This window comes from Cyrtonyx montezumae, unplaced genomic scaffold, assembly GCF_038088225.1.
Source record: "Cyrtonyx montezumae isolate F1298 unplaced genomic scaffold, pur_monq_1.0 scaffold_0, whole genome shotgun sequence".
In the NCBI taxonomy this organism is placed as follows: Eukaryota; Metazoa; Chordata; class Aves; order Galliformes; family Odontophoridae; genus Cyrtonyx; species Cyrtonyx montezumae.
In genome coordinates this window covers 37187743-37259201 of record NW_027071824.1, presented here as the reverse complement: position 1 = coordinate 37259201, position 71459 = coordinate 37187743, and the positions used below count along the sequence as shown (strand labels likewise).

The 71459-nt window shown below is 40.4% G+C and overlaps 1 protein-coding gene across 2 annotated transcripts; it reads right to left on the bottom strand.

The window, feature by feature from the left end:
- Nucleotides 1-14233: 14233 nt before the first annotated feature.
- SNX9 (sorting nexin 9) lies at nucleotides 14234-67546 on the bottom strand. 2 transcript variants are annotated; one of them, XM_065732653.1, is made up of 18 exons: nucleotides 67307-67546; nucleotides 53985-54071; nucleotides 51484-51558; nucleotides 50207-50329; nucleotides 42187-42370; nucleotides 41279-41432; nucleotides 40194-40278; nucleotides 39186-39311; nucleotides 38780-38897; nucleotides 34811-34941; nucleotides 31445-31548; nucleotides 29100-29203; nucleotides 26352-26429; nucleotides 20114-20190; nucleotides 19626-19715; nucleotides 18929-19043; nucleotides 17437-17528; nucleotides 14234-14698 (listed from the first exon to the last, which is right to left on the bottom strand). In XM_065732653.1, exons 1-18 carry the CDS (start codon nucleotides 67316-67318, stop codon nucleotides 14651-14653), a joined length of 1803 nt encoding a protein of 600 aa, XP_065588725.1. In that variant the 5' UTR covers nucleotides 67319-67546; the 3' UTR covers nucleotides 14234-14650. The 2 variants fall into 2 exon arrangements, with proteins under 2 accessions (XP_065588725.1, XP_065588733.1); XM_065732661.1 differs by having other exon boundaries at nucleotides 41279-41429.
- Nucleotides 67547-71459: the final 3913 nt, after the last annotated feature.

Below are 71459 nucleotides of genomic sequence, written 5' to 3'. Positions count from 1 at the left end.
ACTTGAGGTGAAACGCTGGAAATACCACTTAAACTGAGCTGCCTATAGACAGCCGCATCGCGTGGCTGGAAGCAGCTGCCCTGGATCGTTCACTCATGTGTTTCAAAATAACCAAAAATAAGTAAATAAAAATGGCCTTTTAGACAAGTTTCTTCTGCCTCTGTGGAATGATTGATTCTTCGATATCATCTGTGAACTCCATTATGACAATAAGCTGCCACCTGGGGGACGCTGCTATGCTGCTCTGTAACTCATGAACAGTTCTTGTCAGTAGATTTTTTCACAGCAAATTACAAGAACTTCTAGTTTTGATGAAGGTGGTGGTGGTGGTAACACACACACTAACATTTCTGGTTGTTATAGAACAGAGTTGAGAATTTTTCTTCTTCTACCTCTGCCATTTGTCTTCCCAAAGAACAGGTAGATGTTCCAAGCCTTGCTATGGCATTTGTCTTCCCAAAGAACAGGTAGATGTTCCAAGCCTTGCTCTCCTGGAAACGTGGAACTATTAAGGATGGAAAAAATCTCTAAGACCATCAAGTTCCAACTGTCAACCCATCCCCACCACGCCTACTAACTGTATCCCTCAGTACCACATCTTCATATCTCTTGAACACGGTGCAGGGACTCCACCACCTCCCTGGGCAGCCTGTGCCAATACCTCACTGCTCTGAGAAGTATTTCCTAATACCCAACCTGAACCTCCCTTGGCAAAGTGGCTGAACACCTGTCTGCTGATGGGAAGCAGCAAATGAATTCCTTGTTGTGCATTGTTTGTGTAATCTTTAGCTCAATCCATGAGCTCTCTGAGTTTCAAATTTCTCACTGTCCCCATCCCACGTGGGATGATTGAGTGGGCAGCTGGGTGGTGCTGGGCTGCTGTCCAAGATAAACAACTACAACATAACATTTACAGTTACAAATAATAATGATAAAATAGTGTTGGAGTAGTTGAACAAAATACTAGAAGGGAAAGAACTGACACAGTTCGACTAATAAGGTTTTCAGCACCTCAGATGTGTACAAGGAAAGGAAGATGTGAGAGGACCTCTGGGTCCACCTGGCCAACTGCTCAAGCACACAGAGCAGAGTGCCCAGGCTCACATCCAGGTGGCTTCTGAAGATCTTCAAGGAGACCCCACGGCCTCTGGCAGCCTGTGCTGGTGCTCCATCACCCACACAGCACAGAAGCGCTGCCTGCTGTTCAGAGAGTACCTCCCGTGCTTCAGTTTGTGCCCATTGCCTCTGGGCAGCGCTGCAAAGGGCCTGTCTTTGCCTTTGCATCCTCCCATTCACATGCTTATACACACTGATGAAATTCCCCTGAGTCTCCTCCCCTCAAGCTGAACAGATCCAACTCCTTCAGCCTCTCCCTGTAGAGAGAGCTGCTCCCATCCCTTGGTCATCTTAGTAACAAGGTAACATAAAACCGAGAAAGTAGCTGTCAGAGAATGGTGGAGCATTGAGTAAAGCCATGTAATTTACCATCCTCCCTCACACAGAACAATATCCACAGGTAGAAACCTTGCCTGATGTACAAGGTGAACATGCAAAGGCTTTCTTTGCCTTATTTTATGGTAGATAAAATCTTTTCATCCAACCAAACTATCATTCAGTGAACACACACAAAAACATTTTTTTAAGGGAAAAAGCTGAATTTGATAGCTCACCTTTTAGGTATCTTTTAAAGTTGATCTATCTTTTGCTGTGGAGCATTTGTATGTGTCTGACATGGAAACTGAACCCTGAGCTGAGGGTTCCCCCAGGTGAAATCATTATCTTCTCCAGAGCAGCTGTTCCCACCCAGACCATACACCCTTATTAACTCCTCTGCATTTTTTTCTTCTAATTTCACCTTCCTTTCTCAGTGAACTTTTATCTCCTGTTCTTCCAACTCTTTTTGCAATTCCTGTATTTACAGGAGAAGGAGGGAAGTCCTTCTGTCTATCTCCCCACCAGACAGGGAAGAATCCTAAAGATCTCATGTTTGCTGACCACAACTATGTGCAGTGAAGTGCACACAAAATGGCAACACAGCTGAGGTAGAAGGCAAGGCTCTGCGGTGGCAGGATAGCATCCAGCTGACGAAGTTTACTTCCCACTAGCTCACTTCCATCGAACAGACAGTAATGTCCATTCTAACTCAAACAGATTTTTCAGCCCAGTTCTTCAGTCGCCACGAGAAATTCAGCTGTTGCCTCAGCTGCCATTGTCAGCTGTGATTCCTGAACACTTTTATCTTCTTCCAAGTTATTGTTCAGTTTCTCTCATATTTTCAATCCCTCCCCAGCCCCCTGTTTACCATCTGAAACATGCTGTGTATTATGACTCCCTCTCAAGCCTTTATGGAAATAAGGTTCTCGGGATCTGGTAGCCACCTCAAAGAGAAGGAGTCCTGGTGCTGACCTTAGCAGGTGGGACTGTGTGCCAATCCAGAGATGCATCAGAAAGGGCGGCAGGGCTGTTACCAAACAGTGCAGCACAATTTGCATTATTTAACGGTCTGCTGGGATGCGTGGAAAGGTTGTGTGAACCTCCGATCCTCGGCGTTGAGTCATGGGACGACTGAATGCCCATGTCGGCTTTTGTGTGCCTCTGAGTGGCCTTTGCCAACAGGGGGACTTACACACAAAAACTTTAGTGATGCACAGTGGGAGCAGTCCTCTCTGTGCCCATTCTTATGCAACTAGAAGCAATGGCGATTCTTCTTAAAGCTCTAAAACTAAATAGCGAAGATTACTAGTGAGGACAGTTCTTAGGGATTTATGGCCTCTTGAACGCAGTCAGAAATGCCTCAGGAAATGTGTATGTTCTCAAGGTCATTGAAACATTTTGGTTCTTGCCATTTCCGAGAAACTTTTTCCTACAGGGATCAAAGAAGAAATAGGGGAAATATCTCAACGTAGTTTTTCCTGCAGATGACATTTAAAACAATTAGTTATTGCAGCTAATATGCGAAACTCTTTGTTGTTTTCACATTTTTTGTTAAAATTAGCGCTTGCCATAGAGAGGCATTTGCAACATTTTTTGGCTGAAATATTCTGAATGTTACTCTGAAAGTAGCTGTGGGTTTTTAATGTCTCCTCTTAAATTCTCCATGAAATTGAGATAAAATGTTTCTATTCTGGTTGGTTACCTATGTCCTGACTGTAAAGAATTTTGTGTGCAAAAGACATCTAGTATTTTGTTCCAGAAAGAGGCTGATATACCTCTAGCTAGGTCACTGTATCTCAATGAAGTCAACAACATCTCCCTAAAAAGAAACACAAGCGATAAATCAGCATGGCCTACTTGTCTGTTTAGAATTTGACAAGGAATGTTTGACCTTTCGATGAGTACAAGAGCAGTAATGCAGAAACTCTTTACTTAAGACAGTGACAACATTTTCAACTTCCCACTTGTTTACAGCCTTTTCCAAGCAGCATATCCTAACCCTTGACCCTGCAGTCTGTGATCCTTGAAGCAGAAAAATAAACATAATGCCAACATTTTGTATCAGTATTATCCTCTAACCAGTTACTTGAGAGAAAGAGCAGTGGGTTAACAAAAATGACTTGAGCCTCCTGTTTAGCAGGACACTGAAACATGTACCTAACTTTATGAGTAGTCTCACAGATCTGTATACTCAGGTGAGAATTTTCAAGCGAATCAAAGAATTTTAGGACCTCTGGAGATCACCTACTCCAATCCCCTGCTAAAGCAGGTTCCCTACAGTAGGTTGCAGAGGAAAGAGTCCAGGTGGGTTTTGAATATCTGCAGAGAAGGAGACTCTACATCTTCTCTGTGCAGCCTATTCTAGTGCTCTGTCACCCTCACCATAAGGAAATTCTTCCTCAAATTCAGATGGAACTTCCTGTGTTCCACTTTATGCCAATTGCCCCTTGCCCCATCACTGGGAAATGACAAAAAAAGAGCCTGGCCCTGTCCACTTGACACCTGCTCTTTAGATGTTTATAAGCATTGGTAAGATCTCTCCTCAGTATTCTCCAAGCTGAGCGCTCCCAGGACTTCCAGCCTTTCCTCAAAAGGGAGGTTCTCCAGCCTCTTAATTGTCTTTGCATCCCCCTGCTGGACTTACTCTAGGAGCTGCATGGCTTTCTTCCCCAGAACTGCACATCATACTCCAGATGTGGCTTCTCCAGGGCTTAGTAGGAATGGAGGATCACCTCCCTCGACCTGCTGGCCACATCTTTGTTAATGCACCTCAGGATAACATTGTCCTTCTTGTCCACAAAGACACACCGCTGGCTCATGGACAACCTACTGTCCACCAGGACCCTCAGGTCCTCCTCTGCAGAGCTCCACTCCAGCAGGACAGTCCCCAAACTGTACAGATGCATGCAGTTATTCTACTGATTGAGTGGTTGTTCCACTGTATGAGCAGTGTAGGTTCAGCTTCTCACGGCAGTTGGGCTGGAAGCTGACTGGCTTTGGACTTGAGCTGAGCCAGGGTCTACATTGGCTTAAGACAGGCTGTGAATTCAAGCTCTGAATTTGCACCAGCAGTGGCTGAGAGGCTCTGTGGTGAAGTGCTAACTGTTTTGCAAGTACTGCTAATGAAAAAACTGCTTTTGAAGTCTTGTTGGGAAGTCAGTGGAATTTCTCACCTCCTCTTCCACTGACTTAACTGCATGTATGTTAAATCAAAGAGGTCTGCCTAAAACGGCAGACTACTTTCACATATAATTGCCTTTTCTTAAGGTACTATTTTCAGTAACAACAGCTGTTTTTAAGTTTAACGTTCTTCATCCTGAAAGTATGTGCAGATGAGCAGCCTTAGTCAGGCGCTGCTTGTTTAGGCAGTAAGAGTGACCAGACAACCAGATACAATTTATATGCTTCCTTCCAGCTGACAGGCTCGTGATTAGTCATAGGTATTCCTCTCGTGTTCAAAGGACTCAAAAGCCACAAAGTTTTCTATGCTTCTTGCCTAATTTTCTGAGATTCCTTACAGGAAAACCAAAACACTTAGTAAAATAGAACATTCAGATTCAAAGTGAAATGCTTAATGACTACAGAGACAGAGATGTGGCATGTAGGCTGGCAGGTTTTTATTCAGTGGGTGAAAGGTCTTTTTTTTTGAACCTTTGGATAAATTGTGTATGCTTCTGTTGAAGCATGAAAGCACTGTCATGATTACCCTGTATCAAGACACGTGGTTTTGATAAGGTGACAGAGGCCTTCTTGTTCATGAGTTGACTGTGAAGATAACTCCAGAGAGAGGCAATCCCAGGTTGCTTGTTGTTACATTTCTCTGCTGTGTTGTACCTACCATTGCCACAGGGCACTGAAAGAGGAAGGGCGTTGGCCCAGTGTGGCACAGTCATGCCTAAATTGATTCTGAGGACCTGCTCTGTTAATTCTCTATTTTTGTAAGAAGGAAGAATAGGGATTTCCTGATTGTTCAGAATTCACGAGTTTCATTGCCTGTTGGTGTAACAACTAGCTAGAGAGTTCATATGGGCAGAAAATGCATGAATGCAACCAGAAGCTGATTATGATACTGATGATTTTGTTATATGAATGTGAAAGTGTAAATAATAAAAAAGAACAAAAAAATCTTGGTATCTTTTAAGCCTAACTGAGACATACAAAAAAAAAAAAAAAAAAAAAAAAGGAGATGCAGAGAAACCACACCTGGTCAGGTCACAGCAGGGTTGTATGTGCATAAGGAGGATTGTCATGGTGCAGTTTACCATTTCTGGAGACACTGTCACTTTCGATTCAAATGTAAATAAATTGTGTTCACACAAGCATCTTCTGCTATTTTGTTGCATTGGGTGGTGCATAGTCTGCTGTGTTGGAGGAGTTTAGGGAGCAGATGAATCCAATGTTGAGGCACTTAAAAATTAGGGGGAGAGGGTAGAGGAGCTTCCGCACTCAATACCTGATTCTAATTAATGTTAATTTATCTGAAGCTTATTGAACCAGATGAGGTTTAACAAGAGTAAATGTCGAGTCTTGCACCTAGGGAGGAATAACCACATGCACCGGTACAGGGTGGGGGATGAGCTGCTGGAGAGGAGCTCTGAGGAGAGGGACCTAGGTGTCCTGGTGGATGACAGGTTGGCTGTGAGCCAGCAGTGCGCTCTGGTGGGCAAGAAGGCCAATGGGATCCTGGGGTGCATTAAAGAGTGTGGCCAGCAGGTCAAGGGAGGTGATCCTCCCCCTCTATTCTGCCCTGGTGAGGCCTCACCTCGAGTATTGTGTCCAGTTCTGGGCTCCCTGGTACAAAAAAGGCAGGGATCTCCTTGGAAGAGTCCAGCAGAGGGCTACAAAGATGATAAAGTGCTTGGAACACTCCCCTTATTAGGAAAGGCTGAGAGACCTGGGACTGTTCAGCCTTGAAATAAGAAGACTCAGAGGGGATCTGATCCATGCCTATAAATATCTAAGGTGTGGGAGGCAAAGGGACAAAGCTGGACTCTTCTTAGCAGTGTGTGGTGATAGGACAAGGGGAAATGGACACAAGCTGATGCATAGGAAGTTCTGCACAAACGTGTGAGGGAACTTCTTCACAGTGCAGTGACGGAGCAGTGGCACAGCTGCACAGAGAGGTGGTGGAGTCTCCTTCTCTGGAGACGTTCCAGACCCGCCTGGACGCCTACCTGTGCAACCTGGGCTAGGGAGCTGCTTTGGCAGGGGGTTGGACTCCGTGATCTCTAGAGGTCCCTTCCAACCCCTACAATTCTGTGATTCTGTGATTCTGTGATTGTTGAAATAGTCTAATGTCTATGCAACTGGACACTTGAGGGAGAACATCTAAGAATTTTGATGTATAGCCATTCACAGTAGTTGTTTGAGCAATTGCAAGGATAATAGGACAGTTTAACTGCATTTATTTTCAGTATTCACTCTTTGCATTTGTAGCTTTTTCTAATAGAGTTTTGTTAGTTAGGTGAGCACATATTGTGTCTTCACAGAAATGCGGTAAGACTGATACTGTAACGTGTCACATTCCAGGTCCGTTTTTCTTGCATGCATAACACAAAGCTGCAAAACTATAGATCTTGTTGTGAAGTAAATGTTGGACACAACTTGTCTGTGGAGAGAGTGGTCTGTTTGGAGGACACCACTCTTATGCAGTCAAATCATGATAGCAGTGGGTTTTTAGAAGCAAAGTGCTTACCTCCAGAAACATGAATTTGTGCCAAGAGTGCATGAGATCATTGTTTTCCAAAAGAAAAAGAAAGCTTACTTTGGAGAACACTTTGTGGAAATGTGGATTGTTGTTCTTTGACTATTACTTCACTTTGAGTCAATGAGTGTATTATCAGCATTTTTACTTTTTCTGTACTTTATTTCTTCAGAAAAAGTTCTGTCTGTAAAACTGCTTTAGATAAAGCAAGTGTCAGCAGCAATCAGCAGTACCACCATACTCTCCAGCACCCAGTGCCACCACCCTGCAGCTACCGACAAAGGGAGCCTTCAGCCTCCATCACTGGCAGTAGGCTCCCAAAGCTTAAATATAATCCAGAACTGTTTCTCACATGCATGTTCCGTGGGAAGCACTCCTTAGGTGTAAGGTTCAGGAGATTTGCTGCTGCGTACTCCTTTCCATACAGAAATTTTGGGCAGCACATTTGATAACGGACCACTGATTATATACAGAAACCATCTGCCACAGAGCCAGCCACCCTCTCAAAGCAGCCACAACTGCCTTGCACAAAACAGTTCTCTCTTCCATTATCATGTCAGTGTTTTCTTATCTGTTTTAGTTTTCTCCTGTACAATGTATGTGGTGCTTTTAAGTTCAGGTAAGGCCTGTTTCTCTCACTTCATGTTACCGAGAGATGCTTTGCAGTATTTATCTCCTCATGATTTAGAAAGGCCTGGCCATTCATTTTCAAAACTGGGAGGGGTTTCAGACAAGGAAGCAGAGGGAGAAAGGTGCACAGTAACACGCTTATGTGAAGGAAGGAGGGCATATTCATTTGTCTGAAAGGCTTAAGTATTCATACTGTTTTTAAAACTTTTAAAAATGGCACTGGGCAATAAATTTCAAGTGAACCTCCTCAGCAGCTTTGTGATGAGTTGCCTTGGACTGAGCAGCTGAAATGACAGTGTGCATCAGTCAGTTTTAGTCAGGGCACTTAGTGCAGTTCAGCACAACACCAGCCAGGAACTGGAGAATTGTTGCCTATGTGGAACAAATATAAACTAAAATAGTACAATAGAGCAAACTGCATAAGGATTTGAGCTATTTCACAGCACTGTAATTTATCTGCATCTCTGTGGTGAGGCACAGCTTGCTTCCCTTGAAAGGGAAGGAGGGCTGCAGAGAGGCGTATCTGTCGGTGCGGCTGTGGAGGGGCAGCTGGCTGAATGTGCACAGCTTGAGTGAGGGGAGCGGGCCAGAAAGAGAAGGACTGAGGAAATACCATGGTTTAAAGTTATTTGAACAACCATTTTGGTATGCTGCATTATTCGTAATGCAGCAATTAAATCCCTGGACTTTGTTACAACTGAACTTTGATTGGTTTTCATTTGGCTTGCTTGCCTGTATTTGTTTTTTGACAATTTGACGTGTTTACTTAGGTGTGCCATTCTGCTTCAGTGAAATAAGGATTTGTGTTTTGTTGATAGAAACATTGCCTGTCCTCCTAACCTGCGCCACGTCTGCCGTTCACACACAAACCATGAGGAGAGGCTAAGGTTGGCCAGGAATGATCCATCCCCACCCCAGTGCAGGAGTCTTGGGTTACACTGTCTGCAGCCCTCATTAATCCCTTGCCGGGCTGCAGAGCACTCGTGGCACACATCACAGCAGCGAGGGGGCTCCTCTAGGGCTGATCAGCTCCACTGATGGAATGCTGCAGGAGCTTCAGCTGAATTCATTTTAAGCCCACTATCCTGCTCTTAGTCCCCTCTCCTTACGGTACCATAACCCTTCTTCATCACCACCAGCCCTCCCTTCTCCTGCTCTGTCCCCTGCTGCTTCTTGTCCGGTTCTGTCAAGTAGCAGTCCTGGTGCATAGCTCCATCTCAGCCACCCCTGCAATTGCGTCCTGTGGCTTTTAGGGATGGTGCAATGACTGCTTTCATGTGCTCCCCTTATGGAGTGGCTATCTTGATATTTTCTGCATATTTGGTAGGGGTTCAGCTGAATTCCCTCTTTACTCCTTCCAGAAATCTGAAATAAACTTTGTCTGGAGATTTATTGCAAGCTTTGAGAAAGGGCCAGAATCCATGCAGATCTGTTCCACGTAGAAAGGCTCATAGCATGCCTGGATAAAAGCAGAGATGCTCTGTGAGCTTCATGAGCCTCTTTGACAGGAGCGTACCCCTGGTTCAGACCGAGCCCAGCAGCTGCCACTCAGAAGGCTAACCTGGCTGGAGCAGAACCCATGTGTTCTGGAGCATCTGTGACTGTGCGGCTCCTCCAGCTCAGGTGGCCCTGCCACCATCAGGGGAAGCAGGCAGAGACACGTGTGTCCCTCTTGTCCTTCTCCCTGCTGCAGAAGCAGGCCCAGAATGAGTATTGCTCTCTGGCCTTCACAGCAGTGAGAAACAGACAAGGGTCCTGCACAGCCAAGTGCTTACAGGCAGCAGCTAGGCTGGTGTTAGTTCAAACCAGGGGAGTTTATTGCCAAGTAAGGGCAAACATGCTTGTACTGGGAAAGAAGCTTTCTATTCCCACTCCTTCCCAAAGGCTGACTTTGGATAAAAACGTCGCTGCTGTAAGTCTGCTAGGTGCAATCTGGTAACGGCCAGGATAGTGCCCCTATTTAAACAGGAATGGCAAATGAAAAGATTCCTCATCTCTCTTTGTGAGTACAGGGAGCACCGAGCAGTGCAGTCCTGCAGAGCACATCAGTTGCGAACCTTGCTGGGCAGTGCCAAAGACCTCAGCTCTGCTCCAACAGCGAGCCACGGGCATTGTATCTAGCATCGGCTGCACTACTGCAGCAAAACTTATCTCCCAGCTGCTGAGTTTTTCAACAAAATCTCTACTGAGCATAGAAATGCTAGTCAGGAACCAATTGACAGCCAGAAAGCCGCCCTTCACCCCTGCATGGCCCTCACTTCTGAGGCACTTCCCCTTTGGCAATGGTTTGACATGGTGACTCATCGAATTGTGTTCACCATGTTTAACAACATCCCGGGGCTGGCTTGGAAAGAATTTGATTAAAAATAATAACTTAAATAGATGAAGAGTGGATAAACAGTAGCTCTCTCTTGTTCTGGGCTTCTGAAAGGCTGAGCTTCCAGCATGCCATTGGAAATTACAGTCAGATAAAGAAAATATAAAACAGGGAGGGCAGATTCTCATATAAACGCTTTAAGGAACTTTGAGAGTTGTCAGTAAATATTTCAGGGCCCTGGTACTGTTGTGCTAATGTGAGAGGGAAACCATGCAGACAGCCCTATGGAACAGTGAGAAAGCAGTAACAGCCATATCCTCTGCCCCAGGAGGAGACACAGGACTTCAGAAATGCTGCCAAAGTGAACACAGCACAATTTACAGCAGGTAAGAGATTTCTATGAGTCTAGAAAGAACTGCAAACAATGCTCTCATGTGAGAGCAAGGAAGCCCTGTTGTCCAAAAAGTGTCGAGCAGAGATGGAAGCAGAAGGAACGGATGCATTTTCATGCACGTTTTCATTTAACAAAATTAAGACGTGAACTGTCTATCTAGATTTAGAAATATTACCAAGAATTTGTGTTCTGTTGAGCTGTAACAGCAGTATTATCTGCCAATTACTTTAACCTGAATATTGCCCTAAGATAATTCATCCTAGAAGATGCCATCACTCTTGCATACTGTGGTATACAACACTGTGGACCCTGACTAACCTAGTGATCTAGATGTAATTATAGATCTGAAAGCCTGCTAAATATTTTCCTCCAGCATTAGAAATGCCAATGTGTTAGAACCCCATTTTACTCACAGCTTTAACTGTTTCTCTTCCAGCATTTCACATTGGTTACAAATAAAAAGCCTCACATTCTGAGGGTCCTGTTTTCATCCCCTTTTCCATCTCCTCTGGTACAGAGGGACGAGAGCACACTCTTTGCAGGCCCTGTTGCGTACACTCGTTGGCTGCCTCACTATTTTCACATTGTCAGCAGGTGACCAAACTCATTAGTCACTGAGGCATCATGTAATCGCAGGTGGATGTGAGTAGATGATACGACAAGCGATTTAATAGGTACTTTTCACACATGTCAGAAACCTTACTACTGAGAAGAGTCAGGAGCTGTGGAGTGAGGCATTGGCTGGAGGAGTGGTGGGGAGGCACGAGGGAGGAGGAGGCAGTGGCTGCAGAAGGGCTGGGAAGTGCAGTTTTGAATTCAGCTGAATTTCAGTATCAAATTCCTTCCTTTGAATTAGCAGCTGGCTTCCATTCTCAGTCTCCTCATATGTTAATGGCATGCCATAGTTCATTTGCCCTTCAGTTTCCCTGTCGGCAAGATACTGGGAGGGTTCTGACACCTGGTACAGCAACTGGTGAGAACACCTGTCCATCTGCCTCCCCAGCACCAACATTCCTGTGCAGACAGCTGTAGGTAGAATCACGCACATTCAGAGCAGGATAATGTAGTGAAAGCATGCATGCAGAAATTAAATTTCTGGAGATCTGTTCTTTCCTAGGTCAAGGAACACACTGTCCTCAGAAGGGACACTCTCAGGTATCCATTCCAGTCCAAGGACACTTTTCCCTTCCGTTAAGATGTGCTCTTCCTTCCCAAATACCATGTCTACTGCAATGTGTTCTCCATGTGACACCTCTCTTTGTCATCCTCAGCCTTGTCAACCCCTGCGAGAACAGTTAATCAACTTTCTTTTTTCTTTCCAAGGCACTGTGAAGGAGGGAAAGATTTCAGAACACCAACGATACCAATGAAGAGTTTAGATGTGCGTCTATCGAGATTTGGTTGTGACAGAAGGTAATGTCAATTAGAAGTGAACTTGGATTGATAAATATTTGCTAAGGCAAAGTAAGTTTATTAGCAAATAATTAAGAAATGCAGGTCTCTACAGACAGCAGATGTAAGAGGAGAACTAAGGGAAGCAAAAGCCTGCTGCTAAGAGAAAACAAATGATGCACCTGCTTGTTCAGCCCTAAATGAAAAATGCCACTTCGGAAATACTTTCACAGGAGGACTATTCTAAAATTAAGCCCAACAGCTAAGGTCAAGCAAAAGTCAGGAAACAGTTTTAAGGCCTTTTGCTACTCCAGGGATTAATTTCTCAGCTACGACAAATGAAATGCAGGATGGCTCTGCTCACGTCTCACTCTAACTTGTTTTGCCTCATGGCTGCATCTTCAGAACAAAGATTTTCTGCCGCTCCCAAATCACCCAGGCTATGCCGCTAATTACATCTAATTTAAACAAACAAACACCAAAGACAATCTAATTTCTATTCTAGGTCAACACCACGCTGCCACGGAGCCATGAATACACAGTAGCACTGTGCTCTCCTACTGATTTGCAGTCAGGAGGGTTCCACCAACCACGAGCCAGGCTGACCTGAATAATGAAAGCTCACACCATACGCTTAGTCTTGGCTATTTTGCAGTCAACGAGCACTATTATTACGTTCTGATGCCTGCTTTATGGAAGGCACATGGATGCTTCCTCATTCTTCTGCTGGCCACTGTGTGAAAGCCAACGAAAAGCTCTAAGGAGGATTTGCCTCACAGTGCATCGCCCTGGGAAAAGCAATGTGATGGTTTCAAAGAAAAAAAAATAGTCTTGTGGGTATACATAAATATTTATTATCAGTTGTACTTCATTTTACTAGAAGTCCTTAAACAGTTTTCCTTTTTTTTTTTTGCCAAAACGTTGCATCTCTGACACAGTGGCTACTGTCGCAGCATCCCCGCACCGGGAATGCACAGCTTACACGTAGATTCCAAAACAATCTATTCAAGATAAAGAACCTTCAACTTTAGTGCATACGGAGCTATTCAAAGATTGGTAAAAAGCACCCCCCTTCCCCCTCCCAGATGAAGAATTCATTACAAAGAGATTTCATTACCAAAAGTGAATATACAAATGCTAAAAAAATGCTGGCTTGAAAAAGTCATTTCAGAATGTACTGTACACATTGTAACGATTTATTATATAAGCTGCTTCTGCATGCAAGCAGATCTTACATTTGGTGTAAAACATTTATACATATTCTTTACAATTTGTACATATTTAAATGGCTGTATTGAACAACACTGCGCTATGGAATTTTGGAAGCGAACGACTAAAATTGGGAGGAGAAAAAGACAAGGTTTATAAAAGGTGAACAAAACCCGTGACACTGAAAAGCATCTGGACTTGGGCTTAAGTCTCGTACGTTTTGGTTTCAGGTTATTTAGGCAGACCTAGATTTTCCCTCTAGCACACAAAAATAACACCAACGCAAAACAGAGTAAGGCAACTATTCAACCAGCAGACTGTACCCGTCACTTAGAATGGCTTATGGGAAAACACCTTTGTTTTAAAGATTCTTTTGCTAAAATGTTTATGTTCTAGTCACATTTTTGAAAAAACAAAAACCAAAAAACAATTGCACTTTGGCTTTTGGGATTGCTTATGGCATTAAACAAATTACTGTAGCTGGTGCCCACTTTGAACAGCATTGTTCAAAAAAGCCCAGGCCCCAAGTGATATTTTAATACTAAAGCAGGTGACTTCAACTTCAGAGATGATGATCAAAGTACATTTGTGTGATAACTGAGGTACCTTTGCCACCTATCAGTTTGCTTTAGAAGGAAACAGAAAGTAAACCCAAGCCAACAGCATAGCACACTGCTGCATAAAAGACCTGAGCTCTGCTGGAACTGGAGGGCTTCTACTGGTTTGCATAGACACGAGGGTCCCCTTCACTGAAAAGCTTAAAACTCCCAAAGAGGTACAGCTCTGAGGAACACCAGTGCCCTATGGCCTAACATTGTGTGGGTGTCAAAATGCTGGCATGGAAAACTGTTTTTCACACTTTCCCAAATGGCTCTTTCCTTGCTTGTACTTCATCTTTTTACACAGTGCATAGCGAGAAAGAAAGAGCCTGACATAAGCTCTGAGGCACTGTGCCACAAGAATAAGGTTTAGTTACAAAGAAAAGAAGAAAGAAGAGCGAATTATATTTACCAGAAGTCACAGTGGGAACAGCATGCCATGGCCGCGTATGGGAAGCAAAACTTAGAACTAAGTGTTCGCTCGGGAGATTATCATGAACAGATACCACCAGAAATGTTCACAAATACAGTTCCTTCTGGATACTGAATTGCTGAAGAACTGAATGCAATGAGTAGGAAACCATTCTCCCAAGCCTGTCCACTTCCTCACTTACCAAACTTTTAATTCCGATGCTGACAAAGAATTTTTGGAAGAGCACCTGATAGATGCAAGTCTGCATGAGGTCCATGGCAACATTAGAGTTTGATGATTTAGAACCCTACAACTGACAGCATTATCTAGCTGTTTTTACTTAAATAATGATACAAAGGGGAGAGCATTCAAGATAAAAATAAAGAACATTATCTTCTGGATTTAGGCTGATAAAGTAAACATTTTATATAATTTTTTTTCCCCATAACTGATTAGTTTTTTTGTCTGGCAAAAGCTAACAAGTTTTTATTGGCATTGCCCCCAGATCAGAAAAGCACTTCAGGGTGGTTGTTCTTCATTGTTGACTACTCCTTATTCTCTACATCACAGGAAAGCGGCTGAGTGCCTGCCTCAGCTTCTGTGCAATCTGAAACAAAGAAACAGAACACACTTAATATGTAGTCTGTAGTCACTTTACACTATGCAGAAATAAGACGGCAGGCAAGAAATCAAACAACAGTTCCCTATCTTCCAAAAAATTGCAGTCATTCTTCACTACCCCTCAGCATGTACAAGACTGACCAATACTGCTCAGTTAACAACATGGTATCTAAGGGAGTTCTGTGCAGTCCCTGTATCCCAACTCTGACCTGCTGTTGCCTTCTCCTGAAAAAGACCAAGTGTCAGAACTGTCAACAAAAGCTTTGTTTACACTGCAGTATGAACGACTTAGGCCTTGGAAGGCAGTCAGCAGAAATATGTAATCAATAAATGTGGCTATTAATGACTGGAAATTATTCCTGGCTTTGATATAAGCCACCAGTAATCATGCTGCTCAGCCTCCAGCAGTCCAACTCTCCCTCACAAGGAAGACTCACTGACTCCATTCATTTTACTATAAATATTTTAAGATCAAAATCCCAGGTGCAATCAGGTATGAAAAAGAACAAAGCAGTAGTTTTGCTTTGTTTTTTTCACTCCTCCAAAATGCACTGAATTTATAAGCTATATCTCTCTTCATGTCATCGTACTCTTCCAATAGTCTGTTATAGCAGCACAACAAGGCTAAACATGCTGCCAAGCTCTAAGTCTAGTATAGGTTCCCCCTCCAGTCGAGGAGCTATTACAAAAGGTTATTACATACACACATGAATTCTCTGTGGCTTGGGTTTTTTCTACATGCTGAGACACAGGAAGTACACATCCTGTTAATCACAGAATATCCCAAGCTGGAAGGGACCCACAAGAGTCATCAAGTTCAAAGCCTGGCTCCACACAGCACCACCCCAAATTCAAATTGTATACAATTCCCTCTGTTGTAATCAGTCTTATCCTTTTTCATGCATTCTGAAAGCAACATCAAATGCCAACTACTCGGCCTGCTGCAAGCAGATCAGAGCAAGATCACTGCTCACTTTTCACACTCACTCCTGACAAAAAAAGAAGGAAAAACAAAATAGCATCACAACAGAACCAACAAAAAAAAAACAACAAAAAAACAGTTTGTTTAAAAAAAAAAAACAAACCAACAAACCTTCCTGTCACTCAAAGCCCAGTTGTACATAAAAAAGCACAACACAACAACTCTTCTGGTTTGTATTCATAGGACTTGCAAAGCATTCAGTTATAAAGACACTTGTGCTCACACATACACTTTTTGCCTTGCTCATTTTCTGCCTTCACCTCCCAGTACTGCTGGTAGTGCTGTCACCCTGCCTGTTAGGTTATCCAGCAACACACTTTGCACTGTAAAGGCAATTGAATCATGCATAGCTTTCAGGAATGGCAACCATTTGGCCCAAAGTTCTCTCTGCTGGACATGTGAACACAGGGTGATGTTATGCTAGAAGCTTGTCAGCCATTTCTAAGGAGACAAGGAGGGCAGGAGGCTGCTTTGTTACTGTCACCCTTCTGCTTGCTTTGGATCTGACTTGCAGTTCACTTGGAGGAAAGAAGCAATACTGCTTTTTGAAGAGGTGTCTTTTCCTTCCAGGCAAGATCACACAACTTTGCTTGTGCCACAAGCATTACATTCAGTGGAGATCTAGCTACTCAGAAGGTCTGGTTATCAAGGAAGTTCCCATAATTCATGGGGAACACAGGAACAAAGCCAGAGTTTTTGTGAAATCCATTTCGCTCCTGGAATAGGGCCACGCATCAGAACAGAGCTCTTGGGCTCTTCCCACAGCTCCCATGGTAGCCAGCGCCCTACAACGTGAACATAGATCTGGTCCCTGCACTGAGTGAGAGGGGAAGATCAGTACAAGGAGACTGCCAAGGTTGCAACCAGAAGAGATTAACAACTGGGACAAAAGTCAGAAGGAGTTTAAGGGAATTATATGTGCATCAGACAAGACAGAAAAAATGAGCAAAGTGACCTGATAGGGGATCTGAAGTTTTCAGCGATCAAAGATAACCACTGAAGTGCCACTTCTTGCTACATGAAGGACAGCTAGTTGCTTATTACTCCTTTAAGTCTAGTCAGCTTCAAGTATACACAGACTCTTACATTTCACCAGCATATCAGATGAGAAACTTTGTTCTCAATTGCATTTCATAAGATAGAAAAAATAACATGCATATGAACAATATTAAATGAGGACTAAGCTAGTAGGTGAAGTGCTCAGTTAACATACTTAATAAGGCACCACCCCACACATCTATACATCAGACTGAGTCAGAGAAGCTTCCCTTTATCCTTCTGCCCTATGGGACAGAAGTTTCATTCAAACATGTGTTGCTTTTATTTTTGTTTGTTTGTTGAATTTGTTGCAGGTGGTCTTCTTGGCAGCATTTTTTGGGACTGAGTTTGGTAACATCTGTGTGCACAAATCTAAAACAAGTCTCAGTACTGGCCTTGAGAAAAAAAACAAAAAACCCACAACAACTAGGAAAACCAAGCTACCAGTTAGCACCAATAAAGTTTTTAAACACTGTATTTTAGGTCTAATACCACATAGCCACACACACAGGAATAGCACCTGTTAGGAAATATGCCACCATCTCCTTTCCTGTACACTTCACCCCCCTCTCTTTTACAATTCTTTTTCAAATATTGCATTGGTAGAGGCTCATACAGAAAGATGACTAAATACAGTGAGTATTTCTTGTAAAAGTCCAGCAGAGTATGTGCCAGGAAAATGGCACTGAAATACTGCATCTTACCGTTTCATAAAACTGTGCCTGCTGCTCCAAATACAGACGAATGACACTGTTGTAGTCATAAATCCGGTTACTATGGAAGTGATTCATCTCAGCTGCAATTAGATCCAGGAGGCAAATCATTCAAGAGAAGTGTTCATAGTTAGGAAACGTTTCCCTTAGTCCAGGTTAAGTGAGTGTACAACAAGCCCAGTGTCCAGCCCTGCCAGTATATTTACTATTCTCGTGCTTCCACAATCTGTTTTGCCTGCAGTGCTCAAGTTATGATGGAACTATTCATAGAACTGGTGTCAGATACTCACTACTGAAGTACCAACACTTTCTGGGTAAAGCCAGTCTCTTGTTACAATACTCAGGTGTACAAAGATTTGATAAAGAAAACAAACAGGATTTTGTCTTACTGAGGTCAACTGTTCTAGTGTGAAGTTTTTCAAACATATTTGCCTTGAGAATTCAGATTTCCAAGGGTATAAATAAGTTAAGGCACCATTGTAAACACTTAGTTAAAAATATATATATATAAAATAAATAATTAAAAAAAAAGATCCAGTCAGTAGTTTGACCCATTCTTGACTGAGTGTTTCAGAAGGAATCTGAGAAACTGCATCACTTAGGTCATTCCTTTCACCACCTCCTGTCTTTTTCTCAGATCACAGCCTATAGCTAAAATAAGTGAAATGTGTTTTGAGATATCAATAGAGGGAGAAAAAAATATTTGAGACTGCAACAGCCATCCTAGAGGTCTTTTCCCATGATTACCACTTAAACTGTAGAATTCTTTGGCATCATTGCATTCAGGAAGAAAAGGTGGGAGAAAGAGGGGGGGGAGATTTTTATTCTTTAATTGGCTCTGTGCACTGCATTGCCTTTTCCCTGTAAAATACTAAGTACTCTTAACTTCAAGTCAGATAAAAGAAGATAAAACACTCAACAATGAGTAATCCCATTGCAGGCAGTAGCAGGATGCACTTTAGAGCCCGGTATCCTGCAGGACTGAACCCTGACTCCTCAATTTCCATTTTTTAAGGTGCGGTGTATTACATCTCGTATTTGCAACATCCCTCACCTAAAAAGTTTGAAGAACATCCAGGAAGTTAAGTCTTATCAACAGGATTATTACACTCAACTGGATCATGCCTGATTAAACTCTGAGTCAGAAAAACACTTATGCATGTGCTCAACTGCTTCCTGCACCAATGCCCATGGCTTTATTTTGAGACTCAACTGTCATTTCAAAATGAAAGAATTAGTAGTCTGGGATGCTCTTATTTCAAATGTCATATTGCTATTGCAGAAGACATACATTTTGGAAATGCAATTAAAAACAAATAAAAGAAGAAATACACAAGAAAGAGAGGCAGAAAAGCAGCTGTAATTCTAGGAAAACAAACAGGTAACAATAATTCCTGGTAGAACAAAGATTCTTTGTCAAGGTTTTTCACTTAAAAATCCTTCAGCTCTACAATATTGCTATTTATCTCCAAATTTGTTTTACCTTGTAGTGCATAAGCCATTGTGCTCACACGTTTCACCATATTCTGTTTGTCTTGCGGCGTTATTTTACTGGTTGCAACTAATTTATCACTTTCCTTCACTCTTTCTATTGCTCCCTGTAGAAGTCAAAGAAAGAAAGATTAAATGACGAGCCAACTTAAAGGTCTTCACAGTCATCTAAAATTCCACTAGCCACATTTTGATGTTGCATACTATATATACAGAATGACTGGTAGGTTTGTTATTTTGCTTTATTGCTTGACAGATGTGACTTAAAACACAGCCAGGAACACAGTAACCAAGAAACTGAGTTTGGTAAAGGCAGTAATAAGCAAAGATTCATACAGAGATGATGAAAGGTTTCATCAAAATTCAGCTGAATGACACAGGAGACACCAAAAGCTTCAAACTACCAAATGCCTGTAGAACCTTATCCGCATGTTACGCAATATTCAGAAAATAAACACTGTTTTCCAAGAGACTACAACTCATTGCAATGTGACACAATTCAGGAAAGCCCTCAAGTCACAAATGAGAACAGTAAAACAAATCCTTAACAACAGATTTAGACTGCACTTTCATTTTCATGCCAAACTATTAAAAAAAGAACTCTGTTTATGTTGTTGGAATAACATTTGTTCTTCCCCATGCAGGTCTTCCCACTGCCCAACTCTTAAGAGTAAAGGCCCATCACATACCTTATGAGCTCCTATGATGTCAGGGAAGCAACCAAGAAATCCTTTATATTCATGATTTGTTTCCATCAGGAAATGTAGGTCTTTCTTTGGCTAATAAACAAAGTGTATGTATTATTAAAACTACTTGGATGTTAATATCACAGACACAGTAAGGAATTAATGATGCCAATAAACAGATCAGGGAAGAAAAGGAAGGAAAGACTAGAGAAAAAGAAATGCAAAGCTTAATTGTTTGTTGCCAGGTTTTCCAAATTTTTTATTAAAACACAAGCTCTTTGGTATCATTCTTCTCCATGCTGAAAAGCCCCAGCTCTCTCAGCCTGATTAGGGTGCATTTAAAAGTACAGCAATTTCACTCAAGTGGTCTGCAGCATTAGCATTTGTTACATTTTAGTAAGAAAAAAAGAGAAAGAAGAGTCAGATTCACACAGGTGATATATTTGTACATGCTATGTCAGTGTGAGCAATGAGTGTCACGATGCTTCTACCTGATCTGCTACAAGACTGGCAATTTCTTCATAGGTTTTTCCTGCTTCTGTTATTGCTTCATTGAGATCAGACTCCCCTAAAAGGAAGCACCAGATTAAATTATAGAAAGTCATATCTTGAACAAGGCAAGTTTCTGAAATATACTTTCATAATTATGCAAGCCTACTCATCATTTCATAACCCAAAATAATAGAAAGGTTTGAAAAATATTGTTTTTATACCATTATAAAAGGAAAACTAAGATCTCCATCACCATTCATTTCCACATTTCATAATTATACGTAATTTAAATATACACGTACTCCCCCACAGGGAGCATCAGGAAGCCTACAAGAGTAAGAAGGAAAGAAGCAAGGACAATGAGGGTGACAACAGGAGATAAACCAACAGTGCTCAAGAGAGACCTATGGTTCTGTTTTGTTTTGTTTTTTTTTAACAAATCTTTTTCATAACTGACAAGCAGTACTTTCTCCATAATGCCCTATGAACAGCAATGCTAGCCTTAAGCTCTCCAGCAGTTCTGGATCATAATTATCAAAAGGCACGAGAGAGAAACAAAGGCCCAACTAATATTTTTTCATTGCCAACAAGTTTTCTCAGCTTTTATGGAACTCTTGTATTCTACTTTCAAGCTATGTAAGAGTCTCTGCTTTTAAGAATGAGCTTCTAACTTTCATGTGAAATAAATAAAAGCTGCAAAAGCTACATCTAAAAATACAAACATCATCACAAATCCTAAGCTAGACAACACCACAAGCACTCATAACACTGTATTACTAGCAGGACGTGACTATGTGAGACAAAGATAGAAACAAGCCTTACATTCTTGTCTTTTCATGCCACTTCACCTTCCCAAAATACCAGTTGTTTGGTTTTTTTTTGTCTTTGTTACCTTGTCCAGAGCACACAGTCAGCAGTATGGAAAGCAAATCAAGGTAGAGAAGGCGGAAAATACAATTTGCAGTTATCAAATATTAGCTTAAGAAAACGTTACCCTTTCAGACACACCTTGATATTGGGCAGCAGCTAATTAAAGCAGCCTTTAAAGAACATTTTGTTTTTATTCTATAGAACATTAATCATTGACTCAACTGAAAATTACCAAACGTCGATTTCATTAGTTGATTTGAACATTAAAATACTTTCTTCTACTACAACACAGATCTTTAACTAAATACTTTATATCATACAGGATTCTTTCATTTCAGTATGTCCTAAAGGAAAGAGAACAGTGACTGAATGTTACTTAAGGTGTATCAAACAATTTGTACTTTCCATTAAACTAGTTTTACGATGCTAAAAGCTTTGACAGAAGGCTAGTGATCTTAAGTGCTAGTAAGTCCAGCAATACAAACACTGCTAAAGAAACAGCTGTTTTCCTCCTGTTTAAGCTTGTTATGCTAAAATAAAAACACCAATAATACCACAGAGACCAAAGAAGCATGTAATTCAAAAGTTATCTTCTTCTTGTTAAACTATAAAAACAAAAATTCAGAGAGATCAGTTTCTCGGGGAAGAAAGTGATTTCACTGTTTTGGAATTCCACAGGTCTGTGCAAAAGTAACCTTGAGTTAGGCTTAACTGCTGCTTAGGCAATGGCTAGATTTCTAGGACAAAACATGGTGTGGTTTTAATTCAATTTAGAAGCCAGGTTGGTTTAGATATTGCTGTTCATTTTGTAATGCCATAAAAAAAAAAAGCTTTCCTACACAAGTACAAAAGAAGAAAAAGAGTACATGTATTCAAGTAGAAAGAAAACTTCCCTGCTTCTGTCCAGAACCATACATTGGAGAGACCACGATAGGCCCTTCAAACACATGCCTTTTCATGTGGGGGCAGGGGGGCACAGAGTCTGCTGCTTGTAGCAGGAACAGTATTAAGAGTTTCTACTAAAAGCAGAGGAATTCACTCTCCTATGGAAGTGTACCCTTAATGATATAGGCAAAAGTTGTACCAGACAGTGGATCACAACAATAGTCAGGTACACGAGCAGCAAAATAATATCTGCAGCTCCTCACTTTGCATTCTTGTCTTCAAAAATCTCTTTCTCAGGTCACGCTACAGCAGTCCTAAAGACTCAGATGTCATCTTGCTGCACCCTTCAAGTTAGAATGCATATCAGCCGAGTCAGGTCACACTCAGACAGTCCCTAAACCAAGCTACCTTACTGAAGTTAGTGCATGCAGCTCACTTGCTCACACATCAGAACAACTAAAATTCCACCACATCGCTCCCATTAGGTCCTGTCAGCATGGGTTTTGGTAGAAGTGTTGTCAGTTGCACAAGTCCACCTTTCTAACATTCTCAGCTTCTCAACAGCAATGCAAGACTCTAAGCTGGGAGAGGGCTGCTCAACTGGAGCCACGAAGGCTGAACCTGGTCCCAGTGCAAGGATATACCAGGTTGCTCTTTAATGAATGGAAAAGCAGAAGGCACATGTGCTGCTGGCATCTACAACAAAACTAAAGCAGTGTTCATAACCTGTATTCCCAAGAGAAACAGAAAGGCCTTCAAAGCATTGATTAAAGATGCTTGTAGAAAGACCAGTTTAAATCGCCAATAATATTCTACAGATATTTTAACACAGTCATGAGGAGAAACTGCCATTTTCATTGTTTCACAGGCCTGCCTGTGTGCTGTCACAGGGAGATGAAGGAAGATGTAAAAGTGTGAGGAGTCTTATGGAAATGTTTAGCAGAGTATCTCTCAGCTGGTTGGTAGATGCCAGTATCACCTCTGAGGGAATACACCAGCCATGCTGAGGGAACTAATATTCTATTCAGTGTGATTAGAAACAGCATATTTTTTGTTAAATTTTTGTCATGAAGTAATTTTCCCCCCCAAAGCATGTCTTAAGAGAATCCAGGAGTAGGAAAATGATCAAGATTGACAAACTAAGAAACAACATGCAGCAAGATTTTTTTTTTTTTGTCAGAATGTACACCTGAGATTTGCTATGTTCAAGTAGCCTGGAAGGCAAGATGTGCCTGCCACTAACTGGTACAATTGTGAAACTTACATGCAACTGCCTAAGAAAATTCTTGAGGGGTGATGTATGATTAAGAAATTTCACTACTGTGGAATGGCATACCATAGCATTTGGCACCACATAAAAGAAGCCATGCTATTTAAGGCTGCTTTCACCGCATGATGCAATAAGATGGGCAACTTAGTGCCAGGTCGCAAGAGACTCACAGACATATCCTGGAACTTTCCAATATATATTTCAGGACCAAGATCATACTTTCAAAGCACTTGTTCCTAAAACAGATGGAATGGTACAGGGCCCCACAGGCAAGTTACAGGAAAACCTTTCAATGTACCATTATAATAGTTTTAAAAGTACCATCGCCTCTGCAAACACAGGAGCCAAATTCCTTATATGCCCTGTGCGTGGGAATTAATTGATAAGGCTCATTTTGCAGCATAAGAAAAACAGCTTGAATGAATAAGCATAACAAGCATATCTTGACAGGTGCTATCTTAAACATTTTAATCTGAAGTTAGGAGACAAGGCAGCTGACATTCGACGTAAGGCTTTGCAGAGCAAGAAGGCAGCAATGAAGAAAGAGGTAAGGACAATGGATTTGTCCCAAACAAACTACAAATGAACTGACATACTAGATACGTTGCTAGAAGTCAGCTACCAGCAGCCGGAAATGTTCATGTAGCCAAATGTATAACTGCAATCTTCAATGGCCTACACACTTAAACTTCCAGAACTTTTGATCAAAAGTAAATAAGTGCAGGGGAGTTGAGTATCTGAGTCAGCACGAAGAAGATGAAGTGATTCAGCTACCAACAGAAACTGAACTGAATGGCCGAAGGAACAAATCCCTTTCATTGAAAGTCCAGAAAAATCATACCCTACGCTCAGTCTAGCTAATACTTCTTTGTCTGTAGGAATGGGTGCATTGTCACACAGAGATCAGGAAAGCTGCATTCTATCAGCTTAAATTTAGGAACTTTTGTCTCTTGCACAGAGCCTAGTCAATCTACAGATCTCTAACTGAAGCAGCCAACAAATGAAACTGTACACAGACAGCAGGGTGTGGCGGACTGAAGGCAGCAGTAAAGGCATTTAAAACAACACAACACTGCATTTATCTTCTCCTGAAAACAACTTAAAAAGAGAAGTCCTATATATTCTTAATTCTTAATAACTCTTAATTCTTAAAAAATAACAAAAAATACACTGGTGTACTAGTTACTAAAAAGAGCAAAACACATGGATTAAGAACAGAAACTATCAGTGAAAAGGGTATTCTCCTCAGCAAAATACCAGGACGCAACCAGGTACAGCTAGACAAACAGCAACATCCTTGTTTTGTTCTCAAGAACCACAAGGTCTACTATTGTCATGGTTTTATGATTTTTGGTACTGGTATTCCACATCATAACATCATGTAGTGCATTTAGAGTTAAAGAGTTAATGCTCCAGCTCCGTGGATCATCGATAGTTCCAGGTATACCTGTCTCAGAAGAGAAGAAGAACTCCATTCCCCAGAGGACTTTGCGATGCTTTGCGTTCTTACGTGTTTACGCTCAGAGGGAAAGATAAAAACTGTCTGCGGTCACGGGACACTCTCTTTCCTTGGGGATGGACTCAGCAGTGGGTGCTCACTGCCGTCCGCCTTCAGCGTTAGCGTAAGGCCTTCGGTTTATCGGACACTCTCTCTTGCTCATTTTATTTGATTTATTAGCTTTAATTCCAATTATATTGTATTATATTGTGTTATTTCGCTTTCCGATATCTTATTTAGTAAATTAGCTTTCCTCCTCAGATCGTTGCCGCTGTTTTGTTCCTAGGCCCATCTCCCTTTTCCTTTTCCCCCTTCCCCTTTCCTGGGGCGTGGGTCCCCCGTACCAATTGTCATGGAACCGGGCCGAACCTGCCCGTAAACCGTTGACAACTATTTTTTCATACCATTCAAATTGAAACTTTCTTTGTAAGGGTGATCTGCAAGTCTGCATCCTAATTTAAAGCCATAATTGTTTATCCTTTAGCATGGTAAAGAATGCACATTATAGTTCATACAAATTTCAGTCCTCTCTCAAGAATTCTTGCAACAGATTGTATCTGGATAGGATTCACTGTTTTCTAACCTATGCTCAGTGTATATAACTACACAAATCCTCTACTTGGTTCTCATATACAAAAGTAACATTTTCAGCAAGATGCTACACTCTAATTCTAAATAATCAAACATGTTGTTGAAGTATGGGACAAAGATGAGAACGAACTACAAGAAGTATTCTAGTATTTCCAGCATCAGAGCAAGTTTCAAAATGGATTACATTTTAATACGTGGTTTAAGGGGAAAAAAATGTTAAGAGTACAAACCAAGAAACAGATTATAGTCCAAATAGTTACTGGTTAACCAGAAGTCCTAAAGTAGGAAGATTTCAGGAAGTGTCTATGCTATCAACCTTCAGGGTTTTAAAACAGAACAATTTTGCAATAAAATATATGAAAAAGAACTGTATTTAACCTGAGAATCCCAGAGAGAATATACCTCATTAGCTCTCTTTCGGATATGAGAAAATGCTTTTCAGATAACTGGAATTCAGCATACCAAAGCAGGATTTTAAATTTGACTTACAGACTGAGGAGAACTCTGAAAAGTCTGCAAAAATAAATTGCAGTTAATTCCCTCAATTTGTCTCTTACAACTCTCATACCTAGTGTGACAAATTGTTTCAGGGCCCTAGAAGGAAAGATAAGGATGGGAAAGGCTACAGTTGTCAACTTTCCACCCCAAACAATGGCACACAAAAATCTTGTAATAAGTTTTTCATCCTTGTGTGGAGTTGTTGTTGCACACAACAGTTTTGTAGAAGATATTTTCAAGGCTGCATTTCCTTCCCCTTCCTTTGATATGTCAGAAATATAGGACAAAAAAAAAAAAAAAAAAAAAGTCTACAGCATGTTTTATCAGTTAGGTCAGTGATTAAATAATATATTACTGAGATAAACTAAACTCCACCACTACCAACCCAGCATGCGAATCCAAAATGAGACAAAAAAAACAAGACTGCAGATTAAAATATAAAAAAACAGACATATAAAATATGGGGAAACAAGGTTTTACTTGTTTTCCAGAAGCGTGATTGACATCTAAATTCAAAGAGGAAAGCATCAAGATCTTTGCAAATAAATAAATAAACCAAAATAACCCGAACATAGCACAGAAATATCTTTTGCTAACAAAAGTGCAAATGAAACTGTTTAAGTACCTTGGTAACCACTAGTGCTGAAGACCAGTGCCAGGCTCTGCAGTGCTTTTCCAATCTTCTGGTATTCCTTGGGTAGTGCTGAAAGCGACAGAGGGGAAAAGAGGGAAACAGAAGCAAAAACCTTTAAGATTTAATCTTACTTAATTTGCAACCTTTCCAAAACTTTAAAGAAGTAGATGTCAAAACCAATGAGGTTCTACGTTGTTGCTAGCAGCAAAGCATTTACAGTCACATTCTCACCCCCTCCACCCTGCTACACAAGTTTCAAAACTGGATAAAGCTCTAGCAATTTGGATTTCTGAAGGTTGCCAACAGCCAGGGAATAGTGCACAAATGCTATAAAAATTTCACTGCACTCCTAAGCCCAGTCCTCCAACTCTTGTGTACAGTGAGATTTTTTCACCTTTCTCTATAAGGAAAGTGACGTGGAGCAGAAATCTAATATTTTAAAGAGTGGATTGGCTTACAGACCTATAATACATAAACACTCCTGAAATTGTGGATTTGATATTTAAAGAGATTAGAAACCAAGTTCATCCAGGAATAAAAGCTGATCTAAGTATCTAAATTATAAAATTGAATTCTTGAGTCCATTTATTAAAAATGCATAATTTGCTTCCTCACAGTGAATTCTATAAAATGACTTATGAGTATGTGTTCACTACTAACACTGTCTACCACCACTCCAGAGGCCTAAATCTGAGCAGTGAAAGCAGTTATTTTTTGTTGCTGTCGTTTTAAATGAACTATATGAACAAGGAACAGAAAAAAAAAATTTGCTTTTCATTGTCAAATATCTGTGCTCATGAGAATACACAGCAGTTTTTGGTTGCTTTAGCATTACATGCAATTGGATTTTCAGAGGGATCCTTTTGTAGTTTGGGAAAAAAAATAAAAGAATTAATTTATTGATCAGCTATGAAATTCTTTCACAGAAGTTAGATTATTTATGAAAACTATAATGTTTCTTATGGAACAGGAACCCTTCAGAATACTAAAGCTTTTTTTCCATCCATTAACTCATTCCTGACACTCCAGTGGCAACTTCAGCAAAGAATATCTTCATTCCATTTGCATTTCAGACGTTTCCACTGTCAGTCATTTTAAAATATTATGGAATGGAATGCACATAAGTATTGCTCAGGAAGTGCTAAAAATAATTCTGATTATTTCAGACTAGAGTTCAGACTAGAGCTGACAGGGAATATAAATTCTTCAGCTTTTCAACTCCAGATGTTACTGTTCTCCTTTTTCCATTCCGTATGAATGTCTGAAAAGTCAGAAGTTAAAATTGCCAATCACATCTTATGTTCCATGTTTATACAAGCTAATTAATAGCTGTGACCATTGTAAAAAATGATTACATACCTAAAAAGTCATTACATCCCTAAAGCACCAATGTGAGAGAGAGTGAACAGAATTAATGAATTTCTGCTGTCAAACAAGTCACAGCCAACCCTTAACTATGGTGTTTTGGTCATTTTCTTCTGTGACTACAAAGCAATGCTATTGTTCTTGACTCTGTTGCCAGACCTTCCTTCTTCCCCTGCCCTTCACTTTTCACCCAGAATCATCAGTGATCCCTTAGTGAAATAAGGGCTGTACAATATTAGAATAGTGTTTTGTGACATAAGAGAGTTTAGATTTAGACTATTTTTAACATTAGCAGCAGGAGGGTCAGTGATGTGCGGAAAGAAACCTTTTTCATCAAGTAGAGAAATGTAATTAGTTTAAAAACATATCCTGCAGGTGCTAATGTAATCACTACCAGAAGAAACTGAGCTCCCACACTTCCCATTCCTGCTAGTCAGCTCCAGATATTCATCTACAGTGTAAGATTAAATAGTGATGAAGAGATACATTCAGGAAACATTCCAAGTGTGGGGACAATTCTCTCTGTAAGATTTAAAAATGGCAGGATGGGGAGGGTGGGGTAAGGAAAGAAAAAAAAAAATGTAGATTTGAGAATTATACAATGGGTCCTTTGGTAGTCAGACACTACAGCCTGCCCTGAAGTGTTTATTATGATTCTCAGCTGTAGTACCTGCTTCCTTTAATAGCTGCCTTGTGGTGGCCACAAACACTGAACACTGCTGTGGACTAGGAAATTAGAGCCCAGGCAGTCATAGGGACTTGGTGTGAAGTTCTGCAACCCTAAATATCTGCAGGAAGGAAGAGACAAGATAGAAGAGAAGAAAAAAAAAAAAAAGGAAAGGAAAGAAAAAAAGAATTGGGCTAAAGAATAAGTTATAACCAAGTTCCTCACTGTTTGTTTTTTTTTTAATTAAAAATTAAAAAACAAACAAACAAAAAACTTGAACTCTTTTCATGTCTAAATCCCCTCTCCTAGCATGCAAGAATAAAAGGTTAATAAAGTGCAACAATTTATTACTTGATCAAAGAGACAGGTCTACTTTGCCCACATCACTAAAATGTAGATGAATGACAAATAGAACAGATGCCAACAGGGATTTTAGATGGATGACTGGAATTATTTAACTTACAGTATTTTTAACCCTATAAGCAGGGACCAAACAGTTTTATTATGGGCAAAAACACCAAAGGACCGAAAAAAACTGCACAACTCATCTTTTCAGACAACAAAAAAACTGCAAAAAAGGCATATCATTCTCATTATAATTTAGGATGTCATTTTATTTTAAACTGTGCTTTGACTTATAAAACAAACAAACAAACAAACAGGAGAACAAGACTGAAAATATCATTGAGTTCAGAGGGGACACTTACGCCCTGTACACCTCTTCCAGTGCTCCTGCCCCACTGTCAGCAGCTCTTTAACTCCATCATCCATTGCTTTGGTGAACCTACCCACTGCATCACATTTCTGTTCTCTGGGACATTTGAAAGAAGCAAAAACAAAAAGCAATTTAAAGAGATGCATTAGTCTAACTTTACACAAGACATCCATAGAGCACTAAATGCAAACAGAAAGACTCCACATTAACAGGAAATTAGATGACAGAGTAACAGGAGCAGCAAAATTCATGTAACAGTGAATAAATATAAGTAATTGTTCCAGACTTTTTTTTTAATTAAAAACTGTCAAAGTACAAAACTGTTTTAGTAATATATATAAAATTTTACTGCATTGTTGGTATTAACATTCAAGTATTCTGGGGTCAGTTCTTGCGTGTATGTATATGTGTGTGTATGTATATATATATGTGTCATCACATTAAGTCATTACAAAAGTGGTCCTATTTTGGGACTGATTTTGGGAAACACTGGCATGTTTCAGAAACAGAATTTTTCTTCTCTTATGTAAAAAAAAAACAACAAAACAACAAGGTTATATTTTAAGGTAAGATTTAAGTACACTTTCAAAATTTCTTCATATGAATGAAGGCCTGCTTTCCTTCTCACCATTTAACTATTCCTTCGTAATTAAAAAGTGAGAATTAAGGCAAACACCTTTGATACTGCTAACAACACAGAATCAGTAACAGAGCAGACTTGACAGCACAGCTGTGTCTGTACTAATGTGTAAGTTCACACATCCATTTTTAATAGCACCCTGAGAGGTTCCCAGGCTCTGGAACACGGTGTGCATGTCCCAGGCATCACAGCCACCTTGCAGTGCCAGAAGGTAGGTCCTCAAGCACCAGCCCAGGCTGCCCACCTCAGGCAGAGGCTCTGTTAGAACTACCCGGTTTGCAGCAGGGGTTTCTTACAGAAACATTAACAGGACTGATGGGGTTGGGTTCAGAAGTGGTACAGCAATGGCACTACATAAAGTCTGTCCCACTGGTGGTCTTGCCTAGCATTACAGAAGTGATGGGCTTCTTGCCAATGTTCATATCAGTGCTTGCTATCTCGAGTACATCAAGAGGTTTTCAGAGCACTTATCTTCCAGATACCTAAGATGCAACTCTGTGTCAGACACCTAAGCCCCACATATAAACAGCAGAAAAAAAGCTGGCATTATGAATGAGATTTTACAAGCATCTGAATTACAAGCTCACGGGTATATAATCAGATGTACTCTCTCCTGCACAAAATCCTCCCTCTGGTTTACCTTAGGCTTTTATATCACTGGGTTAACTACAGTACACCAATTCAGAAAAGCAGGTAAGTTTGAAATCTTCATGTTCCAAGTGGAAGTAACCTATGAACATCCATTCTTTCTAATTAGCATAGAACTGCTACAACACAGCTACTATATGCACCTTAAAAAGCACTGCAGCACTTGCATAAAGCCCACGCTAGACTATTTCCACCTGTAGGTATACTACTGTTTTTGCTACTATAAATACTTCTAATTCTGTCTCATTACTAATTCTGTCCCACTAGTTCATTCATCATTTTGGATGCAAAACGTTATCCAAATTTCAACATTCTACAACATGTAATGCACAGTATGTATCTACTGAGAAAAATAATTATGCTTAAGTGAAAAAAAGGCTGCAGAGTAAACCTCATCTTTTACAGGGTACAAAACTAAAATATCTGCTATCAAGAGAATTACACGTAAACAATACATGTGTTTTGAAATGCACATATAATATATATACAAATTTAGACTACTTGAAGAATATAAAAAAGGTAAATGAAGTTTGATAGTTAAATCACTTTAAATTTGAAATGGTTTCTCATGAATTTCAGTCATTGCAATGATACTGTATTGTGTGCAAGCATTTTTACAGAAATTTTGCTTTCCTTGATGGTCCACTCATTGTTACCCTAAGTTATCTGACAGATCTAGCACAGAAGTGTTCACAGTTTAAAAGAACAAAATATAAATTTGTGGGATCTGTCAGCAATCTCTCATCAACTAGCTTTACATACTTTCAAAATCAGCACTCAGCCACTGAAGTCAGACACATCACATGGCATTCTATCCAATTTTGGAAAGGTTTATATTATAATCTCATATTTACAGTTTTTCAGCTCTGCCCTGATGAGTACCTCTTCAAATCCGTGAATGAGTGTGTTTACATTTACTATTTTATTAACTCAGTATATGCTGTCTACTCAGATGTATAATATCCACTGTAAAAAAAAACCCACACAAATACAAAAAAGCATAACACAAACCAATGAAAAATACCAGAACAAACAAACCAACACCTTACATTTCTACCATGTCAAGGTCAGGAGCTTCTGGTTCCATTGTGGAAAAGATCATGACTCCTACAGTTTCATCTTTTTCTGCCTTCCGCTTTCCAGTTTTCCACTCCTTGAGGGAAGACAAAAAAAAAAAATCAAAATAAAAAAGAACTGATCATCATTATTCATCCATCTTTAAGGACGTGCACTTAAACAGTGAACAGAATGCGTAGGACAACAGATCATCCACACCTCAAGATCTTTTAAACGAATCACAGAATTGCAGGGGTGAGAAAGGTCAAGAGATCACTGAGTCCAATCCCCCTGCTAAAGCAGGCTCCCTACAATAGGTCACACAGGTGGGTGTCCAGGCGGGTCTTGAATCCATAGAAAGAGACTCCACAACCTACCTGGGTAACCTGTTCCAGTGCTCTGTAACCCTTACCGTAAATAAGTTCTTCCATGTGTTAGTACAAAACTTCCTATGTTCCAGCTTTAGGCCATTACTCCTTGTCCTATCGCTACACTACACCAAGAAGAGCCTGGTCCCATTCACTTGCCTTCTGCATCCCTTTAGATACTTATAATCATACATCAGATCCCCTCCTGGTTTTCTCCTCCCCAGGCTGAACAGACCCAGGTTACTCAGCCTTTCCTCATATGGGAGATGCCTTAGGCCTTTAATCATCTTTGTGGCCTTCCACTAGACTCCTTCTAGCAGATTCCTGTCTTCTTTGAACTGGGGAGTTGAGAACTAAATACAGTAGCCTATATGTGGCCTCACTAGGGCAGTGCAGAAGGGAAGGATTTACCACCCTTGATCTGCTGGCTATGCTCTTCTAATGCACCTCAGGATAACATTGGCCATCTTGGGCACATATTTACAAGGGCACATTGCAGGCTCATGGCCAACCTGTTGGTCACCAGGACTCTCACATCCTTCTCCACAGAGCTCCTCTCCAGCAGGTCATCCCCTAACCTGTACTGATGCATGCAGTTATTCCTCCTCAGGGGCAAGACTCTGCACTTAATCTTGCTAAACCTCATCAGGTTCCTCCCTGCCCAATTCTCTAGAATTTTCATGTCTTGTTGAATGGTAGCACAGCCTGCAAGTGTATCTGCCAAGTCTCCCAGCTTTTTATCATCAGCAAACTTGCTGAAGGTGGACTCTCTCCCTTCATCCAGGTCACTGATGAAGATGTTGAACAAGACCAGACCTAGCACTGACCCCCGGGGAACACAACTAGTTAAAGGCCTCCAGACTCTGCTTCACTGATGAAAACCCTCTGAGCTCTGCTAGTCAGCCAGTTCTCAATCCACCTCAATGTCCACTCATCTATCCCATATTTTTTAAGTTTCATAACATGGACACTGTGGGAGACTATGTCAAATGCCTTGTTGAAGTCAAGGTACATGACATCTACTGCTCTCCCTGCATCTACTCAGCCAGTGATGACATCACAGAAGGCTATCAGGTTGGTCAAGCATGATTTCCCTTTGATGAGTCCATGTTGACTACTCCTGATAACATTCTTCTCTTCCAATTGCATGAAGATTGCATCTGGAACAAGTTGTTCCATCACCTTTCCAGGAATGGAGGTGAGGCTGACTGGTCTTTTGTTTCCCAGATCCCGCTTCTTGCCCATTTTGAAGACTGAAGTGACACTGGCTATCCTCCAGTTTTCAGGCACCTCTCCTGTTAGCCAAGACCTTTCAAAGATGATAGACAGTAGTTTAGCAATCATCTTTGCCAGTTCTCTCAGGACATGTGGGTGCATCCCCTTGGGATCCATGGATTTGTGTGCACTGATTCTGGCTAGACAATCTCCGACCAGATCCTCCTCATCCAACACAAAGTCCTCCTTTACCCAGACTCCATCTTGTACCTCCAAGGTCTGGGATTCCTGAGGGCTAGTCTTAGCATTAAAAACTGAAACAAAGAAGGCATTCAGATTCTCTGCCTTCTCAGTGTCCTGTTACACACGCAACCATCTCATTTAAGTAGGGGACACACATCTTCCCTTAGTCTTCCTTTTACTGTTGACACACTTAACAAACAAACAAACGAACAACCTTTCTTGTTATCCTTTACCTACTTAGGAAGTTTTAATTCCAAGTGGGCCTTAGCCTTTCTCACTGCATCCCCACAGTGCAACAATGAAAGTTTCAATTGGGCCAGTGTTTCTTCAAGAGTTTTTTTCCCCTTTTGCTTGTGCACTTTGTTTTCCAGATTTTGTGGTAAAAAGGTCCTTCTGTATGCTACTGAAATGCAGTATAATTATATTCAGCTGTATGTACACGTGTGATAGTGCTGATATCAGAAGCTACTCAAGGTGATCATAAGACTATTATGCAATTGTCATACTAAGTTCTTAGTGGAAACAGAAGGAAAAAAATACAGATGCGTCACATCTGCTGTTTATATCAATCTGTACGTTAGATTCTAAGAGACACTGATTAACTAACATGATTATACAGTTCACTGCTGTCCGTCCAAGTAGCACTTAATTAGGACTGCAATTATTATGTTAGTAAGCCCTTTCTTACAGAATAATCAAGTTGAAATAGAATTCAGGAGGTCTGTAGTCCAACGTGCCGCTCAAGAAGGCCCAGATGTGACCGTAGTTACTGAGGGCTTTATTCAACCTGGTCTTAAAAACTACAAGAATCATTTACTTTTTGAATAATCTATGTGAATTTAGTATGACTTTTGTGGTGAAAATAGCAGTTTTCCCATTTACTTTTACTTAGATCAGTTGATACCTGATATCTAAATTACTAACAGAGATGAATCTCAATCATGAATAAAATATTATTTACTGAAGGTGATAATATTAATGCCTCTAAAATGAAACGCATATGTAAACAAAGGGAAGGGAGGAAATAAGAAAGAGCTTGGTATATAGGGTCAGCCTGCAGCACAATCTTATTACAACTGAATGCAGTGAAAACTGTCTGGAATTTGTTTTTAAAATATAGTACAAGATCAAACACATTCCAATTCTGCAACAAAACAGTTTCTATTCTTAGCAAAGTAATATCATTAAGAGAACTGCAGCAAATCTGACAGAGATGGACAAGGGAAAAACCCCAAATGTTTTTATTATACGTGTTCCCTTCCTGCTGGAGGAAACAAACTGTCCTTAGGCTGGCAGCAAAGGCACTTTCAAGAGCATTATCAGAATGGCATAAAGTACTTCACAAAAGCAACTTTACGTCTTACTACAATCAGTCAGCTAAATCTACCAAACCCTACAGCTTACACATCCTCACCACTTCCCACAGAGGGCAGACAAACGAGACTACAGTGCACAATTCTTACTTTGAAGGGGGATTGGTGTGTGTGGAGGGGTAAGGGGGGAAACAATTCCTCAATTCCAGACATTTCCTACCTTCTCATCTCGGAAATTGAGAAACTGCTGGAAAACTTCACTTTCTGAAACAATAGGATGGCGACACATCCTTGTCATCCAAGCCTGCAGTCTCTCCATACGCATTTTGATAAATTCTTCTTCAAAGCGCCCTGTTATACATTGAACAGAAACTGTTATATTTCCATTTCAGTAGTTGGCTTTTCTTTATTCTATTTATGGACGTACACACACACACATATATATACAAACACTAAAAACTCACACATAGAAACTGTAATTCATCTTTTGAGTTATTAAATAGAGGCAGAACTTACATGAAGCAAACATAAACTACCCAGAAAAACCTCAGATCACAGTACTGGGTATTTATCTTTTAAAGACAATCAGAAAACATGAAAAGAACATAAACCTCACCCACAGTTCAAACCACTTTTTGGAAAAAAAAGAGATGAACTTTTGGATGGAAAAGTTAAGATAGCCAGATGGATCCAAGACAGAAGCTAGGCATGGATTTGGAATGCATATGTTTTCCTGATACTGTCTAAAAAATTCTTGGCAGGGCTCTACGGAATTAGAGAAAAATGAACTACCTGCTTCCAAGGACATCATATCCTATTCATTTTTCACAAAGCATTTGTATTTGAGCAGTCCAATTTCAAACAGTAAATTTTGAAGGGTAATATCACTCAAAACCACAGTTTTATATAAGCAAACTAATGCGTCTGACAAAACAATAATCTCAATAAATCTTATGTATGAACTGGTTATAACACATATATAACTCAGTAAATGATTTTTTTTGTCACTAAGATTATAGCACCAAGTAACCAAAAAACTTTTTTTTAAACCAGTAGTGCTTCAGCACTCTGTGTTCATAAGAATCTTTTAGTTTTAGCACAAACTATGCCATAAGAGAATAATTCCTAATTTAAAAAAATGTACTACAGACTTCTTAAACATAGAGTGAATAGGATATATTTGAAAGAAATGAGAGATTCCTCCAGATGACAAACCTTGAATGCATGCAGTTTCAATATAATTTTACTGTATAGTTACTATGGCAGCAATTTGACAAGGGTGGATTTTAAAAATTATTTTAAAATTGCAAATACAAAAAGTGAGAAGCACAGTTTGTCAGCGTTTCCTACAACACTTCAGAATTTTTTTTTTTTTTTTGGGGGGGAGGGGAAGGCAGTGGCATGAGAGAAGTTATTCTCTCCCACATACTCCAAGAGACAGAAAACCACAGGGAAGATTTAATTGAGATGCCAAATTTTTGAGTAAAGATGCAGTTAAAATGAAACCTAGGGACTCCATCAAGTCTTCTGGTTTCCTTGTAGTTTACGTGTACTGGTGAATTCCAAATGTGAGGCAATCTAAGGGGAGGGGAGGAAGTCACTTTCTCACTTTTCAGCTTCCTCAGCATTTATCCCAAGCATTTGCATCAATGCTTAGCCTTCTTCTAACACAACTGAACTGCTGCATTTTTACTGATGCCCACAGCCATGTGGTTAGCTTTGTGCCTACTTTCACATGTTTGTTTTCGGATGGCTGTCCTAAAGCCTTTATAAAATTCTTACCAGAAAATACACAAGTAGAAATAGGCAGAAGTAATGCATTTTCCTTTTATACATATTTACATTCCTTTCCTTACAAACACCCCTGTCTCCTTGCAGAACATGAACAAAAGACCACTGAAAATGCAGACTGAAAATTCAATTGCAGTCATTCACGAGCACTTAAGTTGTCCAATCCCACTTTCCCATTTTTTTGTAAGAACTGACTTCCATAGGCTTTGGAGAGTTTAGTCAAGCCAAGAATGGGCATCAGACTGGAGCACAATGTTACACAAATGAAAGACCTTTCCAAAACAAGCGTGAAATCAAGCAATAGGAGGAACAACTGCAACATTTTACTTATAAGCAAAGAACAGCTTGTAGGAGGATGCTCTCCTTCCTCTGAGAGCTTTGCTGCAGAAGCCCTACAACATAGCACTTTCACAATCAAAAGAAAAGCACAACGAAAATCTCGAAACAATTCCTCCAGACAATTTGCAAATACAGAACATAACTAGCTATCCATTCTCTCCAAAAGTAAATATTTTCTGTAATAATAGGGAAATAATAGTAAGTAAACAAACAAACAAAAAAATCCACTTTGTCTTGGTTTTAAATCAGTGGCCTAGAGAAATAAACCAGAGATAAGAAATGATGCTCTTAGTGGTGGTGTTTTGTTAGCAACAGGTAGTTACAGTTTACCATAAATTTTGAACGGCAGAAGGTTTTTTTGATATGTTTTTAAAGAAAATGGAAACAAAAACAAAACAAATCAAAACAAACAAACAACAAACAAGAAAGCAGCAAGAAGTAACTGAAACTTGAATAAAAGTTCTCTCTTTATTTCTCTACCAGAGCTGTCTTGGGCAGCCACCACAAAATGGTAGAGTTCTCAGCTCTTGCTGAAGTCACAAGGCGGGCAGCAAAACTTATACCTTGGACTTCTGGAGGGAGGACTTGGAATTGTTCAGGACACTGGTAGGGGGGGTCCCATGGGATTCAGTGCTGAAGGGTAAAGGGGTCCAGGAAGGCTGGCTGCTCCTCAAGAAGGAAGTCCTAGAGCTGCAAGAGCAGACTATCTCCCTGAGCTGCAAGATGAGCCGGTGGGGAAGAAGAGTGACATGAATAAATAGGGAGCTTTTCCTGAGGCTCCAGGAGAAAAAGATAACCTATCTCCTCTGGAAGAAGGGACAGGCAACTTGGGGAGAGCACAAATAAATTGTTAGGATATGCAGGGAGAAAATTAGAAGGACAAAAGCCCAGCTTGAAGTCAACTTCACTGCTGGGGTAAAAGAGAATAAATTTTTTTTTATACATATATTAACAGTAAGAGGAGGACTAAGGAGAATCTCCATCCTTTACTGGTTGCAGCAGGGAATGTGATCACTGAGGATAAGGAAAAGGCTGAGGTTCTCAACGTCTTCTTTATACTTGCCTTTAGAAGTCAGACCAGTTATCCCTGGGGTACTCAATCCCCTGACCTGGAAGACTCAAATGGGGAGCAGAATAAACCCCCCATGATTCAGGTGGAAACAGTTAGAAACCTACTACTCCACCTGGACTGCTGCAAGTACATGGGGCCAGATGGATCCACCCAAGGGTACTGAGGAGCTGGGGGAGGTGCTTTCCAAGCTGCTTTCCACCATCTGATCAACCAGAGAGGTCTCAGAGGATTGAAGGCTTGCCAGTGGGACTCCCGTCAACAAGAAGAGTTGTAAGGAGGATCTGTAGAACTATAGGTCTGTCATCCTGACCTCACTGTCAGAAAAGGTTATGGAGCAGATCATCTTGAGGGAAATCACATGGCACATGTGGGACAATCAGGGGATCAGACCTAGCCAGCATGGGTTCATGAAAGGCACATCTTGTTTGACCAACCTGATCTCCTTCTACCTCAAGTACTGCATTCAGTTTTGGGCTCCTCACCATAGGAAAGACACTGAGGCCCAGGAGGGTGCTCAGAGAAGGGCAATGAAGCTGCTGAGCAGACTGGAACACAAGTCTTATGAGAAGCAGTTGAGGGAACGGGGATTGTTCAGTTTAGAGAAGAGCAGGCTCAGGGGAGACATTACTGCCCTCCACAACTACCTGAAGGGAGGCTGTGGCAAGGTGGGAGTTGGCCTCTTCTCCTTTGTAACTAGTAATAAGACTAGAGGGAATGGCCTTAAGTTATGTCACGGTAGATTTAAGTTGGATTTTAGGAAATACTTCTCTGAGGGAGTGGTCAGGTGCTGGAATGGGCTGCACAGGGAGGTGGTGGAGTCACCGCCTCAGGAGGTGTTCAAGAAACATTGAGATGTTGTCTGAGGGACACAGTTTAGTGGGAAATATTGTTGAGAGTCGACAGTTGGACAGATGACCTTGGAGGTCTTTGCCATCCTTGGTGATTCTATGATTCCCATGAGTCCATAAAGAAGTAAGAAACATTTACCTGTTACTTGCTTGTCTGGAAGAGATGGGATTGGAATGGCTAATCCAAATTTAACCAGGAGACGCTCGTATAACCAGTCAAAGTGCTTGTATCTGTGGTTGACAGATCGATTAGTGTTCTGTAAGAGAAACACAACTCTGAATTTTGACAGGCATCTTGAGATAGCAACGTGAAACAAGTGCAACCAGAATACTAAATACGTGGAACATGAAACAAAGCTTATGATGCAAAGCCTTGAATCTACAGTTACAGAACTAAAAATGCTAGGAAATAAAGAAGCAACTCTTAACAGGAAAACTTGCATCAACCATAATTTACAACCCTGTTACTAACTCAAATAAATTTATTTCTCTGTACAAATGACCCACATTTCTGAAAAAGAAGAGCCTGTTTCAGACACACTTACAGTGCAGGTCAGCTGATATTCAATGTAGCTCTTGAGACCGTACATTTTTGAACCTTTTTTGGGATCTGCCACCACACAATCAAATGTAGAGGTAGGATAAACCCACATTGGGCCATAATCACCAATCTGTAAAAAATTGCAAATATTACTGTTTTTAATTGAACACATGACATTGTACCCGCTAAAACAAGGAAACAAGTACACTCCATATATGAATGAAGAATATATTCAAAACAGAGTTCCTAACTCTCTTCATTTAAAAGTTTCAGATGCTTTCAGTGAGCCTGCGACTCAGGAAACATAGGGGTTTCCTGCAGCTAAAATACCACAGCTGTATTTAAGTACTTCTGCACATGGTTTTTCAAATAACTAAGGAGAAGTGAGTTATAGGTAATATTACTTTGACCATATTTCACTATAATAGAACAGTCTGTTTATTAGATCAGAAGACGAACTGATAATCATGACTGAATATTGCAAATCTTTATGAAAGTACTTTACAGTATTAGGTAACTATCTAGAAAGCTGACACAGAGAAATGCCCTCTCCATCTCAACAAGGCTTATTTTTCATATTCACAAATAATGCAGGTAAGAAAAACACTATCAAGAATAATTTTGAAAACAGAAGAACACTTAGAAGAAGAGTTAAGACCTGACCCTGAAAAACCCCACAGTGATACAGGACTCTGAGATGTGGTCTATCATGACTTTAAGTGGTATAAAGTTTCACAATGACAGTGGCATTTCCAATTATGCATTAAGAACCAATTTTGTCTGATCCAGATACATTTAAAAACCCTGATGCTAACAGTTAACTTGGGTAAGAAGGGAAGTGGGGAGAATCTAAAAAGCGAAACAAAACAAAAAACCAACACCCAAAAAAGTCAGAAATCAATCACCACTCTGCTTCCTCCCTCAAAATAACCAAACAAAAAATCCAGCTAACCCACTAAACAAAAGTCACACCCACACCACCGTCACACCTGCTCATCCACCTCCAACTTACTATTATGGGAATCTTCTCTTTTGGTTTTGCTAGCTGCTTTGCCAATAGATACTGTTCCATTCCAGGTTTTGCAAATCCAGGAAATCTAACCAAAACAAAGTGATAAATTTACTTTGCATCCCCTTTCAACATGCACACAATACACCACCACAAAGAAAATAACACAGCATTTCTGAAAAATAGAAAAAAATTATGACACGGATTATCAACTGTTAACTCTGAAAAAGCAGAGAACGTTATGCTGCTAATCCCCAGCTTTTATCTGTGTAATACAGGCACCTTCCTACGTGACATCTAGTTACTTGTGCTATGCAGTCCATCAGAGCATATGTAACAGTAGAATATGAACTAATGTTTGCCACTCTATGCATCACAGCCCATACTTCACAGATAAACACATCCACATACATACATGCACACCTTCTTTCTGTTTCAGACAATGATAATTCAATCATCTGAAAGAATAATGAAGTGTGGATTTTAAAAGTTAAAAAAAATTGTCCACCAATTGGAAAGAAAAGCACACAAAAATTACTGCAGCATCCTTAAAGTCCGTGCAAAGTCTTTACAAACAGCAAATAGTTCTCTTTTTAAACTAAGATACTTAGTCCTTGAAATACCTATAATCTACTATTTGCTTGCAGAAACATTGCAAGTTTGACACACTTTTCAGACAAATGCTTTTAAATTATTTTTATGCTGGTCATACTAAATGGATTTGCAACATGTAGATGCCACAGTGATGGAGAGGTACTACAGCATAACTAGACAAAATGTCCACTGATGAATAAACTCAACTATCTGTGAATGATTAGTCATGAAAAATTTAAACAACAGTAGGTCCAGAAACACAGGGCTTGTAAAAGCATTATTTGTTTATATAAAGACTCCAAAAATAGCTCTGTGATGTACTTTCAGGCTTTCCTGAATCTACATTATCTAATCACAGAGCCAATACTGAATCCACATACTTTTTTCCCCTATAAATGTTATTTACATTGCATATTTCAAGCAACACATCTATGCTACTTGAAAAATTCCAGTTCTCTTCAATATGTGCACATTTGTTCTGCATTTTCCATTACTTGTTAAGTGGTAACTTCATAGCAGCTGCACGAGAGTTTCCACGCTGGGACCCCCCAGCCTCTGACGACTCAGACTCCTTGTAACCAAGGTATGATGGTGAAGATGATTTTGGGTCATCCCAGTCATCATCCCAATCATCGTCATCAGCAGCTGCTGAAGTAGAGAGGGAGGGGAAGACAGTTACATACTTTCTCATTACATAGCAGAAGCACCTTCCTCAGTACTCACACACAAATAATCAACAAGGTGAATATACTGATTAGCTAGTTGGACCTTGTATTTTTTATTCTTCCTTAGTCATCATCCCCACCAAGTATATCCTGACCAACACTAGACTAGGGGCTAGAATATTTAAAAACAAATAAGTAAAAATAAAAAGCTGATGTGCAGAAGTACTACAAAAAACAGCACTGTTCTATATTAATATACTATAGGTTAGTAATAGCCAGTTGTAAGTTCTCTTATTTTAGTCTTTTACTGCAAATAGGTGAGGAGCCTTCTGAAAGGCTACCTTCTTCCTGAAATCAAGGATTTGGAGACTACGTCTTCAAAACCTGAGGGTATAAATCCAATGGTGTTTAAGTTCCAGTTATTCAAGTTGAACAAGATGTCTAAGAGCAGATCACCTTTGAACAACACTCTTGTCTTGAGGCAGTTTGAGGCATCTGTTATTGTGAATCTAATTTTTATTTTTATTATTATTTTTAAAACTAAACAACAACCTTCATCATTTTAGTATTCAATTTACTTGTAAGATGATTTGCTACCTGGAATGATTTTATTTTTATTTTTGTATTTATTTTTGATTAAACAAATCATTTCCTACAGTTACAAAAGATTAGGTAATTTCTATATCCACTGTCCACCTACCCTAATTTATTCAAAAGTAAGAGCATTATTAACACACCTGGTCCTTGATATGCTTGTGGATGACCAAACGTTGCTGCTGTATCCCAGTTATTTGAAGCACTGTTCCTCTGGCCAGCTGCACTTTCAGGTTTTGTTGCCCAGCTATCACCAGAGGTTCCATTATCCCAGTTCCCAGACTTCCCAATATTCCAGCCTGACCAAGGATCACTGGCATTGTTTACCTACATTATGCAAACAGAAGGAAAAAACAAAGAAGGAATTGATGAAGACATGAGCAAAGAACATATACGTTCTCCCTGAAGTCTTTGATGTCCTACTGATAGGCTATACATTTGCATTCAGCACTTCACATTTGTTCAGTTCATTAGCAGCAGCTAAATCTTACATTCCTACCTACACAGCCTTAAAATGCACTAAGCACCTGAAAAAAATTGATCAGCTTTCCAGCAAAGTGACACTAGTACATGAAAATAAATGTTACATCTCCCTAAGGAAGTTAAAATGTTTGCTCAACCATCATAGGAAGCACTCTTACCCATAGTAAAAATTATTTTACTCTGGCACCAAAAGTATGGTGTACGTGAACTATGAGATAACATCAATCTACAGACTAATTAGCATGTCTTGAAAGTCAATGATTAGCATTTTACTGAATGTTTATTTCACGAAACATAGATCATGCTTTACTGAAAGCAAATCCTAAATTGCTCACCACCAATATTGAGTGTACCAGTCTGGGAACTTGCATAGCTTCCCTGTTAGAGCTTAACTCATTTATAGCAAAGATGAAAAAAGGAAACAAAACATCTGCCAGGAAATGGAGTTTGGCACCTCCCTGTAGGCCTACTCCCCCAGCACAAGCTTCTGGTGAATCACATACCCTTCCACTAAGGTTGCAGTGGAGGTGGAAACCTCAGGGAAAGAGCACACAGCAGACATGCCTGTAACTACTGCATCAATTTCTCAGGTTTACCTGTCAGTAAGCTGGATTAATAGCTTAACATCCTGCTCTGCAACTTCAGTTTTAACACTACATTTTGAAAAAGCATTGAGTAGTTAAGTGCAGTCTACTCCAAACGCTTCAGTGCAGAGACATGCTGGTAGAAAGAGGGAAAAAAAGCCCCACAAATCAAAACCCACACACCCAAAAGTGTAGGTAGAAGGAGGAGAAGGGGAAGGAAAGAAAATAAAGCCTACAAAGCTTGCCTTGTTCAGCTGAGGGTGGAACTGAGTTTTGTAAGAGGAAAGAAAATAATCTCAAAGTCTGCAGAACCCAGTGAGCTGCCTGTATCATGTAGCAGCATATTAAGGATACCTAACATAATTAATTGCTATAACGACTTACGTAAAACCATAACATTTACATGAAACTTGAAGCATTTTCCAGGGCAGAAGATTCACTAAAACTCCCATGACAAGCCAACTTATTCTCCCTAAACCCTTCAAAAATCTTCAATATAACTGTTCTTCAAAATAAATAAATAAAGTTAAAATTTAAATAAAAATCACTGCTTTTTTTTCAGCTTACTAACAAAACCACTTCACTGCAAAACCTGAGTAAGGTCTGGTTTGTTACACAATTTTGAAACATTCCCTCGTAAGCAAGGAAAGCAAAAATTTTATTTGTGCAACAAATGCAATGTTTATTTTCTGAATATTTTAGATTTTTCAGGTGTTGAACCTTTTCAAAAATAAAAGTTTAATTAACCAGCTGCACCTGAGACTTTGCTTTATAGTCCTCGATGCTACCGTGAGTCAAAGTATTTGCTATAGTAAGGACATCATACGACACTCACCACTTAGATGAACAAATACTTTTTAATTATGTCGATGCTTTACTTTTCTACAGTTCTCTGAAGTAATCCTCAGGAATCACAGAATGCGAGCTCCTGCTTTAGTTTTTCCTAAAACGAAGCCTCCTGATGGTCAGATTTCACAGATACTATCAAACCTTTAAGAGTTGAAAAGGCATGTACTATTGATGTAGCACAGCACCTGTTCTTCAGGCACAGAGTCCCTAGGAACTGGAAATCAATGCGAAAGCCTCTGAGCTGAGTGGAAATCTCCATTCAGAAGACCCAAGAGAAATAAGTGAGCCACACAACAATTGGCCTCTAGGAAATGCTGGAGTGAGAGCAATTGTGAGGACAGCTCCTACTGATAACTTTTTTTTTTTTTTTTTTAAGATGTGAGAACACTATACCCTAGCAGAGCTATATTGTTGAGGTCTACTAATTCTTGGAGAGCTGATACACAGTTCTAATCATGGTGAAGTTGTTGTTGGCTTATAGGGTACCAGGCTGCTCTTCTTATGATGTTCACCCCATACAAGTTTATGTAAAGAGAAAAAAAACCAACAAGCAACATGCCATCAGAATTTTTTGTCTTTGTTAAAGAAAAATGCAGATGTTGGGGCTCACACCCATGGAAAAGCATGTCTACTCCCAATGCAACTTAGAGCACCTAGAAAAGAATAGTTTGCATAATATTCATTTGCATATCCTTCTGCAATATATGTTGGGCTGATCACTGGCAAATGAAAGCCCAGAAGTGGGATGATTGCCAAGAGGCTGAGTAAAGTTTTCCTCTTCTCTGCAGTTGATGTGAAATCTGGTACATGAGTGGGTGGCAAAGAAACCTTAAGATTCACTGCAAAGTAAGGGGGAGGTAATAACAGTAATACTGAGTACAGTACTAAAGAATGGCTGTCAAAAGTGATCATCACTGAACTTGCAGGCAGTTGCTGATACACATTAAATGCTGTACAGCAGGGGGAAACAAGTGACTTAAACTGCTTCTTGAGATGTTTTATCTCTGTGCCTACAAGGAAGCACTACTCTGAAATCAAAGTTTTACCTCTGAGGTGTCCAAAAAAGGTCTGGGATAAACTCTTTCCCCTGTGCAGGTGACCCACAGGGTGCAAAAGGATATTCTATTCCCATTCACCTCCTTTCAGCTGAAGGGCACACATTGCTTTCCAAGGCACTGAGAAAGAGGGTAAGTGATAGATTAGGAAAGTATACCGAGACGATACAACTCAGAGAGTGTTTTCAGGTCACCCTTTATCTTTCTTCAAATGTCTGCCGGCAAACACACACGCTGCGGAGGGTTCCAAGTGGTAGCCAAAATTAGTAAACATAGAGAAGGGTTCAGAAATCCAAAGGTCTGCCTTCCTTAATGTCTCACAACACCACAGAGGCCCAATTAAAGACACAGCATTTGTTAAAGGAATAATCTCAGCTCTGTTCAGCAGTTCTGCAGATCTCAGCAGTTGACAAATTCCATAAGAGAAACCACTTCTGCGGCTTAGCTCTGGCTGACAATACTTGCCAGCCTTAATTAGGCCAGCAATATTCTCTAAGTGATTAACTTTCATGTTCTCACACCTTTAGTTTTCCATAATTGAAACTCGTAATCCTTTGATCTCTCTTTAGGCAGCACAGAAAAGATGAAGAGTTTTTGCAAGAAACTGTTACTCAGTTAATACAGTGACACAGAATATCCAACATCCAAGCATACAAAGCAATTTCAACCACAAATGCACAAAAAGAAAAATGCCATACCATTTGTAATTAAGAAACTAATCAATCTTCAAGTGAAATGCTGTGTCTCTTTGCTCCTCTATGTAACATCAAATATACACAACTGAGATGTGCTGAAGAAGATTTAGATTAGATTTGAGGAAAATTTTTTTCTCTGAAAGAGTGGTCAGGCACTGGAATGGCCTGCCTAGGGAGGTGGTTGAGGCACCATCCCTAGCACTGTTCAAGAAGCGTTTAGATGAGGTGCTAAGGGATTTGATTTAGTAGTTTAGTGGGTAGGGATGGTGATAGGAGGATGGTTGGACTAGATGTATCTATGGGTTCATAGGTTGAACCTAATGTATCTATGAATCTATGAGATGAAATTCAAGAATAAATTCCTCAAAGGCTACCAATTCTCCCTTTTGTAAACCACTACAGCCTTGTCCACTCCTACTGCTCTAGGAGAAAAACTAGAACAAAAACGGCTATTTGGGGGACGGACAACAGAGGGAACACGTTACTAAATATTTTAAGAATTTTCCATTAAGTACAGATACAAACTCACTTTAGAACCCGATGATTATGGATGGGGGGATGGGGATCAGACAGGAGAATTCTAGCATGTTTTTGAACATCTAATGATAGCTGAACAAGAAAAAGAATTTTACCACAACAACAAAATCCTCAGCTTAGGGATGGAAGGTCACTGTCTTCATTAAACAAATCAAAACATGAAGGAGTGACATTTTTGACTGGAGGCTGCAGATGCTATACATATAGAATCACAGAACAGTTTGAGTTGGAAGGGACCTTAAAGTTCATCTCATTCCAAATCCCTGCTGTAGGCAGAGTTGCCACCCATCAGATCAGACTGCCCGGGGTCCCATCTGCCCTGGTTTTGAACATCTCCATGAATGAGGCACCTACAACTCCTCTGGACTACCAGCTCTGATGCAAAGTTACATATATGTTAAAGCAACTTTAATATATTACTAGTAATAAAAATTCTATGATGTCCTGGTTATTTACAAGTGCTTTCATAAAATATTCCTGTAATAAACTCAAATCCCCAACATTAGTATAACAAGTAACAAAATATCAGCAGTTAGGAATGCTTATTCAGTGCACCAGGCTTCACCTATGACAATTTTAGTTTCCACTTCTTTAATATCTAACTTCTCATATTTCAATGCTTTCCACAGTCTGAACACACAAGTTGTATTTTGTAGATGAAGCACTCTGTATATAGACCCAATCACTCATTAAGCAACTTGAAAATAGCAAGGCAATTGCTTGCAACTGTGCATCTGAATACAGATCAATCCAAAGCACCTGAACAAACTTTTGTTAACCAACGCAAATGCTAACACAATCAAGTGTGGAGTAATACACTGAGGAGCAACTCAGAGAGCAGAAGGCTATATTCTTACAGGCAACAGCTCTAGAAGTAAAGCTGGTACAGAGGGGATGAACAACATGATGACTTCCTGATGCAACAGTACAAGAGCCAATGCAAACTTTCAGTGTATCAGGCTTTTCTATGCCAGAACAGCAATATTAAATCTCTATTTTGCACCATGTGACTTACAAAGGTGTAATTCATAAAATTCTAGCATCGTCATTTTACAAATGAGACAAAAGATCAAAGAGATTGCAGAAGGTAGCTTTTCTGTGGGAAAGAAAAAATTCTTACATGAAGAGACAGTTAACCACAAGATTTTTGCACAATGAAAATACCATGTACTATAAGAGATCTCTGATCTGGAAGAAAGGCAAAATATCCAAAAAGCTGAAGCAAGACTGCTCAGTATACCAATTAAATTCTTACTAGCCATAAGCCATGTGAACAAAGTATCAAATCAATGTCAGAAACTGAAGAAACTAACATTCAAAGCAAGACATAGGCTCTTCTAGAAAATATATTTAACCAAAAAGCAGTTTACTGAACACAGATTTAAAATAAAATAAAATTTAAAAAAATCTTGAGGAAATTGAAGTCACAATAAAATCTTGACAATGCAACAAGATGGTTTCTGCTATGAAAAAGCAGGAAAGCAAGAAACCCAAACGTATCAGCCTGATGGAATTTATTAGCGTCTTCCATGCATGCATGACCTTGGCTGCACCCAGGTTCACACTCTTCCCTCGCCCTCTCTCCATCTCCAGCAATATAGTTTCACTGTAATACACAGTGGTAGACTGCTTCTTCAAACCATCTCACAGAACATTTGAAGGATAATGGAGAGGAGTCAGATGCACAAGAGTAATACGCTGATAAAGATGAGAGAAGCTGTTCACTTGGAGTTATTGTGTTTCAAAACTTGTTATGAAGAAACTGCAATTTATTTGTGTTACAGATTAAGTATGCTGCTGATCCTATGTAAACCGTTAAGCACTGACCTTTTCAGGCTTTGCCTCCTCTAGAAATGCATCTTCCAAAGCTACACTGACATAGTAATTCTATATTTCTAACAGAAAAGTTCCTTATTGTAATTTTTCCTACTTTGTAGATAAGGGCTTTATTTTCTGCCCTTCTCCAGGCACATGAGTACTTTGTGTTAAGCACAGACAGATGCCTTTACCACCATTCAAAATAGTCTACATTACTATACAATAAGTAGTTGTTTCTAGGTAAAATTAATTTATATATTTCATTCACAAGAGAAATAGCGCTCAGGTTTTACAGAAATAGGTGCTGCAAATATTTCAAGCCCCTCAAAAACTTACAGTGTGGCTAGGAACTCTTAAGGATGAAAAACCAGAGCAAGGCTAACAGCAGAAGAGCTAAAGTTCCCACTCAACCTTCAAAATTACTGTAAATTTTACTGAGTTAAAAAAAACCAAAAAACTATAATCAATGGTTTGGGCTCAGCTTGAGATGAGAAATTCATGAGGTACAACTTGAGTTCTGTGTTTAACTGAAATATTCACAGGGTACCAATAAATAAAAAAGTTTGTCGATAAAAAGTGAGACAGTCACACCGAGGTCTGGAGCTCTGACTGTAAGTGTGTGGGTGTATATGAGTATATTACACACAGGTACTCTATTCATACAGTACTTGTATGTACTATATACATTCCACAGTACCTGAGGCTGGCAGGGACCTCTGGGTCCATCTGGCCCAACCCTGCTCAAGTAGGGCCAGGAAGGCGCCCAGAACCACATCCAGATAGCCTTTACACATCTCCAAAGAGGAGACCTGGGCAACCTGGGCAAGTGATCTGTCACCTGCCCAGTAAAAATGTGTCCACTGATGTTTGGATGAAACCTCAATCGTTTTAGTTTGTCCCCACTGCCTCTTATTCTATTACTGGACATCACTGTACGTAGCCTGGCACTGTCATCTTTACACTCTCCCATGACTTTGCATGGAGCACAACAGGAAGCACTTACAGGTGTCACTGGGAACTCTCCTCTCCTCCATCAGCTTTTCTATTAGATAGTCATAGCAAAGCAAACTACAATTGATTACTGAAGAATACTTATAATCTTTTAGTTAAAAGCTAGGCAATCTTGTATTGGTCTTGGTACTGTCTAGCTCAGTACAAGGAAGCATAAATTAAATACCATGCAGTTGTGTATACTGACTGTCATGAGAAAACATCACGTACAGTTTTCAAGAGACTTGAATTCATATCAAAGTTCTGTGGTACAAGTTACAGATAAGAAAACTAATAATTGATTTTTAACTGCTCCACAAGCTAGGCACGTTTTCCCAGCTGCTACAATGAGTAAAGCATTTACTTTCCAACAAGTGAGAGCTCTGCATCCTGCTGCTGGAAACAGCAGATTTTGTTCTTCCACTTGACCTATGGACTCTGACATGTTTAATTGTCCCTGTGTGTAACACATGTACCAATCCGCAGAACATAACAAGCAGCTTGTGTTTAAGATAATGGCTGTCCTCATATATCTTTCACTTGCCACTCCATAAAATGACATGCTGGACAGAAACTATGAAAAAATAAAAAATGAGAAAAAAGGAAAGAGAAACATTCTTCTACAAAAAACAGCCTCTTATCCAACAGACAGTGCCAGAACTTGCTTCATCTTTTTTAATCTAAAAAAGAAATCTTACTCAAATTTTGAAAGATATATAACCATCTCTGGTTCACGATGCATGGAACACCCAGTAGTAGTAGACATTTAAAAGAAAAGAAAAAAAAATCACAGTTCCTTAAAAAGGTAAGCATACTAATGTAAGTAACTTCATCTTAATGCAAATTTGCTAAAAATTGAGAGCTCATTTACACATGACTGGGGTACAAAGATGGAGATGGACAGAGTTTTACATGGTTGTAAACTGTAAAAAATAAAATGCTCTGTTTTTTGAAGTGGTACAATGCTTATTTTTCCAGCACTGACAGTAGCTTAAAAGACACATGTAATAAATAATCAACAATAGTGTTCCCTAAGGAAAACATAATTGCTTCTATTGGTACTTCTGTGAGGGCTCACCAATATGGTACAGCACAGCTGAGAAGTGCAAGCAGTTATATCAAGAGAACTGCTACGCTCACCTGAAGACCTACCTGATTACTGCTTTTTGTAGCCGAGCTGGTCTGAGCTGTATTTGAAGAGAGGGCATCAAAAAAGGCTTGGTCAGCTAATGAATTACCACAACTAATTCCATCTTTTGTACCATCAGTAATAATCTGAAATGAAAAAAGTTGCAGAAGATTTTTTATGCTTCTATGAATTCTATTACACTGTTTATCATCTGTCATTCTAACATCAGATGTTAAGATGGCAGCATACACCCCTTCTGAATTTAAATTCAATAGTACCTTTTACAAGTAGTAGTTCAATAGTATCTTTTACAAGACGCTGAGTCTGGAAGACTCATTCCCGCAACAGAAAGAATCGGTGTGCATTAGCACAGTGCAACACGTTTGCAGCAGCAGATACATATCTATAAATTCATTAGGGATTAACCAGGTTGTTAACATTACTGCTTGGAGACTGGGAATTCAATACACAGAGGATCAGTTTGGGACAACAAGTTAGGAGAGCAAAAAGCTACATAGAAGCTAATCAGATGAATACAAGAAACAAGATTATGCAAGGCAGCATATTTCCCACCCTGAGTATTTTTTTCCTTCTCTATTTGCTTGTTTGCTTTGTAAAAATAAACAGCATTGGTGATGAAAGGGAAGGGCATGCTTTAGACATACACCGGAGGAGTTACAGCTAGAAATCTTGACCTAGCTGATGACCTGCAGATGTATGCAAACTCTATGTTCCAAGAGTGAACTAGATTCCATGCTTCACATTCAGAGATCTGTTTCATCCCCACCCCAGTAATGGGGGTTTTTAAGGAAAGAGCAGATCAACACATAGAGGAGACAGTACACACTGTCAGGAAGATAAATGGAGCAGTCCCTGGCTTTGGGATCCCATACATGCATTTCTATTCCAGAGATTTTATAAGCATGTGGCATGTCAGCCACAGCAACAGCAGAGCAAACTCGTACTATTCATTTCACTTCCGCATCTGTGTTTTAAGATGGGAAAACAAAATTACTGGATCATGAGACAAAACCAGAAGCGAACTCAAAATAGCTCATCTTCTGCAGATCACCAGGATTCACGATGGCTAACCTTTTGTTGCACTTCTTGGAAAACCACTAAGAAGCACAGTAGTTTTAGATGACATTTCCAATAGTCTCCAAAGTCAGCTACAGTTGTTTCAATAAAATATATTCTGAGTATTAATACTAGAAGTTTCACATTTGAGCTGGTCAGCAAACCAGATGATTGCTTTTTCAGTAGTTCTGCTTTCTTAGCACGCAATGACGCAGTCACTTACCTCAACATAATCCGTTGGGACAAGCCCTCTTTCTCCTTGGCTGTTTTTTCCTTCTAACCAGCCTCCACCGACATCCTATAAAAATAATACGTAAATAGTTTTGCTAGATGGATCCCACAGCATGCTTTAAGCAACTCGGGAAGAAGCACTGTCTTGCTGTCAAGTGCTGAATGCAAGATTCAAAAGACAGCTGTGACACAGCAAACTCACTTAAATCTGCTGAATAAGCAGGTACTTGTTTGAAAGAACACAGACCATACTTGTTTAACGAGGCTACTGTGGACTTTAGCTTTAACAGACATGAGGGGGAAAAAGGTTGATTTTGAGCACTTTTGATCATTTGTGCAACTGCAGTCAATTCTCTGTGTATCAAAATACAAAATTGTGTGTTGTTTTCAAAAGATTCATTTTATTCAGCTTTTTAAAAGAGTCAAGATGGAAATAATTAAGCTATTGGTAGTGTCTGTATAATCTGGGCTTAGCCTGTGGAAGATGCAGATGTGTCCAGTGAGTGGCAGCTATAACACAAGAACATTATGACTAACTTCGAGGTTCAGAGGCACCTGCCACACAAGATCTGGAAACACTCCTAGTATACATTTAATATCACAGAGGCATGTCTTGGACTATCAGCTTGGAAAGAACTAAGACAGTTCAGATCTCAGCAAGCCATACTGTTATTGTTTTTTTAAACACATTTCACATACATTTGAAGTTAAGCAAAGTCAATTTCAAGACAACGTCACATGGAATAATACAGTTCTGCATTAAAAATCAAGCTGCTATTTCAACACAGTTACATGTCAAGTTCATTCACAGCTGAGTACTGGAACCACATACACTATGCAGCAGTAACTGAATTTCAGGTTCATAATTTGCTTTTTAGTTGATGCATTTGTTTATGCACATTTTTTTTTCTTTTTACTTAATTTTTTTTATGTAATCCTGCATATAACAAGAGAAGCCTGCTTATGTGTTCCAAGATTTAATAGAGACCAATCACCTACTGAAATAAACTTTCACTTGCTTTTTTGTTATGGAACTAAATGATCACACAACACCACAACCAACCAGATATCTCACATTATAAATTCAACTAGTTTGGTTAATCTGCAGGAGTAACAATCTTGAGCCTGAAATCACAGTTGTACTGCACTTAATAGCAGTTAGAGAATCACAGAACTGTAGGGGTTGGAAGAGGCTTCTGGAGATCACCAAGTCCAACTCCCCTGCTAAAGCAGGCTCCCTGAAGTAGGTCACACAGAAAATGTCCAGGTGGGTCTTGATTATTTCCAGAGAAGAAGACTTCACAACCTCTCTGGATAACCTGCTTCAGCACTCTGTCACTGGAAAGCTCTTCATGTTTGTAAGGAACTTCCTGTGTTTCAATTGATGCCTGCTTCCCTTGTTATGTCACTCCACACCAGTGACAAGATTCTGTGCCCAATCACTCAACTCCCATACTTCAAATATTTATAAACAGTGATGAGATCAACTCTCAATATTCTCCGGGCAGAAGAATTAATCCTAGGTCTCTCACCAATGGACTTCCACAATTTCTCCTAACTGCTGTCTCTAAACTTAACCATATCAAAAAAGACCAAGAGCCTTTGTTGCAATCTTCCACAAAGTTTAATCATGGACGGCATGAAGTAAGTTTTTATTTGGTTTTGAGTATAATATCTTATCAAACAAATGGCTTGTTCAGCAAAAACCAGCTTGAAAGCTGTAAAAAATTTATTCAGTCCTACAACTGATTTAGTTATTATTTACCTCTGCTCCCTCAAAATATCCTATTCAAGAGGATCCTGGTTCTACTAAAGGTCTCCTTCAAGTATTTATGGCCAGTGGAACTATCAGGATTATATCTGATTATTTTCTTCCAAAAATTAGCTTAGGTTTTTTTATTTCCTATGCAACCAGATAAATAAAATCTGGCATCAAGATAGGTTTTATTTTTCAAACAAACAAAACTTCATTCACTGAGCCATACCTCTGAAGATTCAGAAGCATCATTAACTAATACTTGTTAAAGTGTAAGAACTATAAAGGAGAATAAAAGCATGCTGAAATTAATAAATCAAATGTCACTGCTTAAACATACAATTAATTTAAAATTTCCTTGACAGCATTATCTCAGTATTTTACCTTGCATGTACTGCTTTAATTACAAACATTAAAAAAAAAAAAGAAATAACACACTCAGATGTAAAAAGCATCACTGTCACTAGCTCATCTTTCTGCCTTGGCACTCAGCACTACTTAGATGAAAGAAGTCAAGCAAAAAAAAATCCAAATTTGCCTCCATTCTCCAGAATTTTGCACATTGCATTTGTTACTACAACACTGCTTGAAAATTCTTTGGGTTTAGTTTATGTGTTACTACTTCAGGGAAGGGTAGACAGGGATTTCAGATGTCACCTAGAACAACATTTCCTTCATTTGCTGGAATTAGGTCAGGACAGTGCATTGAAGCCCTGCTTCCATTTCATTTTTCTTACCGGGTTGGTAATTGTGATGATCTCCCCTTCACTGACAGTCAGCTCGTTGTTTCCAGGCTCAGCAGCAAAGTCATACATAACACGAGCCTATATATTAAAAGAAAATGGCAGTAAGTCTTCTGTCATGTTCAGATGATTTCATGGAGGAAGTACAACTTGTTCTTCAATAGCAGAAATACTAAGTGGGGAACATCTGGACATATGAAGAACAATTTCAACATGTAGGGAGCTGACATTTTCTGAATTAGAACCCCAAGTTGAACACTAATACAAATTCTATGGGATTAAAATATCCCGTAGAGCATGTCAGAAATGACCATTTTAAGACTGACTGTTTTCTGTCCTTTCCTGAACTGCCTGTACAGCACTTTTTCTAGGGGAAGAAGACAGCAAGCAAACAATCCAATCACTATTTTCTTCTACAAGACACATTCCAAATCCAATTTGGATAAAGGGGATTGTTTCACAGAGTAAGCAATTTGGCCAAAAGAAACAAAAAGTTATTGTAGATGTGGGTAATCACTTCTTGTGGGTACACAAGAAGTAAGACGTAAAATTATGTTGTGAAATGTTTTGTAAACAGGAGGAACTATGCAAAGGTGTATAATGAGAATAGGCCAGTTATTTATTGGCAGGACCAGGGAAGAGAAAATAACCCAACCACCTAATTATGAAGTGTTTAGACACAACACCTTCAATGAGTACTGAATCTGGTATTACCCTCCTTAAAAAAATGCTGTTTGAAACACTGGCAAGGCTGTGTAGTGTTTAAAGAACAGTTCTGATTTATACACCACGCCACAATTGTTCCACTGGCTTCTATTAAATTCCAATCCAATATAAAGCAGAAAAGACCCTCAGGAATTACAAAGTGATTATATTTATTTTCCTGAAAATTATTGGAATTGATGCAGAAAATATCTGACAAAAACACATGTAATTCACCCTAGAATCTTAAAGAAAGATCTAGCATCAAAGTTTTAGCCTGTCATTTAAAGTGGCATATTAGATAAACTTCAAATCTGATCAAGCAAGAGAACAAGTAACCCTTAATTTAAACTTATCTTTCTCAGAAATAAAACTCATCATACTAAAAGAACTTACAAATAATAGAAGCCTTTGTTACGTATACCTCAAATCTTCATGTTAGTCAGGTGCCCCAGAAGTAATCAATACATTATTTTATCTGATTGATGCCAACAGTAAAGTATTGCAGAGCAACAAAATGGAAAGCTAGACTGCTGGTCAAGGAAAGTATAGGTGTTAGCCCACAGTGCTAATAACTCTAACAAAAAGCCTCTCTTGTCCAACTAAAATAACGTATAAACTCAGTTACAAGAAAGAAAGGAAAAAAAAAAAGATTCTAATACCTGGAAATTTAGGAGAGAAGTCATTCCTAAGAACAAAGTTATGAAGATTTGTGTTTGTACAGGATGGTCTCTAAAACTGGTAACATAATTGTTTTTTTCACAGGCCCGAAGTCCACAGAATGGACAACTAAGAAAAGAAACCAACTCCCCATCAGCTCCTACAGGAGCAGCAGAAAGTTTGATTTGAACACAGCAGTTTCCTCAGCCCATCTACAAGGCTATGACCACACGATTAACACATATGTTTTTAGTTATCCCAGTTCATGCACAAGTAGGCTTTGTTCCTGCTGATTAATATATACATATAATTGCAAGAAAAACAATTTAATAACAGTGTTACTGATAACATCAGATGGCGCTTTCAGCAAGGACCTCCTTTCCCATCAGGAAGGAAAAAACAAAACAAATTGTTTCTGCCACTTATACTAAAGCTACATAAGGATGTTGAACATGTCATTTTTAAAGCAGGTTATCAACACATTAAACAAGTCTACTTAGTGTGGCTCAGATTATGGGCATCTGACCTAAAGGGAAAGCAGCCTTCTTAGCTACTTCAAGTAGTACAGATGGCATTGAGTTCATGCTCAAAAAGAGAGTTCACCAGGACATGCACAATTTTATTAGTCTTCAGAAGTGGTACGTCCCACAGTAATGACTTGACTGGAAAGGTAAGATACTACATTGCAAACATATCTCAGATGGCTAACTATATGACTAAAATATATTCCTCAGAGGTCTTTTATTATTACTATTTTTACTTTTTGCATGTGCTCCCCTTTCACTTGCTTTGTTTATAGAATATATCAAATCCTCTAAACAAGTAACAGTTGCCAATCAATTATGCTGGGGTGCATTAGGCCCAGCACTGCTACTGGGCAAGGAAAGGGTTGCACGGCTCTGCTCTGTGGCCTCATTTCAAGTGCCACATGTGGATTTGGGCACCACAATATAAGGACATAAGGCTACTAGAGAGCATCCAAAGGGCTACAAAGATGATGAAGGGTCAGAAGGGCAAAGTATATGAGCAGCAGCTGAGGTCTCTCAGCTGCTGGGTTGGTTCAGCCCAGAGCAGAGGAGCTGAGGGGAGGCCTGATGGCGGCTGCAGCTCTCACAGGAGCAGAGGGGCAGTGCTGAGCTCTGCTCTGTGTGACTGCGACAGGGCCCGAGGGAACAGGGTCTGCATCAGAGGGCGGTGGGCATGGTACAGCTCCCCAGGGTGGCCCCAAGCGTTCAGAGGGGCATTCAGACAATGCTCTTAGACATAGGGTTTGAATTTTGGGGGGTGCTGTATGAAGCTGGGGGATGGGCACAATGAATCTTGTGGGTCCCTTCCAACTGGGGGTATTCTGTGAACCTGTGAACAGTTGTGCCCAGAGCAGTTTTTAAAGTAGCTTGCCCATCTAAACCCATGCTGGTAAGTAATCCAATCCTTCAATGTATATACAATGAATGCCATGCATTATAGTGCAAAATCTGGAAAATATCAGTGGCACTCACTCATAATTTGGTCACACCTTTGAAAACACTTTCCCCACAGGTAAGACTTCTACAAGAAACAGACCTTGTTTCTGCAGATTCTTGTGTTTCAGCCACATGCTTAAGTTAAAAAAACTAATATCACAAGATGACAGTTTCCCTAGGACAGATAAGGGTGGCTCACACTATAACAAAAACAGCCATAAAAAGTTCAAAGCACAAAATTCCTCTAATAAATGCACACCTTCCTTTCAGCAGTTAGCACATTAGTCAGAGCTTCAGCCATTCAGTATTGTACTTTTCAAGGGATAGAGATTCACAAGTTTGGTCTGCTTCAAAAACAGACAGCAGGTTCATGGGCGCTCTCCAACTTCATGTCCTACTTTCCATGCTACCGTAGCTCCTAGATTCATAGAAAGAAGATCAAATTCCCTATTTCTTTTCTGGAAAGTAACTGGGGCAGATAAATCTTTTCAAAGAAATTAGCAACACACTAGAGAAGCAGAAATCATAATTTGGGAAGTCTGGTGAAATGTCTGCAGAAGGAAAAGAACAGAGACAAAGAAGCAGCCACAAATAATTCCATCCAGAAATAGGCAGTATTTCTGCCTAGCCCATCGCAGCAAGACTCAAGGGTTATGTGAAAAGGAGAAAAATCAGAACAATTAGTATCCAAAGTCGACGGGAAGAAAAATGCTTTAAAAACAGAGGTAGGAGCCATCCCATTTCTTTCCCACCTCAGGGTAATGAGTACACCACCTTTCTTCCAACAGTAGCATCATACAGATTTACTTAACGTTCTTCCCTCTTTATTATAAACCCAGGTTCAGCCAAAAGCCATTACATACTCCAGAACTGAACAGTTTTTGACTGCAGCAACCGCAGTATCTGATGCTATGATTTAACAAATCTGCCTTGTTATTTTAGCCATCACGATTATACCAGAGTCAGAGTAAGGGTATATTTGAATAATCTAAGCAGAAATATTAAATAGCTCTTAAAGTACTTATGCCTCCGAGCTTGGAAAGGCAACTACTTTCTGTCTTGCCTCCAGTACAGAAATCTCTACACATGTTCCTCTCACAGACATTCCCGGGAGACAAGAAGCAAACAAAATAGAAGGCAGAAGCAAGAAAGGACTTCAGGAACATTGTCTCCACCCTCCTCTAGAAGCCTTACCTTACAAATTCAAGAAATAATATACCATTTTGGAAACAAAATTTAAATAACAAGTTATTAAAAAGTAAATTAAAATGACACTTATCTTTTTAAACTAATAGAATGCAGATTGAGAAAATGCACATTGCCTGTGTAATGATAGGCACTGCAGTTTTTGAATGTGTGCCATACATCTACCTAGACAAACCTACCAGTCTGACGATACTAAAACTACCTCTTCAAACATGGTTTTATGCCATAATCTTATTAAGCAAGAAGTAAAAACTAAAATTCAACATAAAAAAACTGCTTCCTTACTGACAAATTGGGGTGGGTTTTTTGTTTGTTTTCCTTTCAAGATCAGAATTAAAACAAATTCATCCAAAAAAGTGAGATCACAACATTCAGATGTCATTACTCTAAGTTCCCTCACCAGCTGCAGCTCCACAAATACAAACAGAAAAATGTGTCTCCTGATCTGCTGGCTCACTTTCTTCTGAGCATTTTTTCAACTGTAAAATAGTTCAATAGCCTGCAGCTACTCATTTGGAGGTAACAACACTCCCTATAAGAGCATTAGAGAAAACTAAATACAGATAAAAAGCTAAAAAAAACAAGGACTTGCATCATTTTGTCCCACTAATAAAAAGATGGTTGTTGGTAGATGTGACAGCAGGGAACTCCTCTCTTCACCCAGGAAGCTGTATGTGCCTCCAGTACTTCAGGCAGGCATGTGATCAACCATAAACACTGGATTAAAAGCCATGCCTGGTAATCCAAGGGAATGGTTAACAGACCAGAAAGAGTTTCCAAAAGGCACAGGGAGAAGAGTTTGAAGTGTTTATGAGGTAAGGGACAGTAATAAAATACTCGATTCCCATGAAAATGCACGTGGAAAACCACCAGCACTAGCATTAAGTGTGTAATAAGCATACGTTAAAACTACTTCTAAATGCTAGTCTGTAAGAAAGAAGTGACTATGCAAGTTTTCAAGTAATGAAAAAACTTCACAAGTATTTTCTCTAGTCAAAAAGACAATGACACTAACCATCCTCAGTAACTCATGCTCTTCTTGGGTGAGGACAGATCTTCTGACCTCAAAGAGAACTACTGAACAGGACTGAATTGTCTCGCTGAAAAATATCTTTCAGAGATGTTTCCAAATACTGACTCAGATTCTCCTGTTAACCACATCTGAGTATTCCATTGCATTAAGTGCTTAAACTAGGTATTTTTTCTGGCTTAAAACACTGCTTATAAACCAGCTATCAATTAGCAAACAGGAGCAGGGAGCTCCCATTATATCAGAAAACTCTTTTCTGAACTGACTTACCACACTGCTCCAAGTACTCAGATTGCCTCATATTTTCCTTTCTATGCACAAATCTATACCAAGTCTCCAAATGGACTACAGATTAAGCAACTTGCAAAACTGACAAGATTAATTCCAGTTACACCAGCACACACAACTGGAGGAAGCACTGCATCACTCTGTTTTACAGGTGTTTAAGGCAGGATACATTTATCTCAAGTTCCATCACTACTGTGCCCCTGCAATCAAACTACCCATGCTCGCAACTGCTGAACCAAAGTGTAACCACATGCTTCAGAAGCCTGCCACGTTGACCCTCCTGGTATTAGCCTGAGACCTCGGAACAGGCAGTGTTAAACCCTTGCAATCTTGTCCCCAAAGAATAAAACTAGGAAGAGGTAAAGGTTTCAGAAAAAGCTGCTAGCATTCAGCAGAAAAATTGTCGCATGGTGACCTACTCATTAAGACAGCTTTCAGTCACGTAAGAGTGCTTCTTCTATGAGAGAAGACTATAAAACAGTAATTATCCAAATAATTAGAGACACACACAATTTCACTAAGGTAATCCAATGAACTTCAAGCTTTTTCAGACGCTGTTACAGGTGGTGCATCTCAGTGCACCAGCTGCACAGGGCAATCTAAACAAGAATGAAGAACTATCAGAGCAATCGACCTGCATGCAAAAGTGATGGTACTTCAAACAAATCTTGACTTTGATTCATTGTGTTCTGATATACACCAGCTTCCAGCCATTTTAAGCTTTTCTGTTGTCAGAGTATAAAAGTACAAGTCCCTGTAAAGTTACAAACCAGACTCTGTAATCAGCAGTTCACCTAAGAAGACATTAGACCCAGCCAGAGCACACCTAGCACTTGGTCGGGACATTAGCCACCTACAGCGTATCTGTCACTTACAAAGGATATACAGGCAGAAGAAACCAAAGAAACCAAGCTTGAACCGCTACTTCCTTGAAAGTGGCTAGAAAACTTGGTAGCTTTGTAAGATACAAAAGAGCTGTTGATACAATTACAATTAAACACCCTTATACAAACTCCCAAGGATATGGTCTAGCTATTTGCAGTAAGAAAGGTTCCCAGTTTTTTGTTCTGTAAGGAACTGTATTTGAAAGACAAACACACAGATAGTGAGGGAGGAAATGACAGTAATGCTGAAAGAACTCTGCTAAAACTAAACCCTAACCACACTAGGGTATGGTACTATGATATTCAGCTACTTCAATCTTAGCTACCTCCCTGAAGCATTTTTAAAATCCAGCGAAGGAGATAAAACATTCAAGCTCAATTTCCAGATCTGATCAAGTTCTAGGACAAAAGGAAGAGTCTCATCAGTCATGGCCTTAGCACTGCTTTTAGTAGTAAACTGTACGGCCTGGGCAATTTGTGGCACTCTAGAACTTAAATCACATCTAGCAGGAACAACAAATATAATGGTGTTACCAAGTATCTTCATGACAAAGGAGAAGAAAGAAATTAGCATACAGAAGAGAACCATTTTAAAGCAAGCCCAAGAGAACTGTTTACAGTTTTTGTTTTTGTTTTTTTCTTGAAAACTAGACACTTGTGTTGTATCAGCCAGGTAAATCAACATTTTGCTTGATTTAAACTAGAATCAAGAGAACAACTTCTTTTTGCCCTGAACATTGAGAACTGTAGTCTCTAAATGCTGAGAAAAAGAGCAAGTTCAAAACCTACTGTGTATAAACAGATAGCATATGAAGACACAAAATAAAAACACAACCACTCCTCTGCCAAGGAGGAGCAGATGGCAAGTCAGAGCAGAAGTCAGCAACACAGAGATAAGTCAGAAGAAAACAGCCGTCACTGGCAGTACACCAGTCCCACACTGCACAAGAGTGGGGCTGAGGGATTTTACCTGGGCCAGTCCCACTCACAGAAAGCCCAGGTCAGGCACTGCTGCGTACCCAGAAGCAGCTGTGGTGTTCAGACTCTCCAGGGACCTACCTAAAGCTATGCTGCCAGCACCCCTCTACAGCCTCCTCCTCCTTCCAGCTGTACTTTGCATACTGGAAAACCCTCCTGCAAAGCAGCTTCCTTTAATGCCCAGGGGAAACTCTGCCTTTTGAAGAGCTGCTCTAAAATACGGGAGGAAACTAGAGTTTTTACTGACAAAAAAGCCACTGGTTTGACCTTACCCAGCAGGCTCACTGTGAGCATGCCCTCCCAGCAGCAGCACACGGGGCCTTCCCTCTGCCCTTCAAACCACACCATGCCCTGAACGTCATCCCATCGTCGTGAGAACAGCTGGAGGAGCTTGCGTGAGAACAGCTGGAGGAGCTTGCGTGCAGGCAACTCCCAACATGAGAAGCTGTGTCTCGTGCCCTTTTCCCCTTAAGAATTGTGGATCTCAGAGGACAAACTGTCAAAGTTAAACAATTCTGCTTTTAATTGCCATCTTTTACTTTTTTTTTTTTTTTTTAGCACATGTTCCTTGGCCATATGAAGCTCAATGAGAAAAACTGCTTTGGAAAAAAATGATAAGGCCCAGAGCTGCAGTGCAATTTTCCAGCAAGCAATACACACAGCTTTCTTCTCAGTAGCACTGAAGTTTTGCTTGTGGAATTAGGACAAGAACGCTTTGCATTTTCAACTTGGTGTGACTTGGGAAGCTCCTTTTTGGTCACAAATCACTGACAACACTGAGACACAACTAAAGTAACAGCACAAGCACTGATTTTCACCCCTCTCCAAAAAGTCTGATGTGAAGCTGAGTGACCTTCCAATTGCAGAACATGCTTTGAAATATTAAAGTTTTAGCTTCAAATGTAGAGCACTGCAGAAGTTACTTAATGTAAATAATTCCAGTTATCTCAGTGTTGATCAGTCTAAGTGCAGTGCTGGCTGAAAAAATAACTCCCACTGCCTTACATTGCCTGTAACCTGCTTTTGCAATGCTCTGCAGCACTGCTTCCAACACTGGTGTTTACTATTACTACTGCAATTGCAGGTAAATACAATGCAGGATGGAACTGATCCATTTAAAAGAGCAAAATTCCCATATCACTTCCTCTCTGTAAACTTTCATTTCTGAAATCTGCCAGCCAACTTAATCAAATAAGGAAGTTTACATAAACAGAAGAATGTGTGGATGTTCATATTCAAGGAGGTTTTTGAAGGCATTAAAAACAAAGGTTCTAAAAGAGGAAGACAATTTGCAAAGAAAAACATGGAAAGAATGGAGTAAAATAACCTTCGTTACAAAGCCACAGTTAACTGTAAAGACTTCTTGCTGAAATGATGCTGATATGTGGAAAAATCAGACCAGAGTGAAAATCTGAATCACTCAGTCTATAGACCAGATGACGCTTCTAACATCTGATACCAGAGTTCCTTCTCTCTCACTACTGTAATTGTATTTTTAAATGACGACCTCTGATAATGAGTCTCTGATGACTCAATGCCCAGATGCTTAAAATAGCTTTGAAAAACTGAGTCAGAGAAATCATTACTAGTGCGTAACATCATACTGAACCTCAGCACCCCACCAGCTTCCCAGCTTAAAAGCTGGCTCTTGTGAAGAGAAGCCTTGCACCAGCAACCCACTTGTCACTGAACTTTTAAAAGATCATAAGGTAAAAGACAAACAAATGGAAAGATCTGTACCTTCACCATCTTATTTCTTGTGTTGCTGAGCTCATCATAACATCTCACTCTATCTATAGGTCAGTTATTTGAGGTAAATTTGCATTACCTCAAAAAATGTTCACCTTCTCTTATACTCTCATTGTCACTTTTAAAAAGTCCCAAGAAGTATTTTCACATCTACTAAACTAGAGCTTAACAAAACCTTTTCATGAGATTAAGACCATTAAAGCAAAATGACTACTTAACCTTAAGTTTTCTTCCATCTCATCCTACATTTGTAAATGAAATCATCATTGATTAAGTCTTGCTTTGCTGAATTTAAATAGTGGAACTTGCTGGCCACATTACAAAGTGATCTGCATAAGTAAAAGTTCATCCCAACTCACAGATAATATTAAGATTGATTAACTGAACATTCTCCTAAGATACAATTTCCTAGAACAGGCTTTGTATTGTCAAAGTCAGGACAATACAGAAGGCAGACTCGCATAACGCAAAGTTGGGAGCACTTGGCACAGAGGGATATTTCCCTTCCCAGCTGCAAATCAGAACAAAGAATTGTTTCTGCCTGATTCATTATGTAAACATACAAACAGCTTCACAACGACAGGCACAAAAATGTGAGACTTCTGTTGATGAGCATTACACAAGTAGAAGAGCAGGAAAGAAAAGAATCTAAAATCTGAAGTATTGTATTTTTTCCTAACTGATATTTTCATACATGAAATTGTCTTCCCTCACAAGCACAGGTAGGAGAATCGTGCTAAATTCAAATTTATCTCACTAATGACATACACAAAAGCTATTCCAAAAGCCTAAAACAGCAAAATAGTAAGTATTTTCAGCTATATCTATCTTCTTTGAAGAAGAAAATATCCAGCCTAAGATCTTCCACCTCAAGGGACTTCTTTTCCTGAAGAAGGACCCAGTCCTACAAACAGAATCATAAACAAATAAATAAATAAACAAGAGTTCCTGAAGTAGCCAAACCAGTGAACAATCAAGAACATCATGCTGAGATACAGATGTCCTTAAGGTTACTAAGTAAAAATCTTGTTAGACTCCAAGAAGAGCCTGACCTAGTGAAGGTTATCAGTCACCTCCCAAATTCCCTCAATATCATCCTGAAACTCTAGCTTCACAAAGGGCAAAGCATCAGCCTTTGCAAGAAATGGACTTGTCTACCTTTTTAAACAAACACCTCTAAAAATAGATGATGGTAGGGAGCACATTATTAAAAGTCAGCATATAGCTTCCTGACATTTGTAGCTCTCCCTGTTCAATGAACCTCAAAAACAAAAGAAAGGGCATGAGTAAAGCTGGGACTCTTGTGAACTCCAGCAGGGAAAGAGGAAAGGCCAAAGAAGTCAAGACAGAAAGCGCAGAAGCGTTAGGAGAACCTGATCTGCAACTTTTTCAAGGATCTATCAGAGGCACACATTTATGATACTTCATTGTCTTTGTAACTGGGTTTTGGAAAATTTTTAAGCTTCATTACGTACTTTTAAGCTCAAGGCCATTTTGCCTTTTCATCGAGCAGTCATAAATTAGGAATTAGTAAACTCAACTCCATTAACAGAAGGAAGCATCTAAGCTAATGTACATAATGTTTCAGTTCTTAAACATGGATATGCCTCTCTCTTACGTTTGGTTCAGTTAAATAAAACTTTGGATGTTGGGATCCCCTAAAGAACCCAATTTTATTTATTTATTTTAAAGCTTGCCTCATTTTTTAGAGTACATGGCCTTGTGCAAGCCCTTAGCAAACCAGGAAGGCTGCTGCCAAGTTACACTTAAGGATCCAGCTAATCTAAGAACTGCCACCAAAGTCTCACATCCACTGTTTTATGCACTCCACTTACATTCCCAGCCTTCATCATGAAAGTCTCCCACTCTGCATTTGTACCAAATTTTTTGCATCTGCTCTGGACAAACTTTTACCTACTTCCTTAGATGGAGCTGGACAAAACTTTCCCATTGCTCTCCCTCAGTTAATCTTTTGCTATTTTAGCAAGTTATAGTCACTCAAGGACAAGCGTTACTGTCAACACAGGATCAGCACAAGGAAGGAGCTGCTGTGGCTGTGAGGCCAGCTCCCACCACCAGACTGAATCTCCACAGCCTTCAGAGGATGAGGTGCCAACAGTGTCCCTGCCCTGCTGCCACTTAACTAACACACCAGAACACCAATAAAAGCTTTTTTTTTGCATGGTTATTTCCCCAGAAAGTTATACTATTTCAATAAGAAATCTCACAAGCTTAAAGGCACAGGGAAGAGCTAGGAGATAATGAGATTAAACCACATCTTCAGAGCACTCTGGGAACTTAAACCGCATGGTTTATCATAGAGGAAGGCAAGAAGACTGGCCAGAGTTCACAAACAAATTACAGAAGAAATGCCATGTTCTCCTCGTAAAGTATAACCTAGCTTAAACAGGAGTTAGTTCAGGAAGCACTAACAGCCTGCACAGTGCAGGCCAGGTCTGACTGCCAGTCATCCCTACCAGCTATACAGGTTGTCACGTCATGGATGTTTCTGAAATTCACAGTCCAGGTGAATCCTGGTTACAGTTCAATTTTGTCAATGTTTTCTTGTATAATTCCAATATACTTCAGAAAGAACGAGCTTCAGAAGGAAAACAATTTCCAAGGGAAACGGTAACTTGTTAGTTGGCCGAGTTCCTAAAGACAGTTTACTGAGCCTGTCACTCCTTTACACCGTTAAAATAAGGTATGCTTTATTACAGCTGACATTTGAACAAGTTCAGAAAATTAAAATCCACAACAGGATGATTAGCTGAAAGGGACCTAACTCACGGGTAAAGCTTAAAGAAAATAAAGCAAGCTTCTTTTCAGTAATGCTCTGTTAACAGCTTATTGAGGTAATAATACTAAAAAGAAAGATGTTAAGCTTTTGCTATCAATTCCCAATTTTAATGTGCAAGTATATTACTGTTTCTTGCCACTTGACTTCAACACAGTTCTGGCTAGCATGTGAGAACTGCCACATCCTTTGTACTCAGGCAGTAATGACCACAATTTATTTCACAAAAAGTGAAGTGAAAGCCTCCATATATACAAATAAAACAGCGTTATGAGATCTCACAAGGATAGATGCTCAGCTCAAAGTGAGGTAAAAAACCATAAACCATTTGAACATAGCATCTGCTTCACATAGTGTGTGTTATGCTTTACATCTACACCTGTAATTTTATTTTTATTGCTACCTGCAGTAGTTCGCGTGCTTAAACATGATTCAGACACACGGCCCAGAGATCAGTGGAAACCAGTAATAAAACTAAGTCCATTAACAATATTCTAAAAACCTGTGTACGACATAAATTTAATTATATTAATACTTCTTCAATTTGATTAATGATGCTGAAGCCTAAACCGTTTCTTCGGTGCATCCAAAAAGGTTTACCGAAACACGAGTGAGTAACCCTCTGTTCAGATGGTTGGAGACTGCTACCTAGCCATAAAATCCTACCCACCAAAGATGCAGGAATTCACTGATACTGAGAACAGCCACATGAGCAGCGTGCTGAAAGACAGACAGGTGCCGCAGTGAAACCAAGTGCAGCATGGCTGGGTAAGTTAAAGAATCTGATCAGTCTGAAAGTATTACTTCAAATACCAAAAAGCCTCCTGCACAATTTAGACAGCTTGGAGGTGACGTTTACCCATCCACACGAGTGGAGACAAAGCAGCACTGCCACTTTCATCAACCAGTATAGTAAATAAGCATTGTTAATTTAGAAAGAGATCAGTTTCAGATAGGATGGGCTAATTTCGACTGTTGTGTTAACACCAGGTACTGTTGAAGAACAAAGCAAAACAATTTCACTTCCTTTTTTTTTTTTTCTTTTCCCTCTCAATCAGACCGTGCTGCTACTAGAGCAAGAGGCACCCCGCAGCCCTGGAGAGCTGCCCCGGCCCTCGGAGCCCCCGCATCCCCCCTCGGGCAGGCGGAGGGGGTCGGTACGGGCAGCCGGGACGCCGGGCCCAGGCGCAGGCCTATCCCTCCGCACCGCCCGGCAGCCGCAGGACAGAGGCACGGGGCGGCACCGGCCTGGCCTCGAGCTGCTTTCCGTCCCTACAGCCACGCCGGACGAGGCGAGGGGCGGAAATCGAGCAGAAAACAACTTCGGAACCGGCGCTGCCCCTCCGAGCCGTGCGCGGGGCCGGGCGGCGGCAGCCCCCTCCTCCCCTCCCAGCGGAGAGGGGCAGGCCCGGGGAGGGGACTCGCTCCCCCGACCCCGAAACGCGGCCCTCCCTCTCGCCCTCGGTGCCCGAGCGGACCTACGGCCGCCGACCCCTCTGCGGGGTCCGCTCGGCGCAGGGGGCGCCCCGGAGCCGCCCCCCCTCCCAGGGGCCGCTCACCTTAGTGGCCATGGCGCTGCTCCTGCGGGCTCGGCTGCCGCTCTGCCCTCCCCGCCGCGGCCCGCGGCTGCTCGCTCGCCGCGTCCGGCCCGCCCGCCGCCGCTGGGCCGCGCAGGCGGCTCCTCCTCACCTCCCCCGGTCGCCGCCGCCGCCGCCTGGGGGCCGCAGGGCGGCTCAGCAGCCGGCCCGGCGACGCGGCCGTGCCCCCTCCCCGCAGCCCTTGCAGCCTGGCGCGGCACGCGGGGGCGGTGGCGAGGCCGCTCTGCTCCCCCCTCGCCGCCAGGGCTGCAGAAGGGGAGGGCTCGGCGGGGGGAGCCCCGAGGGGGCCGCCCCGGACAGGCCTCGGGGGCGGGCGGGTCCCCATCCCCCTCAGCGCCTTCGCATTTCGGTCGGGTTTTGCCTCACGTTCCTATTCGTGGAGCGGGGCGGCTCCGGGACTGTGCAGTGCCCCGCGGGGTCTGCGAGGCGGGCGGACGTGCTCTGACCGTCAGAGGCCGGTTGAAGAACTCACGGAACTCTTTCGTTATGTGTTTGGAGTCGTTATCCTTCGGTTCCCACTACACGAAGTTTTCTAAACAGCAATAAGAGCAATTTCCCCTCCGCCGGACTCCCTCTGCAGCCGTCACCGAGACGTGTCCCGGCCCTGGTGCAGGGCAGCGGGAATACGGCCTCAAGGAACTGGCCAGGGTCTGTGCCGTTGCTGTCAGACACTGCTAACATCTCATAAAGAATAACACATCTCACTCGATTTCCAGCTTTGGGAAAGGTGTGATGGGAGACCAAAACAAAGGGCGAGGAGGAAATCAGGTAGCAAGACCCATGTGAGGTTCATGGACCCTATGAAATCCACCTCTGCCACGCATATGTGGTGTCTCATTGGGAGAAATCTCCTTTCTGTAAAAGGAAGTGGTGCGGGTGCCAGGGCTGCCGAGGAGGTTTCTGAAAGGGAGGCTGTGTTCCTGCTTAACTCCTTATGCCCATGCTTCCCTACCTGTAGAAATTACAAACCTCTCTTCTGTTAATGGTATGCTTTCTCAGGGAGGCAGCTCTATTAGAAGAGAAAAATATATCCACAGGTTTTTTTAAGCAGGAAAAAAAATCCATTTCAATAGGACAAGTGAGATAGTTTCTATGGAGAGTGTGGGTGAGGAATTGAAAGGGAGCAGTCACCACTATTTTTCAGATGGTTGAGATGATTAATTAGAGAAGTTTTCAAACACCATTACCTCAGGTTTTAACTTTTCCAGAATTCACTTAAATGTGTACAATGATTCCAACTTTGTATTCCTTATGACAACAGTGCCTGCAGCCCACAGCAGACTTTTACAATACTGCCTTTAATTTGAGGCCCAGTTTTGCTGCATGGTTGCTCCCAGCCTGGTATTTCATCTACTTCAGTTGCCTTCCATGAGCAAACCTCTCTGAAGCCCTGCTTTTTTCCTTTTGATGCTTAGGAACCCTAGTCCTTGACTTTCTCAATAGTAACATTTTCAATGGAGCGCATTGAAACTTTGGTCTTAGAGGTGACCTAGTGAGGATTTTTGTATACTTTGGTGAGAAGTTCAGGGGGGATTGTCCCTGTTCCAACCCCACATTGTGCAGAGAACAGCCCAGCAGAGGTCTGTCTGAGCAGTGAGAAGAGGGTTGGGAGAAGGGGCTTCCAAACCAGGGTAGAAACCAGCCCACTTCCTTCTTGAATGAAGTAGGGACTTATCCATAGCTGGAAAGAAAGATTGTGCCCTACAGAAATATTTTGTCTCTGGCATTTTTAAAGCCAGAAAAGAAAAACTTCTGTGTGAAAGAGCAGAGCTTAATAATGTCTGCTTGTATGCATTCCTTCTTCACGGTAATGAGCTGTTGGGACAGAGATTCTAAACAAAAATGCCATCTAAGTTTGCTGCAGTTTAAAGGTAGAATAGCTGTATCTACAGTGCTAGCAAGGAAAAGGGGCTCGGGACTGATTTCTGATTGGATTAAGTCACTCATGTCTACCCTCCTTAGGATTAGATAAGCTCCCAGGAAAGCAGAGAATTTTGCGGTCAGCAGACTGTTGGCATGGTTTAAAAGTGAGTTAGCCACGTAGCTAATGGTTAAGCAATGTGCAGATACAGGTATTCTCTGCTCAAGGAAACTCCCTGACCCTGTAAATGGACTAGGCCTGATACAGACGAGTGGCCAAGTGTAAGACCAAGAAGGACCAAGGCGTACTTAAGGAAACCTTGGATCTTATAAAAGTGATGCAGGTATGAAATCAAGATGCGTAAGACAGCATTGTTATTTAGAGCCAGCAAACGGGTAGCTGTGTGAAGGACCCTTTTTCCTTTTACCCAGCGTTATGTTTTTCTATGTGATTTATAATAAACTTGTGGCTTTTGCATCAGCTGGAGTCTGTCGTTCTTCACCTGTGGTCAGGACAACTGCCAGAAGAGCTTCATTTACAGCTGCTAACTGATGTGCTTTAACAGAGCACTGCTTGGCCACCTGGGGAGTAAGGAACAAAGCCACGATCTATTCAGCCTCTCTGTATGCTTAAAACCTCCAGTTTACATTTTCCACTATGAACTACACCTGACAAGTTTGAGGGATGAAGGGAATGCTAACACTTCTTTCCAGGTGAAAGGATGTTCTGGGATTGTTATTTTGATGTGTTCTTTCCAATACTGTTCACAATTAATTGCCATTGATTCTTGGATTAACAAAGACATTCTTAGGATCACTTTGGATTACAAATAAATGCATTTCTTCTTACTGCAAGCTTTATTGTTGCTTAACACAGGGGCCAAATAACAGTGAATTGACAAGGATAGTCACCTAGTATTTCCAATTTTCCAAATTAGTTCATTTTCTGCTACCAAGCTGAGTCCAAATTAATTAAGACTGGAGGTTTGCTTAGCTCTAGTCATACAAGAGGTCTTAGTGGCATTTCTGTAGGCTGGAAACAGAGGGCTCTGCATGGAGCTTATCAGCTTTGAAACACAATTTGTTGATTATGCACTTTGTAACAATGCCCCAACGTATGCTTTAATAGTTAAATACCTTGACCTCAGAAAAATAAAAAGCATTAACGAAATCTTTTACCAAGCACACAAGTTACTTTTTTTTTTTTTTATGTTTTCTCTAAAGATTTCAACTAAGTACGTATGTTTGCTGTTAACTTGTCTGCTTCAATTTCCAAGAACAATTGCTTCTACAGAATTCAGCGGGAAGAGATCTGATGTAGCGACCAATCAAGTGAAAAGCTCCTGCCAATAGTGCTATGCAGTTTGTTTTCTTTTAATTGAAGATGGACTCTGGGAAAGGATATTTGCCAAACACTGTTCTCTGCTGGGCAAAGCCTGCCTGTAGCTTCACCATCAGCTGAAAGCCGATGTCCTTGTATGGGCTGTGCTGACTTAAGCAAGCCTGGAGGGGAACGATAAAGAGAAAACAGTGTTACTTACATAACCTTCATGCAGAAAACCATCTAGAGAAAGAACTATGGCTTGCATGTCTCTAAGCTGCTGTCTGAGCTGTCTCTGTGTGAGACATGCTGAGAGTACGTTGTCCTAGGTCTTCATTTTCAAAGGTGTTTCTTGAAGTGAGAAGTGATTTTTCTTCTTTCCTCATTGAGAGGCTATCAATGAGATGTGAACAGGAAGGTCAGTTCCATGCTACATGCTGTTAGCTCAGGAATGAAAACCACCTACAACTACTAATTGATCATGAAAGCCTAACAGTGATTAGGGGTTAATAGATATTTATATAACAAAGATATTTCATACTTCTCCTACTCCTTTTTAAATATCATGTTTACTTAATCACCTGATACACTTCCTGTTTAAATAAAAAGGGGTGCAGATTTCAAATTTCTGAAGCCTTAACATGAAGTGTTTAAGCAACAGCTTAACTTGCAGATAAAAAATAACACTAGGGTATTCTTTATCTTCAGAAGCCATGTGCAGATGGTTTCATGTACCTCCCTGAGTGGCTCTTTAAGCATCACTGTGTTTTCTTCCAGCTGACCAGAGTTAAACGAGTTGAGTTGACACTATGTCTTCAGCGTTTGCCGGACAGCAATATGAATTAAATACTGCTTTGTCCTATTTCCCTTGTCCTCTCCTCTCCAAAACAGGGCAGAAAATGATAGGAGTTGCCATATACACGAAACCTAAGG

Excerpts from the sequence above, each read along its gene's own strand:
- SNX9 (XM_065732653.1), bottom strand. Across the intron at positions 40,279-41,278 it reads ATGAAGTTACCACTTAACAA|ATTTCCTGGATTTGCAAAAC; the intron begins GTAATGGAAAAT and ends TGTTTTGGTTAG. Across the intron at positions 19,044-19,625 it reads ACATCATAGGAGCTCATAAG|GGAGCAATAGAAAGAGTGAA; the intron begins GTATGTGATGGG and ends TGACTTCTACAG.